We start from the raw sequence: 70,748 nt of genomic DNA, 5'->3' as shown, positions 1-70,748 counted from the left end.
TCAATCAAGAGGGGATTACCTTCAGTCAGCCATACCATTGTTTTCCAGTTGTTCAGTAACTAAGACTTGGTATTTCAAAAGGTGGCTTTCATTTCGATGTCGCTTATAGTTTTCATATTCCCAAAATCTTTTGTCAGGCAATCATATTTATAAGGCTTTCTTGTTTCATCTTCCCCAACACCTGGATTTTCCTAGTGCCTCGGTACCCAACGTCAGGGGGGAAAATATCCCAGTTGAGGCTTCCCCAGTCCATCTCCAGGTGTCACCCCCAGCCCTCCCAGTGGCTCCCAATTCCCAGGCACCCAGCCAGCAGCTCCTTGGTCCTGGGAGGCGTGTGGCACTTCCAAAAGTACACCATGCCTTGGAGCAAGCTGAGCAAACAATTCCACACCTAAAACCTTCAATCCCTGCACATCAAGGCAGACTCACAAATGCCCAAGAATTCGCACCTGCCATGGAAAAGTTAAAAGATCAACGTCTGCCTGAACTGCATTTGCAGAGTCCAATTGCACCCATTTTGCTCTGCCTCACGCTCGCAAATTGCCCGGAACGTGCTGTGTACAACAGCCATGGAAAACTCCTGACACTGGTATCCCGATGCCTCTTGCAGACACCCAGCTCAGGGAAACCTTTGCAGCAAAGCAAATCCTAAAGGAGCTGTTTTCCCTGAGGAAGCCCAGCAGCAGCAGCGCTGCCCCAGAGCACAAAGCAGCAGCTCTGCTGGGGAAGAGCATCCTTCAGTTCCTCTGCTGCTCACTTGACCAGAGAGCTGTTCCTAGGCCACATTCACTGCCCCACCCTGGATGAAATACCTGCACCCCCCCTTCCAAGTGCTCACTGCTCCCTGCTGTTCACATGACCTTTTCTACATCAAACTACCAGGAACAGTGCCCAGACAAATGGAGACCTTGCAAAAAAAAAAAAAAGATAAAAAACCTGGGTTTGCATAAAGCACTGAATCTAAAAACTTTTATGTTTCCAGTATTCCAACCATGTCCAGATGGTGAGCAGGTGCTAAAAATAACAACAGAAAAGCACAAGAAGAGACAAATCTTCCTTCTCGACCTTCAATATCCTCAATTCAGGAAAATCACCAAACTCAACAGCTCTATATAGAAGGGGAAAAAACCCCACGTGTACTTTGAGCTGGTGAGAAGAACAGGAACCTGCAGCAATTAAGGCTGCACAGTCCACAGCAGCGAGAGCTCAGCACACATCCAGAGAGGCAATTCCAGCACCTAAATTAAAAAAGAAGAAAAAGTTGATTACTTTTTTTTAAAGTTACTCTAAGTTCGTAAAACCAAACCAACCTTCGCTCTTGATTTTGGCTCACTGATGCACACACACACACAAGAAGCCAACGGTCACACAGGCCCTGCTTGCAGAATTCCTGATCCAAACCCTCGCCTTTTCTGCCCAGCACTGAGGGAAATCTGACAGAGGATTCATAAAGAGCCCTCGCTGAGAGCAGTCATCGCCCCAGGCCTTCAGGCTTGGCAAGATCCTCAAGTGAACAGACCCAAATTCAATTCCTAAATCTGAATCTCTGACAAGTCCTGTTAGAAAGACAGCGGACAGTCCATCAGAACACAGAATTAAAAGGCTGCACAAGGAATAACAGAAGCTTTTCCAGGAATAGCACAAGTTCCTTCTCTCCCTCACCGGTCCGGGACCGTGAGACCGAACCTTGGGCCCCGGGAGACAGGAGAGCTGTTATCAACACCCGAACCTCCCAAGCGTTGTTATTGCTCAGAGAGCTGCGCCGGCACTGAGCTACTCCCATGCGCCTGCAGGGCTCTGGGGAGGGGCAAGACGACCTCCCACTCCTGCCTGGAGAAATTTCAACACCCTAAAAAGTCATTGCCCTTCTCTCTCTCTGACCCACGGCCAAAGCAGCTGTGTAGAACGACCCGGGGGATTTATGGGAGGGCTGATTCTCTCAGGAAAGACCCCAGACCCTGAGGAAACAAAACCACCCCAAATTTCCAGCTGAAAACACGCTGCCTCCTGAACGGGAGCACACAAAACTCTCTAGAGCCAGACAGGAGGTGACAGACCGGAAAAAGCCAAAAGATGTGCTCTGCTTGCATGCACTCTCTGACTGGTAATTCCACAGGAAATTCCCCACGGATCGTAAGCAGTTGCCTACAACTTGTCCTCTGCAATCATGACTGCCTTGGCTTTCTGTGGAAGCGTTTCAAACATCCAGGGAGGGTTCAGGGCCTCGGCTGGCTCGTTTATGGCTCTTCCTGACAGGCCCAGGCCAAACCCAAGCACCCCCCTCACTGCTCCAGCCCCAGGTTCAGGGAAATATTGATACGGCTTAGAAATACTCTCCTTCCCTGCAACTCAGTCCCTCCCTGCACATCCCCGGAGAGGATTTACTCCGTCCTTTGTTCCCGACAGCACCTCTCCAGTGCAAGTCCCGCTTCACACAGACACTGACTAAGCAGACCTAAGGCAATGGTTCCAGCAGCAGCTGCAATCCCGAGCTCCCTCTCCTGCACAGCTCATCCAAGCACTCCCAGCAATCTCACCTCGGCCCAGACACCCTCTGTCCTCAGAGGGAAACGCAACCCGATGGCACACAGCTCTGGCACCACATTCCCTCTTCCCTTCTCCCTTTTTCCAGCACACCAGGCTGCTGGCAATGGCATTCCCATGGCAGTTCATCCCAGCACAGAGAAGAGGAGCCTGTGACTTACCCACACCATGGGCAGGACAAGGGGGGCCCTAGCTGGCAGGGACGGGTTCTTCTAGCACAGAGGTTTCTGAGCCCAGAAAGGAGCCTTGCTTTGGCTTCCCTGACTTATTCAGCAGCCCTCTGGAAACACGTGGCAGGGAGGGAAGCTGCTTTTCCTGACACCATTCAGCTGCCAAAACCAGTAACCCCTCCACAGTGCTCCTGCAGCCTTGCCTGGCCCTGGGGCCATAGAGCAGGAGCCTTGTGGGCATGAACCTGCCCCTGATTCATCCCCTGAGCAAAACCCGCTAGTGAAAGGTGGTGAGAGCAACCAGGGCAGGGGTGGTAAGCAAATCTGGGACCACTTAGGAGAGGCCTGTGCCACCAGAAATGTAGAATGGTGTCTTTCAGTTAAAGGGGACATACAGTGTTCATCTAACCCAGTTGCCTCACCAAACACACTATCTGACATACAAAATAATAAGCAGAAACCTTATTTCTGATATTTCCTCACTTCTAAGTCGCAGAACTTGCAACTAAACCTACTCCATCTGAAAATTTGCGAATGTCATTTATTAGATTATTTGTAATCTTCCTCGCTGCTGAAGGGTTAACATGGTGTCCTTATATCCTGATGCTTATCAATAATTAAGGACACAGCAGAATTCTTCACTAAAATCTACTGTAGTCTTTTCCAGAACTGATTTCTAATCCTTTCCAAGACAGCTGCACAATTTAATATTAAAAAAAAAAGTGCTGAACCATATTTCACAACTTGCCAGCTGCCTGCCAGGGCAGAGGGGTGCATGGCTCTGGCAGGGAGGGCACAGCCTCAGCACCAGCCTGCTTGGAGAACCTAGCTCTGCTCAGTGCCTCAAGCAGCAGTGCCTCAGGAAGGACCCTTTCCCAGCCCATCCAAAAGGACATAGGCACTTACTGGTCTGGCCACAGGGAGGGGGTGAGTGCTGCAACGGGGAGGCTCCTGCACAAGTTTGGAGTGGGCAAAGAAGGCACAACTGAGAAGGAATGGCCACCTCAGCCCCTCTCCTTCATTACAGCTCTGCACCTTCCCCTACCTGTAGGTCATAGGGGGAGGTGACAATGGGCACGGAGGGAATTAGTTGGCTGAGCAAGCTGGCGGGCAGAAGGTCCAAGAAGCTGACTCGTAAAAAAAAAAAAAACCCAAAACCTAGAACGGTTCATCGTGATTAACCACATATCAGAAATGCCTTCCTCTCTAATGGTAAAGCCACTGACACACTTCTTCTTCTCTTGCTTTGTCATTTATCTCGTAAATCAACCCATCTGCTTTCAAACCAAACGTGCCAAGTAAATATGAAGATTATTAGGAAGCCTTTTTATTTCCCTAGAGCAAATTAAACAGCTGGAGGCTACATTTTTTTTAATATTGCCAAGCTGTTACCAGGCGTAACAAAAGGCAGTTGGCTGCACACACAGCCCCGCAATGTTTCACTGGGCTGATGCAGCAAAAGCAAGGAACTTGTGCCTTGCACCCAGCTGCAAATGCCGGAGACGCACCGCTGATTTTATGGCAACTGTCACACCAGGAGAGCTGATCCTCCCAGACAGTGGAAGTACACAATTAGGTCACATTAAACATCGAGAAAATGCCACAGCAGTTCCACATGCCAACTACAAGGGAGTGACACTGGAAAACAGTTCCTAGCTGGCAAGAGCCATCCCAGCATCAGTGCATAATAAACTGCTAAAAGTTGACAGATGAAGTCTGAGGGTGCAGAAGCGTGAGCAATCACCCAAACAGAGGGATTCGTAACATTTTCCCACAAGGCAGAGAAGTAAGACAGGCAAGCACCAAAGCCTGGTTTATTCCCCCTGGGAAGCCACCGCTACCTCCTGTTCACAGAAACAGAGGGGCTGGGTACAGCATTCCTTCAGGAGGGTTTCCTTTAGGGCCAGAATAACAAGATGAAGCAGTGGTGCTCACAGCAGAAGCTTCAGACTTGTGTAGGCTTTTTTTTCCATGTACAACACCAAGCTCCTAGCCTTACCACAGGAGCAAAAGTGTTTGCAGTGTCCTGACCATTGCACCCACACACTACAAAGTACGTCCTTGGCCAGAGGTGGACTAGCGAGAAAAGCACAGCCCACTCTGCTTACAGAAAGCCTTTTGCATCCTGTCAGCACCACCTACGTTCAGCTTAGTCCAGTCTTGCACACCTGAAATCAAAGGTAGTTATGAAAGGCAGCTGTTGTCACAGATAACAGACATTCTGTTGCACAATATTTGGTGCCCGCCACAAATTGCACCGAAACAACTTCTATGCCATTGCCACAACAGTGGTAATTCTTTAAAACATGAATAAAAGGGCTCTGTACAGGAGGGCAATGCTGCATGGGGAGAGAACACACCACACCATGTAAACTTCAACACTGTGAGAAGTGTCAGTCTATGTCTTTTTACTCCCATATACTCCCATGTATCTTGAAACTACTTGTGGAGTCTACTGATGACAAAAGCATGCTTAATTTTGCCTGTGATCAAAGACACGGCCATGATGCAGCAGCAAGCAGTGCACCTCAGGGAAACGTCACACAGTTTTTGGGATGGTAAGTGGGCAGCACAGCTTTCTCAGCACATGAATTAACACCTCAATTCTTTAAAAGTTTCCATTTTACCAGTTTCTTCACCAGCACTAGTTGGCGTGATCAGCAGTCCTGTTGCAATATCTCCTCTGCATGCATCCTCACAGAGCATCCCCACGGTTCGCTCCCAAACACAAGAGCAAGGCTATTCTTTACACTTTTAGGTCAGCCCTTTAGCACAGGCCAAGAGCAGCAGCTCATCCCAAAAGCAGCTGTCAGAAAGGCACAGGCAGATACGCATGCAGGAAGTAACCTCCTGAGGTACTGCTGCTGCACTGCCCATGACCAGGTCTGAGAGCAAAGCCACGCACCAGCACATGCTAAGAACCAAGCTGAGGGCTTAGAGCAAACAACCAACCTCCAGGATATTTTGAATTGTGAAACTTAATTTAAGCTACAGCCCAGAACAAAGACTTAGAAGCTAGGACACCCTCATAAACCAGATTTAGTCTGCTCTGTCATGGCACAAGATTACAATGTCACACTTTCACAGAATGGTTAAAGACTGGAAAGGGACCGCTGGAGGTCACCTAGTTCCCAGACATGCAAGGGTCCCCCAAAGCAGCTTATTGAGGATTGTGTCCAGATACCTTCTGAATACCTCCAAAGAGGGAGACTCCACAACTTGTCTAGGCAATCTGTTCCAGTGCTTGGGCATCCACACAGTAAAGTTCTTGCTCGTGTACATCAGTTTCTGCCCGCTGCCTTTTGCACTATCGTTGGGCAAAACCCAATCAGAGCCTGGCTCCATCCTCTTGGCACTCTCCCTTCAGATACTGATAGACTTTGATGAGGTTCCCTCTCTGTCGTCTCTTCTCGAGGCTGACCAGGGCCAGCACCCTCTGCCTTTCCTCACACATGAGATTCTCCTTAATCATCCTTGTCACTCTAAGCTGGACCCTCTCCAGAGGCTCCATGTCTCTCCTGTCCTGAGGAGCCCAGAACTGCACACAGCACTCCAGATGCGGCCTCAGCAGGGCCGAGCGAAGGCGCGGGGTCCGTCCCTCCCGGGGAGGCTCCGGCGGCCTGTGTGAGGGCCGGGCAGGAGCGGGGCGCGCCGGCCGCTCCCTCTCGCGGCCGCGGGGCCGCGCTGGGCTCGCAGCGCTGCGGCTGCCGGGCCCTCGCTCCCGGCAGGGCCCGGCCTGGGCCCCACCGCCCGTGAGGGAGCACCGGCCGCCGGACCCGCCTCCCGGGACACAGCCCCGCTCCCGCCCGACCCCGGCCCCGCTTACAGCACCTCGAGCCCTAAGTGACAGCTGGGCTTCGCAGGACCGAGCGCGATGGAAAAAGGGAATCCAGCCGAAATACGCACGCCTCACACTCCCAAGCTGTAGGGTGGGCTCTGATGAGAGCAAGAGCTCATCAAGACAGGCCCAGCCTAACCTGGGGGAGACCTGCGACAGAGGAGCTTGAATGTCCCATACCTGGGAAAGCAACAAAAAGCCTTAACCCAAAATTATTTAAGTAGTTCATATCCAGCATAAGTTTTCCTCCCTAATTCCCCATGCCCTCCCCACGACCCCAGCCAGCCTGGGTTTTGTAGAGTAATTTTAGGGCTCCGTGTTTCTGACCAGATCTCATCTACCGTGACATGTGACAGAGCCCAGTGAGTGGAAGGCTCCAGCCCACAGATCCCCAAGAAAATCTAAGATTTCCTTGCTGCTCATGCAGTTTTTTCAGACTGTTTGTCAAAAGTTATTGGTGGCTATTTTTTAAATGAAAGGAGTAGAGGGAACATAGCTTTGAGGCATATTGGGCTAGCATATTGTTCAGACTCTGTACAGGGACAATAAAGCTTTTAGGATCTTTTGATTGACATATATAATGAAGGTAGCTGTCAAACCTTTGTGCAGCAATTTTATTTCATATTGACAAGCTATTTCACTGGCCAGGGTTTTGCATAAAAGGAATCATTCACATTGTTATGGTGCTGCTATTTACAGAGCCTAGAGGACAGTGGCATCACTACAATATAAAGATTAATATTCAAATTTCTTTTGAAATACATAACTCTGTATGCAACCTATCCTACGTGCACATCTTCATACAGGGAGAAAGGCATTGTTCTGCAGAGAGAAGGGGGCCTGGAGCTGCTGGGGGTTGTTGTTCATTCACTGAATCATCATGTAGCCTTTGAAAAGCCACTTAGTCACTCTGCAGTTGAATGTTTCTCTCTGGGGAGCAGAGAACAAAGCCTCAACACAAACTGCCATCACTGTTACCAGTCAGTGGCAGAGCTCACAGAGCCAGCATGGGGTCAAGGGGCTGCTCTGAGCAGCCCTTGTGTGCACAAAGCCCAGGACAGCTGTGCTCCTCCCAAAGAAGCTTCTTTCTCCTGCCAAAGCAGTGGCAGGGTCAGCTTGGGCTACCTAAGACAGCAGTTGCTGCTTGCCCACTACCTTTCTTTGATTATGAACAATAACTTGCCAAGAAATCACTAGCCTCAGAGAAAACAGGCAGAAAGCAAACGAGAGGGCAAAGCAAAACATAAAGGAGAGGGGGGAAAAAAAAAATACACATAAGCAAGGATGACTCTCGCACTATTTGCTATGCAGTCAAGCCCACAAGTGGGTTGTGTATCTGAAGGTGGAAATACAAAGACGTGTCCTCTAAGCAACTTCTCAAATGATCTTTAGAGGCTATTATCAGTCTCGCACTAGCACTGACATACCCTGTGCCCAAAGCCACAGCATGCACACACTGTATCCATAAAAAGAGATATTCATAGCTCTGCAGCTCATAGAAGTGCTGTGCCCGTGCTCTGGTACCAGTATTATTTAAAACAAAACAAAACAAAAAAAAGTTTGAGTTGCAAGTGAGGGCATGGAAGAACTTGCACGGCAAGAATTTGGAAAGAGCATGGTAATCCAGCTTGGTCAATGGGCACACAATTTTTTAAGAGTGTACCACGTTTGTTTGTTCAGTCATTCCTATATTCATTTTCAAGTCCAGAGACAGCAGCTTCATGTCTAGCCCCAAAATAACAGCACTGTCTGAGACAAAACCAGCTTGGTCAGGGGTACCAGAGCTTTTCCCAGCCCGTTTATGTAATAAAGCATTATATACAACTGTTGGAAAACATACCAGTTTAAAAATCTTTTATCTATGACTTTAGCCGGGTTTGCTCATCTTTGCCCCAGGGGAAGGGAACTGAAGCTTCTTTCCAGGGCATTGTTTCTCTAGGTGAGGCCTGATGGGCTTAGCATTTCAACAGACTGGGAGTAGCCCCAACAAGATAAAGCCATCGATGGAACATCAACAGAACCAACAGAACCTCAGTGGCCATCTAGGAACATCTACCCCAGACTCTGCCTCCGGCAAAGACTGATAAGAAATTCAAGCAATGAAGATCTAATTAACATCAGAAGCGAAGAAATCCGGATCTAATAGGAGAGCAGATACTAGGAACTACACAACTTGAGACCAATGAACACTGACCCAATTCGTTTCTATGAGTTTTGACTGCAAAAAAGATCTGAAAATTCTAGTAAAGATCATGTGTCATGGAATGATTCTCTGCACACCCGGGCTATGTGCGGATGAGATGATTTCTGTGGTACATCCTGGCCAGAGAAGAAAGTAGTGCCTTGACTCTCTAACATTAAAAATGTTGTTGGAGGGCTTTTTGTTTTTCCTGCAGTTTCAGTGACACAACCAGGAAGCAGAACAGGAGCTATATGTCCCTGTTACTTGGGTCCTAAAATACAGAGAAAGAAGACAGGGCAGAGAGCAAAGAAGAAAAACAGAGCTTTGTCTTCATTCACATGATAGCCCTGTAAGGCTTTAACCCAAAAGATGTAACTGTATAGTGAAACATCTATGGGGGACTCTCTTGCCTGGCACAGAGGGGTTCTGCAGATAGACTTCCAGGGTGGGGAAAGAGTACCAAGTCGGCAACACAAATTACTTCAGGCCAAACTCCAATACATAACTAGAGATTCCATAGATACATCCAGCCTTAAGCCCAGGAGCAATACAGGTGGAGAGAACGGAGCCTGGGTGATTAAAACTACCTATTTAAGCAGTTCAAGGTAGCTGGAAGCAGCACCGGTGCCTCTGGGTTTCTCTGTTCATTATTTAAGGTGAACATAAAAACACAGAGTGCAGGAGCCCAAGGATGTTCCTCACTGGCTTCAAGCTGGCAGTTTGCTAAAAGCAGCGCTCCTTGGTTTCCTTGGTTTGCCGACCAGCAGTGCCACCTCCCCTCCCTGCTGCCACGGTGCTCAGCCTTCCCCAGGGTTAACAAAAGGGCATGTTACTCTGCTTCGCCAGATTTCAGCTCTGAGAATTTCATTCTGAACAGTTCAGCATCTGCTTTAGCCAAAACAGTTCCGCTATTTCCAGGAATATTATTAAAGGAAAAATAAACTGCTTGGCACACGCTACCTAAATTCAGGCAACCTTTTATATGAGGATCTCTAGCTTCGGAAGGGAAATTTTGAAATCTGGCAGAGAGGTGACCTTTGTGGTAGAAATGTGTCTATCCCTATCAAAACCTACCTACCTTTGGCCAGATTACAGAGCAGGGAAATACTGCAGTTAAGGGCACAGTAACGAGTTCTGAGAACTGCAGTTACTTGCTGTTTCTGCTGTGGGCAAGAGGTCCCTGATCTCCTGCAGAGCTGCAGCTTGTGCTCACCCACTGCCTTGGCCAGTTATGGCTGCACAGGTCCTCCATGGCTGGATGACGAAATTACAGAGCCAAGGGTGAGCGGAGAGACCAGCATTCCATCTGACGCCTACATACATTCCCGTAACTTTCGGATACGGGACAGCCCCATCTGCCACACAGCCCAGGGTCAACGTCAGCATCACGAGTGCTGCGCAGGCACGAGGGCACTGCAGGAAACAAACTGCGACCAAAAAACCCAGGGCCATTACAATACATCGATGCACAGCTGGAAGAATTAATGTCAAGCAGACAATGGCATTGCAGACGTCCCCTAATAACGAAGGCTTGAATCTGCTGTCTCAGTAAAACTCTCTAAACGAGGTTTGTGTGCAGCTTATGGGGAGTTTATGAAAGAAATATAAATATAGGCCATCATTCTGCAAAGCTTCACAAACCCAAACCCTTGCATTCAGGTGCCATCTCTCGGACTTTGCTGCAAAATCAAGGCCATTCACGTTAAAAGCACAGACAAGAACATCTGCTCAAACTGATGTGTTTTAACTGTATTAGTTAATTATCCAGACAACTCTTCTTATGTCATGGAAATGCAGTTTGAACACTGGCAGATAAATGCTCTTGCATTAAAAAGGGAGAAATCAGTATTTGCTGTTGGATGTAAGCAGCCATTAGAAGAAACAGTCCCACCTTTCACCCAAGCATACCTTCTCCCCATCTTCAGCACATTATGCAGTCCTTCTGTGTATCCGTGTGTGGGATCTCAGGACTCATATCCATATACCGAGAACTGGCATGTCATCATCATCCTGGAGAATGATTTCAGTTCATTAAGTGCTGCTAGGAAAAAGATATAATTCCTCTCACCAAAAGCCTCAACAGGCTACAAAGGAAGAGTACAAGGAAAAGTTAACTTCTTTCTTCATTATATGTATGCCCTTTCCTAATGCATAAAGCAGGAGCAACACAGAACTTCTATACATATAAAGAAGTTCTATAGATAGATTATATACTTCAGTACATATATGTACGTAGATAGATATAGATCTATGTATTATTATGTACATACTTCAGGTCTGGTTAAAGCACAGTGGCGAGCAGAGGGGGTCTGTGGTGCTTTCATTCCGTGAGAGAAGAAAACCGTACCTCCTGCAGAAGGCAAACTGTCCGTGCAGACTGCAGAAGGCACTCAACAAACAATTTTGGTTTGTCACTCAAGTGCTTGGTTAATGATTCACCCTGAACAACCAGGCAAGGAAGAAGCGAGCTTGTTCTCCTTCAGTGCACTGGCTGCATTAAGAAGAAAGAGCTCAATGTGGAGCCAGTGCAAGAGAGAAACTTCCCACCTGCACTGCTGCAGGAAACTCTTCCCAGGAGTATGAACTGGGATTATGTATCACAACAGCAGGTATGGCTGGAACTATGGAACCAACCCAGCCACACACAGACCTTGTGATATATTTTTCATTAGCAGAACCCAGATCCTTTACGCAGTAGTTGCCTCCCAAATGTGGAAACTGCAAGATAAAAAGCACATTTGGGTGACTTCTTGATGGGTGACTGCAGAGCCACAGGCTCATCTCAGATCTCCCACAGACCCAGCCTTGGAGTGCCTGCAAATTCCTTTTTTCCTCTTATGCTTCTGAATGGTTAAGGCAGCGTGGCGAGCCATTTTACAGGGGATTTCAAGAAAATGACACGCTTGATGTTTACATGTTTTTGCCCATGAGACAACTTTGATATGCCTTGTGAAACACATGCTTTCACAGAAATCTGAGGAGGAAAACGACATCACCAAGAATAGTAAAATCTTGTTCTGTTTGGAACAGACAATTTTAACAAGACTGTTTTAACGGGAATAGCATTTGGTAGATATTTTTAAATGTTGGCAGAAGGTTTTGCTAGACAAAATTTTATGATATCATTCCTTGGATAGATTGCTAATCTGCAAAAACCCATCATTTGAGACCCATTCTAACATTACAGAAGTCCCTTGATTTCCATGTACACAAGGTCAGGCCATTTATGAGTGTAAAGTGTCCCCAGTACTTAATTTTTCCAGGTGACACCCGGTGCCACTTGGCTGTTTGAAAGACAATTTGAGCCAGTACACTTCCACATAGGACTGCACAGAATGGCCATGTTCTTCTTCCCTTCTAAGAGTTGCATAAGCAGATATAAATGTTTCTGTGTTCAATAACTAAAATTAAGATTCCCTTTGCTTGTAGCCTCCTTCGAGAATGTCACTATTCTGTTTGAGAAACCACATCCTGCTCTGCATCCTATGTGGATTCATTCTGTCAATCCAGGGAGATCAAGTTCAGCAGCCTCCCCAGGACTGCTGATAATCTCCTGAAAGTCCACAGTAAACATTTCTTTACACACTGGATCAGATCTGATGAACTATACAACTTCACACCAGCCAGGAAAGTGTGTGGGACTGACTTTTTAACCAATGCAGACGTGGGGGTACACTTACAGGCCAACTATAATTTTCCCTAGAGAATGCTGAGCATATATTTTTTCCACTCAGAGCTATTGTTCCATGTTTTCCCAGGACTTCAGAGTGTGTCCAGCAGTGACTGGAACCCCCATGCAGTAAACCCACTCAGGCTTACCAGGAAGCTTCTGTGGGAGCCTCAAGTTTCGGTGCAGCTCAGAAGCTGCACGCGCCTAAAGCATCTCCACGGGAACACGAAGCTTCCCTCGTGCATTTCATTTCTTTATCCGAAATATTCTTCCCACTCAGCCACAACCTAGAAAGGAAAAAAAAGGAAAAGAAGGAAGATCAATTAATTTTGACATAAGGAGTCTTGACTATCCCAACACACTGCAAGGTGAAAAAACATCCCTGCCCCTCTAACAAATCCCCCTGATACTGTCTCCATCAAGTATCAATTATTTAAACGCTGTATTAAGGAGAGTAAAGACACAATGCTTGGAATTCTCAACAACGGCTCAGCTTGGCTACTCCAAGCACTTTCCCACCTGGGGAGCTGAGCAGTTCCAGATTTAAACACCACATTTAATACAAATCTGACAGCAATTTGATTTGATTTGGCTGCCAGCATCGGAGCTGCTTCCACACAGACACACGAGGCTGCTCCGAGCTGCCATTTCATCGGCGCCTGGGGACAGGAACAGCACCCGCACCGGCCACCTGGCTCAGCCCGGGCTCCATCCAGCACCCACCGAGAGCCGCTGCGAGCTGAAATCCTCCCGGCCCCTCCTGCCGGGGAAAGCCTGCCTCCGGCTCCGGCTGCCCCCAGCTCTCACCTCCCGGCAAACAGCAGCTCCATCCTTGGTGGCTGCTCCCGGCTGCGGGCAGCCGCCGCCCTTCGGGCAAGCCGATGGCTCGGGCAGCTCCGGTGCCCGCTCTTCCTCGATGCTTTTGCGTTTTCCTGCAGCTCCCCGGGCCGGAGGGAGCGGGGGGCGGCGGGGGCGCGGCGAGGCGGCGGCGGCGGCGCGGGGGGGGGGGGGGAACGAGAGCCCGGCACGGCACCGCGGGGCGCGGGGACCTCTCGTGGGAGAGGCGCGGCGCGCGCGGCACGGAGGTGTCCCCGCCGATGCCTGCTGGCCGGCGCCCACGCGCCTCCCGCCCGCCCCCGACGCCGCTGACCCCACAGCCCGCAGCAGCCCCAGGTGTGAGCGGCCAGGATGAGGAGGGGGCGGCTCCTGCCAGAGGCCGTTCTCCGAGGGTTCCCCGGGCACACCTGTGCAGGGAGCTGCTGGTCCAGAGGGGCAATGGGGGCATCCCGAGTGTCCCTCCAGGGACAATGGTCGGAGCATCCGGCAGCAGCTGGGGAGCAGCCGGAGGCACCTGGGCACAGAGCACTGCTCCCAGAAAATGCCCAGGGAAAACCCCTCGTGCCAAGGGGCAGCACCTGAGCAGGCAGGGCAGCATGTGGGGTCCCAGGGAAACATTCCACTTTCCCCTTTCATCTTGGCAGCCCTTCCCCAGTGCCCCCCCCCCCCAAAAAGGGGGGTTATGAGGAGAAAAGGGATTTAAACGGAGGGAAAAAAACTTCCTTTTCCATAATTGTCTGTGTTTAAATTGAGGGGGAATCCCCTTCCTCTGAAATTTTAAGGGCATCAGTTGAAGAAAACCCTGCCTTTTCCATGCTCTTAGGGGTATCACTTGACAGGGAATCCCCATTTTCCATTATTCTCCAGTTTAAATAGAAGGGGAAAACCTTGACAATGCTATTTTATTGATTGGAATTGAGCATAACTCCCCCATTTTCATCATCCCAAGGTTTAAATTGAGGGGAAAGCCCGGTTGTCCCTCCTTTATAAGGGTTTGAATTGAGGGAGAAATCCCCCTTTTTCCATCACTGGAGAGACCTGAAGCAAGGAAAATCCCTCTTTTTCCAGTATTTTAGGGGATTCAGAGGAGAGAACCCATTTATTGCTATGGCATCTATTTAAGTAGAGACAAACACTCCCTAGTCTCTCATTTTAAGGGGTTCAATTGAAGGAAGCTCCCCCTTTTTCAGCATTTTAAGAATTTAAATCTGTACTTCAGGGCACTTCTAGCTGGGTACTGGCACCTAATCTCTCACAAGGGAGCAAGCCCAGCACTCACAAAACCTTCCTGCTGCCAGAGAGCCCATTATTTTTTCAGTTTTATTTATAATGAATACATCCCTAATTAGAGACCCCAACAGGAGTTACAGCATGTATATTATTACTATTCTTCTCCACCCTCCATAGTCCTGTGACTCAATAGCCACCAATGAACAATTACAGAACTTAACAAGGAATCATGCAACTCATGTGTCTACGCTGCCAAAACGAGAAGCTTTTTTACCCTTTCAGTGGATGCAGCTGTAGTAAAACAGAAGGCATCTACAGAGCCCTTTACTCACCTGGAATTTAAGGCAGAGCAGCCAAACAGCTGCAGCTCCTCCCAGTGCTTTTATCCCTTCTGGTAAAATTGCCTCCTCCCTTTTCCCGGGCATTGTGGGAACGAGAGGCGGGCCCGGCCAGGGGTATATTAACCCCAGCCCTGGGTAAAAAGAGGCTCATTCTTTCTGTGGGGTTAGTGGGGGTGAGGGTGTCTTTTTATTTCCATGGGGGGGGGGGGGGGGGGTCATTCAGGTTTTCTCAGCTTTCTTTCAACAGGTGCTTTTGGCATCTAAAGCAATAGAGGCTTTGAAGACACTGTGAAGAAGATAGCATTGAGTGCATAGTTCATGATTTTTGGATCGAGTGTTCAAGGTTGTTAAGGTGCTTGGTGCTTTTTGTATTTTTGTATTTTTTTTTTCTTTGCCTTGTTTTTCTTAGAAGCACTGCAATTTCCTGAAATTCCAGATTGTGTCAGTATTACACTCCAAATTTTTCAGCAGGTTCATTGTGCTGCAAGAGGGAGCTACCCTGGGTCAGAGATGACATCGGAGATGGAGGCTTCTGATAGGTAAGTTAAAGACTGCAAGTATGAGTGGGAGCGGGAGCAGGGTCCCAGTTAGTAGCTGACTTGTTAGGATTTGGCTTGTATGCCACTACACCGGTGCATTGATTTTGGTTTTCTTTGTCATAGCTGACTAAGAGGCCAACCTGGTGATCCCAGTGCCTTTGGAGATGGCTGAGGTGGACTCCTTTGCATCCAGTGTGGATTCTCATCACTGGTCATCTGAAAGCTAAGTTGGGGGCTGGGGCCCGGAGAAGGGATGATAGCAGGATAGTGGGTTGGAAATTCCTGGGAGAGATTTAAAAAGTAGTGTAGGGGAAAGGGATGCTCTCCAAGGGGCTTCTTAGGTAAGCTAAAGGGAGTAGCCCTACTTTTGACTGCAACTGTAGGGTGTGCAGTGCAGAGCAGTTCCAGTGTGTGTTGTCTTGTCCGGTGTGTGTTCTGTGTCTTTGGCTTCCCTTGGATCAGATCTCTCTGCCTTTTACCCTTAAGGGGTTCATCATAAGCATTGGCCATCATCTCTAGCTTCTTGAACTTTTGTACTTCTCGGTAGGATGCCAATATCACTTGTTCTTTTACCAGTGGGCTTGGCCACATCTTGGAATCACATCTTGAAAGCATTGAGTTAGATCTCTTTGGAGGCCTTGTTCCCGGCTGTACTGCCATCCATCCTTTCCAGCCATGAGCTGTAATGTCCTGGGGCTTGTAAGATTGTCAGGATATGGGAGCATTCTAAATGTGGCCTTGTCTCTCACAGCCATCTTGATCATTGTGACTGACAGTTCTTAGAACAGGTCACTGTTCCAGTCTTTTCTTCTGCTTCTTAGAGCCTCTTTCATCCACCATTGCCATACCATCAGTTATCTTTTTTGGCGTCGTCCCTGTCCTTGCTATCGTTCTTCTTGCCGAGAGCTTTTTTTATCATCCTCATGTCACACTGCTTGTAGTATAATGTGTTGTTTGAGTTTGTGTCTAGCCTGGAATTGCTCTGCTCTGTAGAGTAGTCCTGGGGGGGGGGGGGGGGGTTAGGTGGAGAAGAAAGGAGACTTTATAGGGAGCCTTTTGCTTTGCTCAGCCACCTGAGCCACGCCTCGGATGGAGTGACTGTGGCCAGTCTGTGTGGTGTTCAGTGGAGATGTGGGAGTGGTGCAGTGGTGTCTTGCAGTTTCATAGTAGTTTGTCCTAAGGCCGACTACTGTGGGATCCTAGGCAGTTTGCTTTGAGGAATGAGAACTTGGGAAAGGCTAAGCTTTCCCTGTCTGTCTGGGTAACTTTTGACAAATAATTCTTTTGCAGAGGGAGAGCATGTAAACCTGATATGAATGGAGGAGACCAGAGGAGCACAGCAGCGAGGTGGGTCAGTGCCTGAAGTCCAAGCTACGGCCTGACTTTGGGCTCTATGTTTACCTCACTGTTGGGATTTTCATTTTGAAGATGCGAAGCACTTGGCACAGCAGGGTATTGGCACTGGGGGGACCATGAGCTGGATGAGTATTGATTCCAGCACAGAACTGGATGCTACTGGAGTTGTTGTATTAGTGATGAAACTATAAGTAGCCTTTGATTTTTTTTTTTTTGTGTTTTATAGGTGGTCTGCAGCATTCAAATTGCTACTCCAACATGACAGACACCCTTGCAGAAAGAGGTCACAGTCAAGCACTTTCAGGTGGAACCTATCTCGGCAATGCAACCCTTTTGGACACTACATGGGCATGTGCCTTTCCATTTTGTTTTGCCCCTTCTCCCCTGGGAAGGTTGGTCATCATTCAGCTTTTCAGGGGTGGTGTTTCATTTTGGTTATGTTGCAGGGCTGTTCTTTGTCTTTGTTTTTAGGAAGTAAACCTGGATATCAGCAGTCAAGGTCAAGTGAGTGAGGTAAGCAGTGACCAGTGGACGCAACCAGTTATTGCTTGGGTGCCAAATTCTGGGGCAGCTCAAAGCATGCATTGTCTGAGCATCCATTTGTGTGTTTTAGGTGGCCCACTTGTATTATGCCTACAGGGGCTGAACCCCCCTCATGGACCAGCTGATGGAGCCAGTTTATCACCCTTGAGCTGCCTGTCCCTGTGAGCCTTCCAGAAGTATTACAGGGCTCTGCAATGAAGCCTGTACCTTTTCTGTTTGAAGGTGCCATCTGGGCAGCCTTTGGCAATGGCTGAGGAGTTGTGGTGAGTCGGGGAGGGAGGGAGGAGCGAGGGTCCCCTCAAGTTTCAGCAATGCCACATCACCTTGTCTCCCCTTAACCCAGGGATACCCTGCGACGTCCGCCTCGGAGTGTGGCCACAGAGTATGAGCCAAGGACCGGGGCGTTCTCAGGAGCCGGTGAGTAGTGGAATTGTTGGGTTTTGGCTGATGTGCTGCTGAGTTCAGGCACTGATGTTTGGTTTTCTTTATTGTAGTAGACTGAGAGAGAACAGCCCTCTGAGGGCAGGAACTTCCCAGATGATGAGGTGGCCTTGTTTTGCACCTGATGAGGATTTGCATCCCTGGATATCTGAGAGCTAAGTCGAGGGCTACACCTCAGGGAGGGGGATGAGAGTGGGGTGCTGGGTCAGGACTTGGTGGGAGGGATCTTTGAATTAGCTTTGGAGATGGGGATGTCCACGAGAGGGGCCCTTAGGCCACGTAAAGGCAAAGTCTCGCTGTTGATCGCAATGCTGAGGTGTGCACGGCAGAGCAGTCCTGGTGCGTGTTGTGTCACTTGTCTATTGTGTGTTCTGTGTCTCTATTGTGGGCATCTTGTGTCACATGTCTTTTGCCTTACCCCTTTGAGGGGCTTATCAGAAATGCTGGGCATCATCCTCAGCAGCTCCTTTGCGTTCCTTGGCCCAACGCTGGTACCCTTGAACCTTTGACTTGCAAGCTCGGACATGCATCGGAATCGCATCTCTCTTTAGCACTATTGAGTCAGACACCTTTTACAGTCTTGTTCTGAGCTGTATTGACAGCTGTGCACCGCAATGATCCCTTATAACAGATTAGGACTTGGGAGAATGTGAGGATAGGTAGAGGATTCCAACCGTACGATTCTTGGGCATCCATCTTTGCAGTGCTTGGCATAAGTCCTTCTGTTAGGGTCTTTTTCTGCCAGAGTTCTTTGAGCCTCATCGGCCTCATCTAGGTCATGTCATTGGTAATTCTTCTTGCTGAGACTTTCCTCTCCTTGTTGCATCCCCTTGTTTGTCATCTCCTGTGTCACAGGTGTCTGTGTGTTTGGCCTGGGGCTGCTTTGCCCTGCTACGTAGTCTGGGTGTAGGTGTAATAGGATAAGTCCTAGGGACTTGACATTTGTAATGTAGGGATTAGTTGGACTCAAGATGGTATTTCTAGATTAACACAAAATGTCTGGAGCTGCTAAGTTACAATGCAGTACTTTGACTTTTGTCATAACTTTCTTTCAGATGCAGATGGATTGAATCTGTGGCAGAGTGCCCCATACCAGGTGAGGTGGTTCCCACAGGAAGGTCAGTCACCGTTTGTCTTTGCACGGCAAGTGTAAATGGTGACTATGTTACAGCTTTGTTCTTCATCTTTATTTGTAGGAAGTAATGCTGAAGATCAGTGGTCAAGGTCGATGGAGCGAGGTGAGCGGTGACTGGTGGACAGAATGAGTTGTTACTGCTTGGGTATCAGTTTCTGGTGCAGCTCTAAGCATCCGTTTTTGTTTGTGCATTTTAGGTGGTCCACTGGGAAGGTGTCCTGGCCCTGGGATGCTGGAGGCCAGGTGGGTGCAAGCTTAAGCTATAGGTGTGGTGTACTTGAGTTGGAGCGGGGAGGCTGTGGTTTCAGTCTCTCAGCATGTTTTTTTGCTTTGCTTCTCTGCAGGTGCTGCTGCTGCCCTGGGCATGCCAAGGGACAGAGGCGAGCAGGTGAGTTGGCATTTAGGTGGGGCGACTGATAGGTGAGAGGTACGTGGCAGCATGTGAAGCGTGTCCCTTTTCGCTTTGCGGGTATCGTCCGGGCCACCTCCGGAGTCGGATGGAGATTTGAGGTGAGCCTGGGCCAGTGGTGCAGAGGGAGCCCAGCCCGTGCATTTATTCTTCTGGAGGGCAATAGTCGCAGTTTCTGTTTTGTTGTCTTAGGTACTACAAGTAGGTGCAGAGCCTAAGTTTGGAAACGGCTGGTGAGCGATGAGCCTCAGCAGTTATGAGGGAGAGAGGCATTGTGCAAGGGGTCACTTCTGGTACGTGTCATCACAGTCTGAATTTTGTCATTATTCTCCATCTTTTGCAGCCACCCAAGTGGGCTGTGGGCCATGTATTGACATCCACGGTGCTGAAGCATTCTTTTCTGTTGAGGATGGATTTCGTCTGCTGGTCTTCAGAGAGCTAAGTGTGGGGACTGTTGGTTGGGAGAAGGCAAAAACCTTTGGAATCACAGGAGGCAATTTGAAGTTAGCTGAGAGGAGAGGGCTGTAGTGGACCAGGCCCCTTGGAGGTTAAGGGAGAGAGGGTTTCTCTTCAGCATCACTCGAGCCTTTGCCGGGCCGGGCAGTTCCAACCCATCTCCATGTTCTCGTGAGCTTTGCATCATTGGATTTTGAGTCTCGATGTCATTGTCCATCTTTTCACCCGAGGAGCCTGCCTTCGGGTCTGGCACGATTGCCATGGTCTAAATTTTGCCTACTGTTCAGTGTAGCCATGCTTTTGAGCACTTTTGAGCATAGCAAGCACGTGGACATCTTGCATCTTGGCCATTTGTGGGTTGGTCATGTTTTGTGATGTCACTTCAGCCTTTGGCAGCAGAATCCTTCTCTAGGGATCCCTTTGTATCAGCTGGCAGTCGTTGCCTCCTTCTCTAGGCCTACTGCACTTCTTGAGCATCCTCTTACCAGCTTTGGCACTAACTTCTCATAAGGAGTTTACCTTTCACTGTCACGTACTACTGCCGTAGAGCCTTCTTTCCTTTGGCGTCATCAGCCTCTGGCTCATCTTGCACTAGCAATCTTGGGTCCATCAGGTAAAACTGCTGGGCAGTTTCAGTTTGTGTCTATGTTATGTGGTCTGTGGCCGTTGTCTTCAGTGTCATAGGGCTTTGTGATGTCTCAATGCTTTACAGGCATCGTTATGGGCCATATTGGCAGCAGGAGCACTTGCATACTTTCCTGGATTGGGCTTATTCTGGCATCTTTAATGGTTTTGCTTTTTGAGACCAGAAGAAGTACACAAGGTGTTCCTATCCATCTTCCTTCTCAGTTTTGGTAGTATCTTTTTTTTCATGTGCCGTTCCCTTGGACTTCTGTATGAAGTGTACTAGACCCTCCTCACTGCAGTAGTTTTGTAGCTTCTGTCGCCTCAAAGCATCCTGGTCTCAAAAATTTATCTTCTGAAGCGTTATCTCAAGTCTTCATGTCATCTTTGCTTATATTTGATGCACTGTGTGTCCATGTGCCACTTATGCTTGGAGCTGCCCTGCCCTGGCACATTCAGTCCTGGCTAGTTTGAACAGTTTTAGAACTCTCCTCTCCTGTCTATGGGCTTTTGGGTAGAAAGTTTATGGGGCTGGTGTGGGGATAACTCCTAGGTGTCAGCTACTTGCAGACTGCCTCATGCTGTCTTGCAGGTCCCTGAGGCAAATTTTGATCCCTATGGTCACTGATGCTACCAATTTTCCCAGGATCTACTGTTCCACATCAAGGAGCAGCAGATGGAAGATGTTAAAGCATCTTCTTTAGGGGGGAGTGTTTCTAGTAAGGGCTGCAGTCAGCGTGTAAACTGAAGAAGGGGTGTCTGAGAGTGTGTCTGTCTGTGTGTGTTGACTGGCTCTAACCTTATATGTGTGTTGTTTTTTGCCTTTCAGGTTCTTCAGTTCATTTTAAAATTTAGAATACGAAGAACCCAGCTGGTCCTGCCCATGCTGTGGGGTCAGTCAGAGGGACACAGGGTTCCTCTTCTCCTTTCTGCTGGGATGAACTGCCTAGGGAATACCATTTCTGACAGCCCAGTCCTACCTGTGTCCTTTGGAAAAGGGCAGAGGTGAAGAGGCGACTGCCAGAGTTCCTTGGGGATGATGGAGTTGTGGTGTTTGGCTGTGCCCAGAGGGGCAGGTTGGGCATTATTTGTGTGTCTGAGGACTGGGGAGCCGAGCTCTCAGTGCATTCCCAGCTCTCCCAGGGGTGGGAGCAGGTGCAAGGCTGGGTGACAGCCTCTGGTCGGGGCAGGCCCTGGCCCCGGCACGGACACGAGGTGGTTTGGGGACACTTGGGGAGCAATGGGAGGAAAATGAGGGATGGTGCTGGGCGGAGCGATCGGCCTGTGCTCGTGTCAGCGCAGCTGTGCAGGGCGCTGGGATCTGGGTAAAACACCAGCTCTCCTGGTGTTCAGGAATGCAAGGTCTGAGGGACTGGATTTACCTAGGGCTTTTCAGGAACAAGGGGAAATGTGCCAGAGCTGTGCCCTATCAGGTTGTGTTTCCCTTTGGGGACAGGGAGTCTCTGGGCTGAGGTGAGATTGCTGTGTGAGTGGCAGGGAACAGGGAGCTCAGAATTGCAGGCACTGATGGAATAATTGTCTTAGGTCTGTTTGGTTTGTGTTGGTGAAAACTGGGATTTGGGCTGGAGAGGTGCTCTTGGGAACAATGGATAGAGTACATTTGCTCCATGGATGTGTCAGGAAGGACAGAGAAGGGGAGTATTTATAACCTGTTCTCAGTATTTCATGCAAATTTGGGGTGGAGCAGCAATGCAGGTGGGTGGGTTTGGCCTGGGCCTGTCAGGACTAACCACAAAGAATCCAGCCAAGCCCCTGACCCCTCAAGGCATCTGTGAAACACTTCCACAGCAACCCAAGTCAGAAATCCAGTGATTAGGGAGGTAAAATTATAGGTAATTGCCTATGATCTGTGGGGAATTTCCTTTGGAATTATCAATCAAGGCAGGGCCTATCTTTCAGCTCTTTTCCTGGTGTGCAGTTTCCTCTGTGGTTTAAATGAGTTTGTGTGCTCCTGTTAACAAGCAGTGTGTTTTCACCCTGAAATTTGGGGTGATAGGCCTTCTTTAGCGTTTTTCCCACAACTGAATCATCCCTTCCATGAGTAGTCCATGTTGTTCTACACAGCTGCTTTGGCCGTGGGTCAGAGAGAGAGAAGGGAAATGACTTTTTAGGGCATTGAAATTTCTCCAGGCAGGAGTGGGAGGTCGTCTTCCCCCTCCCCAGAGCCCTGCAGGCGCATGGGAGTAGCTCAGTGCCAGCGCAGCTCTCTGAGCAATAACAAGGCTTGGGAGGTTTGAGTGTTGATAGCAGCTCTCCTGTCTCCTGGTAGCAGTCCTAGGCGGAGGAGGGGAAAAAAGGAACTTGTGTTATTCATGGAAAACTTTCTGCTGTTTCTTGTGCAGTGTTTTAGATCTTTGTATGATTTACTATCCAGTGTCTGTAGGTAGAGAATGACTTATTGGAGGTAAAAATTGAGATAATCACTAATGGAAATGTTAGGGAAAACTTTTGAAGTGAACTTGAGGTGACCTGTAATGGAGAGCATGAAGATTTTGAAGTAAACTATAGCAATCAGTTGTGCACAGGTAGGGAAACCTTTGGGGGTAAAATACAAGGTCACCTCTAGGTGAGGGAATGAACACTTGTTGAGGTAAACTGAGTGAATCAGTTGTGGAAGTATTAGTAAATTCTGGGGGTGAAACTTGATGTAACCTCCATGGTAGAAAATAAATCAATCTTTTGAGGTAAAAAGGAAGTAATCAGTGTTGGAGAGGCAGGGAGATTGAGAGTAAACTTGAGTCTGTAGTCCAGAGAATGAACATACTGAAGTTAAATGGAGGTAGTAACTTGCAGACAGGGAAAAAATGTGGGGGTCAAGTCTGAGGTAATCTCTAGGGGAGACAACATTTTTGAGGTAAACTGAGGCAGTCACTAGGTGACAGGTTGGACAAGTTTTGGGGGGTAGAAATTAAAATGACCTGTTGGGCAGAGAATGGACATACTGAGGTGAATATCAGGTAATAAGTAGTGGACAAGTAGCAATAATTTTGGAGGTGAAAGCTGGGGTGATGTGTGGCAGGGAGAGCGTACATCCTGAGGTAAAGTGAGACAGTACTGGAAAGATAGTGAAATATTTCAGGGTAAAACTTGATGAAATCTCCAGGATAGAAAGAGACTATTTATAGGTCAAAAAGAGTAAATAGTTAGTGGGCAGGTAGGGAAAATACTGGGGGTAAAACCTGAGGTTATCTCTAGGGGGAGAGAATGAACATAGTGAGGTAAAAATCAGGCAATGACTAGTGAATGTTAGGGCAATTTTGGGGGGGTAAAACTGGAGCTAATCTCCAGAGTAGTGAATGAATACTTTCTTGAAAAAAAGAAGAAATCAGAAGTGCACAGACAGGGACAGCTTGGAGGGAAAATCTGAAGCAATCCCCAGGGAAGAGAATGAACAGCATGAGGTAAACTGAGGTAGTCACTTGCAGAGACACAGTGAAAATTTTGGGGATAGACACTGAGACATTCTGGAGGACAGAGAAAATTACTTTTTGGGGTAAAAATGGGATGATGGGTAGGGCAAAGCTTGTGGGAAAAACTTGAAATAATCTGTAGGAAAGAGCATGAGCATTTTGATGGAAAAATGAGATATTTATTCTTTGCTTCCCTTTGGGATAACTTAATCTGCACCCTTCCATGAGCAATTCCTTGGCTTCTCCTGGAGAAAACCCCCATGGCAGAGGCAGTGTGCAAAGGAGCCCAGAGCTGTGCTTGGAGCAGAGAGTGCTGAGAGCTGCGTGTGCCTCTGCTGCCCCAGGCTGGCAATATCCCCATGGAACAGACTGGGCAAATGGGATTAGAGGAAGCACAATCCCTTCCTGGAAGAGGTTTTCTCCTGTGCAGATTAGGCACAGGGCAGGAAGGGAACTTTGGAGATCAGCTGCTTTCCCCCAGAAAGCATCACTCACACCAGCATGGATGACATGACCTGTGCCTAGTGCTCATGATGCACCTGGCCAGAATCAAGAGCAAAGGTTGGTTTGGGTGTGAGCACTTGAAATAACTTTGAAAGAGAAGCAATCACCTTTTGCTGCTTCTTTCTTTCTTGCAGATGCTGGGATTGCCTCTGGGCACATGTGCTGAGCTCTCCCTGCAGGGAACTGTCAGCCCTGAATAGCCTGTGCAATAACTGCAGCTGCCCAGGCAGACACAGGAAACTATTCCACACATGAAATTGCCATGACCCAAGGCACTCCTGGAGAGAGAGTGTAGAGAGTTACAGCACTGATCCTGCTCCCTGCTTTCCCAGTAGTGCATGAACATGATTTCATCCTGATCCTGAGAGCTCCAAGGACAGTAACAACTGAGGTGCCACTGATGCTGCCACTTTTCTGATGGGCCTGGCCCAGAACCATAGCCCAGCAGGGGTCTGTGGGAGCAGTTCAGTTCCCCCTCCCTTCCTGCACTCTGGGCAGTTCCAGGAGCCATCTGATCCCTTTCCAAGGTTGCCACCACAGCCTAAGCTCCCCCCCCCCCCCCCCCCCAATGGGCCATGATGGCATCTGCGTTCCCAGAGCCAGCGAACGGCTCCGGCCCTCGCGCCACTGCCGCACATCAGGCCCGGCTAGGGGAGCTGAACTAAAGCCTGGAACTCTCAAGGGTAAACTGGCACCACAACCACAAACCTCCCTCAGTTGAGAGTAAAGAGGTGTCCCTGTATTTACACACGTCCAGGAACAATACTCCTCTAGAGCAGTTGTGGATTTACTTTTTTATCAGTTGAACTGGCACTGCTGCCACCTGATGCCATTAAATTCTCCATCCCCACAATCCCTGGTTACCCTTGGCTGTGGGGTTTTTGCTGTCCCACAGTGAGTTAGGAGGGATCTCTGGCCAGCCTTGTTGCCCAAGAGCATTCAAAATCCTAATCCTCACTTCTCTGACTACTGAATACCTTAAATGCCACTCTGCGTTGTGCAAAAAAGTGCCTTGGTCCCCCTGGGAACTGCACATCTCTAACAGCTGTTCTCAGTTATTCCAACTGAGTAAAATAATTATTAAGGAAAAGAGGAACCAGTTAAACCTAACAACTTTTGCCTGATGTTTTCCTCAGGAATGAGTTAGGAGCGCAGTAGCAAGGCCTTCAGACAGGCACAGTGTCTGATATAAACTATATCTGGGCACACATAAAAAATAGGTTATATATAAATAGATAGCTATATCCCCTAATATATAATACATATTTATATTACAGAGTTATGTAAGGCATAAATATCTGCCCTACATATAACCAAAACCTCTAAATTACCCCCTGACCCCTGATGCTAGGAATGTAACATTTTTAGGGATCCTAAAATCAAACAGATGCAGGAAAATAAACCATGATTTTATGCCATTAATTCCAAGATGTTTTCCTGGATGTGTGCTGCTGCGTCTGTTTTTCTGTAAGATCTTGTGCCTTATCCCTGAAGTGCACTCAGAATTGTCAGGATCATGAAATCCATTTGGGATTTTACTGTTGCTGCAGTATCCAGTGAGATGAGTTTTTTCAAAATTATTTCTCTTGGACCGAGCACATCTCCTCAAGTTCCTTCTCACTTTCTGCATCCTGGAAATGCAAAAAGGGAAAAGATCAATGTACAGCTCAAGTGAAACAAATAAAAAACATCATTTCCCTTCTTTCTCTCCAACCCCAAATCAGTTTTTAAGCATATCATGGAATCCTGGAATGGTTTGGGTTGGAAGGAGTCTTGAAGCTCATCCAGTTCCACTCGCTTCCACTGGGCCAGGCTGCTCCAAGCCCCGTCCAAGCGTGAGTCTGAAAAACCCCAAACAAGTCCCAGATCTAGACAGCCCACTGGAAGAAAACCCAAAATTAATTAGAACAGCAGAGCCTGGCTTCAGTCTGGCACTTCTCCTTGACAGCACGCAGAGCTGGACGGAGTGGTCAGGGCACACTCGAGGGCAAACTGGGAGAAATCACGGCGGGGTCTGCCCTGGGATGGAGACCCAGCGCCGTCCCGCTCGCCCCCCCTCCGGCCCCAGGGTGGGTCGGTCCCCGCAGCGCGCGCCCCTTCGGCCGGGCTCGCCCACTCTCCGTGAAGAGGGGCGGGAGAGGGGGCTAAGCAGAAGCTGCGGAGACAGGATCCCCTCATGCCGCTTCTCACCGTTGAAGTCCCCGGTGTCGGCCACCACCGTGGTGTGGTGCTTGAGCTGGTCCAGCGCCGACTCCACCTTCTGCCGCTTCACGGGGGACACCGACACGTCCGCGGCTCCGGGGGACTCGCGCGCCCAGGAGGGACGGTACGTGCCCGAAGGGCACCGGCCCGCGCGCTCCCGCCGCCCGCCGCCAATCCCAGCCTGGCTGGGCGGCAGCGGCCAATCAGGAGCGCGGACAGGAGACGGACGAGGCCGGGAGGAGCCGAGGCGGGGCAGCGGGAGGGAGAGCGATTCTGATTGGCTGGTTCGTGAGGGCCGGGCGGGGGTTCGCCTTGGCGACCGTGACGCCGCCATCGTCCCCGACGGAGCGTATCGGGGGAGTCTCCTGGCCCCGAGATCTCTCGGGCCCGGAACCTCCTGTCCCCGGAGTCTCCGTGTCGCCAGAACCCCCGGCAGTCTTCCCCGCGGCCGACGGCGCCCGACCCGCCCCTGAGCCACCCGTCCCTCGTGGCCGCGCGGGGCCCGGGCGCGGCCGGTGCCGCAAGGTGGCGGCGGGCAGCCCCTGAGGGAGGCGGCCGTGAGGGAAGGCTCGGGGCCGCGTCGGTGGTGCCCCGCTGCAGGAGCTGAGCGCTCTGGGCTCCCTTCCCCGCCGTTGTGGCAAGGTTCGAAATGGCTTATCGAGTGCAGCTCCAGGCGCTGAGAGAGCCCTCGGCCCAGTAAGGCAGGTGTTTTGGGCTCGTGGTTCGCCTGAACTTTATTTAGGCTGTAAAAGAGGTGATCTTGTTAGTGTGGGCCCACTTGGAAATTGTACTCTCCAAAACATCTACAGAAGGAATTACCAGTTATTTCAGCTGGGTTATTTAATTGTTAAGGAAAAGAGAAGACAAACTTTTGCTTCTGGAAACAGGATGGCTCTTGGCTGGAAATGTTGGAGAATCCGTGTAACAGGCTCCTAGTCATGGGGTTATGCTGTTCCCTCTTTCTGTATGGTTCCACTTGGGACAGCTGCCACAGTCGTTCCCCTTCCAGAGAGGCAAGAATGTGCTTTTGTGCAGCCTTCTCATGCTTTGCCCCTATTCTTAAGACACAGCTATCCAGGCCGTAACATCCTTCCTGTTGAATGTCAGTCCCCAAACCCAAAAGGAAATGTGTGGTTTCAGACATTCTGCTGAGTTTCTGAGACTCTCAGTGACAAAGCATTATGAAAACCCAGTGAAAGAGACGGAGATGGAGTTATAACTTGACTATTTTAATAAATCTTGTACAGTGCATGGTTATATCATTGTCTCCTTCGCTCAGTTACATCAATGTACAGTACTTTATAGCAGTGTCTGCAGGCAGTACAAACAGAACAGATGCACAGCTCAGTCGCGTGGAAATTTGTAAAAGTGGCCTCTGCAATAAGGTCTACTGAGCTATTTGTTTTAGGAAGTGCTCCTGTGGCTCCCGGCTTTACAGAGCTGTCATGTACACTCCTGTTAAAATCCCAGATAACTGTAATTCCCTGTGATTTGCTTTCCTCTACACCCCAGGACTAGAAGATGGTGTGTTTCCTAGCTCAACATTCGTTTTTATTTTCATTTTAGAAACTTTTTCGCCTCCCGTGCTTGCCATCCTGCCTCCCATCTCCACCCTAATCCGGAGCCAGGGCTTCTCAGGAGGATTGTCCTCTTCATCCCTCCCTGACAAGGTGAGTGCCCTTCTCAGATCCTAGCAGGGCTGTGACTAAACCCAGGATCCTCCCCTGCCTGCACCCTAATTCTGCTGGTGAGAGCAGTGTCCTGTTTCAAATGAAGAAAACAGATTATCCATTGGAGACGCTTAAGAATGAAGCCAAAACTAAGGTGCACTGGTGTTCTCAGTTTTAGACGTGAGCTCCCCAGATGCTGTTTTAAAGCTTTTTCCATTAAATGTGCAATGACAGGCACAAATTTGGACCAAGACTCAGCATGTGCTGAGAGAGAAAACCCAGCTGTCCCTGGGCTGTGGGCAGCTCTGGAGCTCTGTGTGCTTCACTGCTTTGCAATCAGATTGGTCTGTCAGTCAAACAGAGCTAGAAATGCAATGTGCCAAACTTGCTGTGGACAGGAACTACGCTGCTTGCTTGAGTTTTGAAATGGTGAGTAAATTTTGGAAGCATAATCACTTAATTCTGCTTCTAGGGAGAGGGATTTTCCTCACCCCTATTTACAGATTGCTATATACAAATGCACATAACTTTATGAAGGAAAACGGGAAGTAAAGAGCAACACCCTGTGCTAAATTAGAGGGGTTTTTTTCTTGTGGCCATTTAATTTGCGTTAAACCTGCCTTTCCCAGTGTGCTTTGGGGTTTCAGCTATTTGGGAATCATTTCAGCTGACTTTTTGCAGTGAAAATGTGAAGATGGGGACAAGTGACCAACACCCTGGGAAGGGCTGTGGGTGTGCCTGGGTCGGGAGCAAACGGTCAGGGCTTATCTTCTCCTGGTTTGAGGCCCGGTTTGGCAACACCACCACAACATTCCAGTGCAGGATCCGTGCCCCAGGGAAGGGCTGCACAGCTGCCCCGAGCCCCAGCCTCTGCATCAGCAGCGGTGGGCGGGTGGAACTCACCTATTTCCAGATTCAAATCCCTTTGTTTGTCACTCCTGCTCATTTCTAGGCACTGAAAGCTCATTTCAGCTGTTCAGAGATAGCACTAGCTGGTCCATGGATTTAAGGAAGCAGCCAGACTTTGGGAATGTGTGTTGCCATTCTAGCCTTGTCCAACGAGGGGGCACAGGGGGACAGGACAAGGACAGGCAGTTGTCACCGGCCCTGTGCTCGTGGGCTGCAGGGGACACCTGCACTGAGGAGGAAATGGAAATGGAAATAGAAAGGGTTAGGTTGCCCAGAGAGGTCATGACTCACCATTCCTGGAAGTGTCCGAGGCCAGGTTGGACAAGATTTGGAACAACTTGGGCTTGTGACAGGCATTCCTGCCCATGGCAGGGGGGTGGAATGGGATGAGCTTTAATGTCCTTTCCTTAAACCCAAACCATTGCAGGGTTCTAAAGCCTTATTCCTCTGCTCCAGGCTCCAAGCCTTGAGGCTGGCCTCTCTTGTGCTGTGTGCCACGCCTGCTCTGCCAGGGGAGAGTGGGGAGCAGGGGACAGCCCTCGGAGAAAAGCTTTGGGGGTCTTTTTTTTGCTTGAAGCCAGCCCTTGTACATCCAGCCCCGTGTGAATCCTGCTCTGATCGCATGCACGGAAAATTTCAGTATAAAATATATAGTTATAAAAAAAATACTTCATGCAAAATTAAAACACCTTTCCCAGTGGGACATGGTCTTATTGTCAACCCTTCCCAACAGTGTTCAAGGAATTGTCACTCTGATGGCAGCTGGACCCCAAGGGGAGCTCTGCTGCATCTGGCCTGGGCCAGGAATCATTGCTTTCATTCCCTTTTTTTCTGCACTACTTAGGGCTAAGAGCTGAAATAAAGCAGAGAGACTTTAATTTGCAGAATCAATCCTTTCCTGGCGGCGCTTCGTGATTTCTTGGAGCTCCGACTCCCCTCTGCTTTTCTGGAATGGAAACAAAACAGGCAGTTTGGATTTGAACTTCAAGCTGCAGTTAAGTGACAGTATTTAATTAATGCTGTAAAAGTAGAGCTAGTTTCACAGAGATAAGTGATATCAGTAAAAAGCAGATTAATTAGTGGAAACAGGGGGATCTTACAGATTTGCTCAAAAGACACTTCGGAATTTTTACGTGTGTTTTATTGCTGGTGTAGGTTTGGTTGCATTTTTTTTCCCCACAATTGTATTTTTTAAAATGCCTGTTTAATGAGCTATCTGACGCTGCTGGTACAGCCCCCATTCCAGCAGGAATTATCCAGAAAAATGCTTACCTCCAGCTGGTTTTTCTCCACTGTGATCTTGCTGTAGACTCTATTTCCCTCATCACCGCACACCTTCTTCAGCTCCTCTCTGTTGAGGGAGAAGAGCTGAGCTCCGGTGAGGATGCCCAGGTGTTCCACGGTCCTGGGGAGACACAAAGTAGGGAGGTGACGATTGTGCTGCACGTGGCCTCGTGCCAGAGGTGAGGAGTTGGAGATGGGAGGCCAGGAGCTGCAGTGGGACCATATCACGGGGCCCTGGGGCTGTTCCAAGGTGGCAGCTGCAATTCCAGTAGCATTTCAGGCCTTGGATTTAGTTAGTTAACTGTTTATCTCCAAGAAAATATTTATACCAGAGAAAGGGAGTGACTTTGGGCTCTGAACATTCTGGTTATAGAGCCTGGATTGAACAGGGTTGAAATCTAATTTGCAACACAGGCTCTGTAAGTAAATCCAAGTGGCTTGTCCCAGGTGAGATGGTGCCGGTGGCCTCCCCTGCTCCTTCTCCAGGGAAGGACGAGCATTGCACGTGGCAATAGGGCAAATCTTACTCTTTGCTGAATGACTTGGCCTCCAGCCAGGCTTTGACTTCTTCAGTGCTGGATTCAAAGGTGAGGGGCACGAAAACTTGCTGAGGCTTTTCCACTTTGAAATTCCTGTGGGGAGGCTGAATTTTATTGTTTGTGATCTTCTTTAGCAGCTCGTCGTTCAGCTCATCCGTTTGGTGAATAAGTTCTGTAGAAACAAGTAGGGAATGAAATCAAGTCTTCAGTCAAAAATGCCATTAAATGTTTGTGGGGAAACTGTAAGGCAAATGGGGATGTGGCTCAACATTCTTATTTAAATTCAGCCCAGAAAAGTGATTCCCATTTTCCTGTGCCCCTGTGTTGCCATTTATTTTGCTCCCATCACCCCTTGGCTGTTGCCTGATGTGGAAGCACAGTTCTGTGAGAATCTACAATTGGAGGTTTGGAATTGAGACCTTTTCAGTCCTCTCTGCTGCTTCTAGTCACTAATTTGCTGATCGCAGAGCTCCAGGTTTTGCTCCGCAACAGAACAGAAGCGGCAGGAAGCACAAACTGGGAATGAGCAACACACTCATGATGGGATGAGCTTGAAGGTCCCTTCCAGCCCAGGGCATCCTGTGCTTCTGTGAAAACTCCAGTGACTCTTCATCCAGTATCGCTTTCCCCATGAAACTCCTGAAGACTGTGGAGAATAACTCAGTGATACGAACAGATTTGTGTCCTTGTATTGTGGGGCTTCCTGTCGTCCCAGAAGGGCTCCTGCTTCCAGGAGTGGACAGGGTGGGATAAGGGGTGAGGTGAGCAGGGCCCCTGATCTCTCTCCTGCTCTGTGAGCCCCACAGCATGTGCAGGGTGAGGGAGTGATGCGGATCTCCTGTTTGGCCGGGAATTCTGTGGAACCACATGAAGGAAGCGGCCAGGCGGGCACTGTGTGTGTGCCGGGAGATGAGCAAAAGGAAGTGAGAGAAAGGGATTGACCTGAGCTGTTCCTTAGACACACTTAAACATTTTGGAAGAGAAAGGAAACTCTCTCCTTGGGAGGAGGAGGAGGAAGTTAGAACTGGAGGAAGGAGGCATGGGGTGATCACTTATTGCCCTGCTCGGCCCGGGCCGCCCGAGAGCCCCGGCGGTGTCACAAGCCCCAGGGCTGCTCTCTTGGCTCTTGTCCTGCCTGGAATGGCCTCCAGACACAGTGCTGCTCCATTGCTGTGATCAGTAAAAGGTGCAGGGGAGCCCCTTGGGCAGGTCTGGTCCCCCGAGCGCCCAAACCCAGGGGAGCCCAGAGTGGGACACACACGTGCGTTCTTTGGCGTCCTGTGCAGAGTGGCGCGACAACATCTCACTGCCCCACTTATCCCCGGCGTAGCTGGCAGGCAGCTTGTGGGTTGGGCTGGATGGGCCATAGCCCCTGGGGCTCAGGTCTCCTTTGTACCTCTGGTTAGACTGGTTAGAAAGGGAAAGAAAAGTAAGAATTTTTTTTGGTCGTTTTTAATTTTCTTAAGCTTTCTGCCTCACACCCACGGAGGGACAAACTGCCGTGTTCTCCTTGTGCTGATGTGGGGCTGGGGAGACCTCAGGTGGAGCTGCATGGAAGAAGTTAATTTCTGGGAATGAAGAACCCAAAGCAAAGTCTGAAGTTTGCGCAAGGGAATTCCTAGTTGTGCCAAACATGTTCGATCTCATTGGAAGGCAGAGCCTCACTGCTCCGTAGCTGGGATGTGAAGCGGGACCACTGCCAAGGGCCTGGAGCGGACTGGAAAGTTTTTTGACGTTTTGATTAAACTAGCAGGGATTTATCCAGAAGCCTGCTGGGCCGCCTTAGGCTTTGCCCAAACGCTGCAATACCAAAATGGGGAAGCAATTCCATGCTTCCCTAGGGTGTTTAGAACACTCCAGCTCCACGTTTCTGCAGTGCAAGTTGCAGTATTCAGTTAATTCTCACTTAGATGGTGTTTCCATCTGCCTCCACTCCAGTAACGTGTTCCTGGTGCTGAACTGAACTGGCTGAGGGAAGTGTCCATCTTTAATTTAACCCCCAAGAAAAATCTTGATGTGGAAAAATATGGAAAGCAGGAGGCTGGTGCACAAATAGGAAGGATAGGCCTTATTTGGGAAGACGATCGTAGCAAAATGTGAGTTTTATCATAGGAGACTCAGGAATCTCCTGGCTTTGTCTACTTCTGAAGGTCTGTCCTGATTGGTGCATAGTATCCTAAGAAATCAGGGAGGTCTAATGACAACATTATTCCCAGAGGCAGATTGTGCCCTGCAGCTGATACCAGTCAGGTATTACCTGACTACAGACCTGTTTGAGCTCTTCCAGTTTCACCACATCCAGGATATTGTATGGAACATAACCGGCCTGCCCACTCCGGTTGAGCAACTTCCACCACTGCTTATTATCTTCCAACACCTGAGAGAGGGACAAAAATAAATCTGCTGTGGGAAAATGGGATTTCAGGCATAAACAACCAGGATATAGCGGGGCCGAACCATCCAAAAGGTGAAGTTGCCAGAAGGACATCACTGAGGCCAGGAGCTCTAATCAGATCTGTTGCTCTCAGATGCAATCCAGGACTGAAACTTTTCCTGGAAAGCATCAGAATTTATCGTAAGGATGAACAGGAGAGCACCTCTGCGTGCTGAAGAACTCATAGTTCCTACATAATGTCCCTGTTTCTCCAGACCTTTTTTTCCTAATGACTGAGTTTCTGATGTCTTTTTGCATTAAAATAAATAATTAAATAAATAAAAAGCCACATTTTGCAGAGAAACCTTTTCCTCAGGTCACAGATCAGTGTCAGCCCAAGTCACGTCCCACCTTGTCCAGCTGCCAACAGTGCTGCAGTAAGAGAAAGGTTATGAGAAAGGTGCTTTTCAGAGAAAACAAATCCTCGTGGAGGAGGAAGTGGTGATAAGGAACCGACCCAGCGGGGGATGAGCAGGGCTCTAGAGCGAGTTGTTGTCCTCCCTCCTCACTGTGGTTAAAATGGGACCGATGTCTTTGAGCTGAGGAAATGACACGACACAGCACAGGCAGCCTGCTCCAGCTTTGGGTTTGAGCAAAGCTTTGTGTCACTGCTGAGATACCACCAGGGAAAATGGAGTTGGTGCTTGTTGCTATCCCGAGCTCTCTCCTGCCCCTGGGGGACACACCTTTTCCAGGAACGGTCACGTACCTCCAGGATTTCATCCTTCAGCACCGAGAGCTCATTGGCGTTTCGCGCAGTGAAATCGTAGCGGATTTTGGCAAATCTCTTGGGCACAGCCACCCCCTGGGCCTCGAAATTCCTGCAGAAGAGAAGTGTCCTGAAGTTCATTAACCTGAGCTAGACTGTTGGAAGGACTCTGTGTGGAAGCTGGAATTGTATTAGAGGATCATCATAAACTAAAAATATATGTGACAATGTGGCCAGATTGCAATGAATCTAAAGACAGGACAGGGTTGGCTCGAGCTCACAGAGCTGCTGCCTCCAGTGTAAACTAACCGCCTCGTGAAAGCAAATGGTTTTTCACAGACATTATTCAAATAAAAGGGGAAAGGGGAAAAAAAACCCAACCAAGAAAAAAGGAAGGTTCCCATTAGCAAAAAAAGCCTACATGAAAAAGTGAGGTTGTGAGCTATGGCCGAAGGGCGGAGTTTGGTGCTGATTCTCAATCAATTCAGCAAATGACAGTGCATTGATGCAACTGTTTTTTTAGTCAAATTTAGTCCTGATTCTTCACAGTAATTTGCCTCAAGAAAATGAGCCCCATATCCTTTGGTGAGTTCCCTGTTGGCTGAGGCCCAGACCTTCAGGCCGTGACTTCTCAACATACTTGCAGTGAGACTGGCTCCCTCTTAATTGCTTCTTTTTGAAGTATGGTTTGTCACTATCATCCTGCTGAAGATGAACAGGGCTGGTGTCTCATCTTCATATATTCTTCCCCCTAGTCCCCTCTCCTTCTTTTCCCCGTTTTCACCTCTAAATAAATTTCTTCAAGGCGATTTAACCCTGGGATAGTCTAATCCACTTTAGTCCTTCGTGGTCCACCCTCAGATAGATGTGTTGGCACAGAAGAAGTAAGGGTGTTCTCTTAGGATCTGATACTGTAATAAAGGGAAGAGAAAGATGAAACAGGCATTTCATGTTTGTCTGTTTTCTCTCCATGTCATTTCGTGAACATGTACTCACACTTGGCCAAGAGTAGTGCATTCAGACACTGCATATGAGTGTTGAAGAGGGGACTGAGAAGGAAGAAGCTTAGTGTTCTGCAATAGGAATTATGCTTTGGGGATTTTACGAATTGTTTCCCTCTTTTTCACCATCATGCTCTTCTTGCACACTTCCTTGTCTTTTGCTATTGAGCGAAAGTCTGGAGGCTCAGAAAGCCCAAGTTTCATCTGAGAAAGATTTCCTGTGTCAGAGAGAACGGAAGGGATTCTGTTTCCATCCTTTCATGCCAGGAAGGATGAACTGCCTGTATCAGGAGGTGCCGAATTGGTTCTGGGTGCTGCTGTAGCTCACAGAATTGCAAGACCCAGTGCTGCAGGAGTTCAAATAACAGACCGGTGGAAAGGCTCAGGGGCCACAAGCTGTGCTGCATCTCTCATGGACTTGCAAGGAACCTCTCCTTTGGTGTCTGTGCAAGTGCTGGCTGATGTGGGCACTAGGATTGCTCTTTTAATCAGGCAGCTCCAGTACCTTTCAGAAAAGAATTTTCATGGCACATCATGAGCCATTAATCTCTTGACTAACCATAACATTTCCTTACTCCTTGGTTTTACAGCATTACTCAAACACTGACATTTGTCATTTCACCAGCCATCTCCCTTGACCTCTAGCATCAGGCACTTGCAGGGGGAAGGATCTGGTCTCACAAATATTTTCATACTCTGATCTCTGTGATTTATTAACCATGAAGTTTTGCCTTCAGAACTCAAGATGCCATTTCAAATAATTTCATGTGCAAAAGTCGAGTTATTGGGCAAAAGGGATCCTTGATAGCTGGGTACAAAGGACAGCAGGACTGCTGTTGCTGTTTTCTTTTCAACTACTGTGCTTGCTGTGTGACCTTGAGGAAATAGGTTCACTGCAGCTTTATGGTTCCGTTTTTGCATAGGGAAAATAAGGGCAGTGATAATTGCTTTCAGTTGTAAAACACTTCAAGATTTATGGAATATGAATGATTCTTACTAAGTGAAAAGTGTTGCAAAGCTGGCTTAGTTGCACACTGTGCTAACAAAATCCCATATCAGCCTATTGACCCCAGCCTGAAACACTCATTAAAGTTTATAGGACATTTTGGTGGATGAGTTGAGGCAGTTGTTCTGCTGGAAATATCATACTGAAAGCACTTTTAAATCCATCATCCGCTTTGACTTTTTTCTCTATTAAAACTAAACACAACTGCTTGCTCTTTCCAGTTTTCTTAGTTTAGTTTTTGATGGGTAAGTACTCACTGTTAACTCAGCTTGTACCCCCATGGCATCTGAGACATTACAGTTCATTTTAGTCATAGCATAAACACACAATAGCTGTTGTACTGAGACAAAAAGAGTTATAAAACATGTAAGATATCCAATGGACTGGTATTAACTATCAAGTTGCATGGTCACTTTTGAATGTCAAATGTTCTTTTTATGGATACTGCATTAATTTAATTTGTGCTTAAACGTTAGCTAGGCTAGACATTGGTGTCTGAAAAGTTTACATATTTTTCCAATGTCAAAATGTGTAAATTTAGTATTAAAGAAACAAAACATATTTACTTGTACTAGAGGAAAAATACTTTCGTAGCAAAGAAATTAACTGAGGTGCTCTTTAGAAATAGGTCTGGCTTGCTTACAGAATTGTTGCTTATGCAGTAAAGCAGATCTACAGATGTTTTCTTTTTTTCTTCCAGATAAAACTTGGATTGTTTGAAAAGTGGGGAGATATTTCACCATAGTACAAAAGAAGATACAGAAGAGGAGAGCAGAATGAGAGCTTTGCAAGTGCCACATGCCTGCAGCCTGCTGTCTTTAGCGATGCTGTTCCTTCCAGTCACTGGAACGTCAAAACAAAATATCCCAAGACTGAAGCTTTCCTATAAAGGTAAACTTTTCAGTAGTTTTTCTGATTCTGCCACTTTGGTTTCGATGTGATACTGCCAGCAGTTCTTTTTGTATTACTAACCAGGAAATACATAATAGAAGCCTTAAAGATGGATGAATTCTGCCTCGGGGCAGTATTAAAATCTGGGTTTTTTGTTGTGTCAGGGCACATGTTTCTGAAGTATAAATGTCTTTTAAAAGTATTATTTCTGTTTGCTCCAAGAGGATGTTAACAGACTATACATAAATTAGAGGGGAGTGGTCCTTGAAAGGCTCTGAGGTGCATTGGAGACATTCCTGTGTGGCTGGTGCGGATGATGTGACACATGGAGGACATTCACACCTTCCTACAGCATCAGAGAAAGTTGAGAGCGCTGACTCAAGTGTTTCAAGGGGACTGACATTTATTTTTGTAATAATTCTTTTTCTATCACTAAGTGGGTATGTTAAACTCTTCATATGTGGTTTTCTTTCTCCTTGCCTCTTTGGATCACAAAAGCGTGATTCTCTGCAGAATTTCTTAGTCTTGTGTGTAGTTCTTGTTAAGAATGGTACCGTCTGAGGGATTTCAACACAGACATATTTATGTATTAATGGCCAATTTTTTAAAGAAGGTGGATTTCTTTTTGCTTTGAATGTACAGTACACCTCCACAGGCACAGAGATGTGTCACTGACACTTCCTTCTTTAGTGAAAACAAATGCTCTCCAGTTAGTTATGTTTCAGCTATGTCAGCCCCTTGCCCTTATGGGAGCTATTTCTGCTCTGTTTTTCAAACTTATGTCTTCCTATGCATTGCAGAGTTACACTCAGGATGGTGTGATGGGACAGGCTGTAGAGCCTTCATCGGGGCTTATGATATGTTTATCATGAGTTTAACACCCAGAGAAATGTATTGAGTAAGCAGAATGACATGCTATTTATTTACAAGCTTCTCTTTTGCTAGATTTGCATGCCACTGTGCATGCTATTCCACTGTGTATATAAATGTGTTTGGATGTGTTTGTGCGAGAGAGACAGAGGAAGCAAGATCAAGGGATCTTGACAACATTTTTATAAATTCAGGGAACAGTTGCACTCCCTGAAGCCAATGCATACAGAAACTGAAAGAGCTGACATGAGTTATGAAAGTTAGCAGTAAAACCCTCCTGACATACAGCCGGCCTTCTCACAGCTAGGCCTTTTGAGCTAATTCCCAAAAGCAGCATATACCATATGGCCATGGCATTTACTGTGGATTTGACACTCACGATTAGTGAATCCCTCTCAACTTCAAAAGCAGATAGCCTTTGGCAAAATCCTGATGGATGCCTTTGGCAGGTAAAGAGGGGGAGAAAGAAAAATTAGTGAGGTCAACACAGGGGAAAAAAAATGGCTGAAATCTTAGTTTAAAATAGTGGCAGAGACCTGCTGGGAACAGTTGGGAAAATGCCTGAGCTCGTTTAAAAAGACAGTGAGCAGATGATTGATATTTAGGCCCTGACCCAAACTTTTATTAGCAACTTTATAAACCTTTCAGTTTGGCTTGAGGGATACCGTTTCCTGTCCAAACTTATTCACCTATATCCCTCTAGGGGGGGAAAATCAACAACAGATACAGATGCAAAACAGCACATAAATCTTAGTTTTGAGAGCTGTGATGGAACTGAAAAGTCAGAAGAAAGAGAATTACCAGAATTTATTGTGCCTTGTCTTACTTTCTTGGGGGGTTGGAAGGTGTATATTTTTCCACATGGAACAAGAAATAATTTAATGCTGTTTTTTCACATTTATGTATTGTAAATGATTCCAGTATAGCTTATCATAATTAAACTATATTTTGCGTGTTGACAACAGAATATCAGATGTACTGAATATTTAATATAGTTGTGAGAATTAAGCCCACCTTCCTCCCCCCAAATCTTTCAGACAAAACAATTCCAAGGTTTCTGAGAATAAGATGTAGGAGAAATGAACTGTTTTGCCAGTTCTCATAAAATTGTTAGTCATGTCACTGACAAGTCCTGGCATCTCTGTTCTTTGGAATTCATACTTGAACTATCATGAAGAGGAGAATACAGGGCTCTTTTCCTTCTTTATGGAAAACAGATGAGAACTGGCCACATCAGGCAGTTCCAAAAACCTGGTCACATGTGTCTTTGAAGGGAAGGTTTCATCTCCTTTCAGGTGCAATGTGCTTATGGCATAGCTCCATCTTCCCAGAAGAGCTGAGCATTTGCTGGGGCAGGAGAGCTGGAAGTAAGCGGGACTTTGCTCTGCAGTTACTGAATCTCCCAGTTGCATCAATCAGTGGTGGATGGAGGAAGAGGGAGAGGGTAGGGTGGTTAAAGATGTGTCTATAACTGCAGGAGTGCTTCAATAAACCACAGCATGTCAAAGCTCCTTTGTGTTCAAACAGCAATTGAAATTTTAGACCTTCTCTGAATGGCAGTTATAGATTTCCTTCTTCTCAAGGTTGTCATCTTAACGAATGGGAATCTGTGCAGGAAATGTTAAGATATTCCAGTGAGTGATGTTGGGATCAATGTAAAGTCATACAATGGATTTCCTTTATTGTTTGTCCCAGTCTAAAGATGTGTTCTAAAAAATTGTGCATGTATAAAACTAAAACTACACACAAATCAATTAAAATATGTTGTAGTACAGAATCAAAGTCATATATTTTCCACCTGTGTTAACCGAATACACTATGATCTTTAATCACATATCTCATCTTTTCACATTTTCCCTGATCCATTAGTTGAAAAATTCTCTTATTCACTCAGACTTAACGTTTAGATACTCGTTCATGTCATTACTATCCCAGAAATTGTCACTCCTCTTGTGATGTTTTTAGGGTGCTCTCACTGCATATACCTTACTTATTCTGTGTATCTTAGATACTTCTACAAGATTGAGGTGCTTTTACTATTACAGCTTTAATATTAGGAGAAGGTAACAAACTGTCTTCTAATAGAAGATTATGATCTTTAGAAAACCAGGGGATGATTTTGAGTAATATTCCATATTTTGACTCTCTTTGCCTAGTACTGCTTTCAGTCTAAGACCAACAGTGTGTATTTATCACTCATTTTCATGTAGCTGGAGATAACCTGTGACCTTCATCCAAACTGCAGAACTCCACAAGCACAGAAGTGATATTCAGCTTCCCTAAGCAGCACGTCCTTGTTGTCTGCTGCCTCATTTAACATCCTCATTCCAACCTCTAGAGCAGATGCAGAAGGTTTTCATATACCAGTCTAATTCATTAATGTCATTTTCAGGACAGCATCAGTTCTGTTACTAAAGAATGGAAGGCTCAGTGTCCTAATTCATGTATGTTTAATTCATACAGTGTAGACAGTCTTGTTTCTGTTTGATCTTCTGAGTAATAATTTTTCCTAATTCATTGGGAGGTCCTTCCATAAATATCGTGTGTGTGTCTTTTTAGATTTTACTTCATAGGGAGAAGTAAAGAATAGCCAGACCAGAAGGTTGATTGCCTTCTGAGAAAAAGAAGAAAAAAAAGCAAATTTTTCTCAGTTTGTGGCTATCCTAAAATTTTCCTGCCGAAAGAGAGAATCCTAATTGCAAATTTAACCCTATTGATTTGATTTACTTGGCTGCTTTTCATGGACATTTTAGTAAGTGTAGTCTGTGTTCTCAGTGAATGCATTTATATTACAAAAGTGTGCACCCTAGTTTCTTGGCTGGGGGGCATGCCCTAGCCCAGATTTGGACATTGTCACCAGTGACATCCACAAACATCTATCATTCCCGTGTGGGAATGTGGCCATTCCCCAGAGCAAGCCATGCTTACTGGGAATGTGGCCATTCCCCAGAGCAAGCCATGCTTACTGTGACAGCGGTGACTTGGTCAGAGGACCAGGAATCCTGCATTGTGACACAGTACAGAGGAATAAGCAGGACTGAAGGCAACGTTTGGCTTTTAAAGCAGGATTTACTTAGCACTGTTAAAAACGACTATGGTAGTAATTTACATCTAATAAACAAAAGCATTATTCTCAGCTGATTTGTTTTTCTCCATATAGAATGAATTAAGATGCAGTCTCATTCTCACTGAAGTCATGGCAAGAGTTTTTCCACTGAAGTAAATTGAAGCAAGATCAAATTCACGCTCCTCACTTTTTTCATCTTACCTAAATAAACTAAAGACAGGTAGTTCTTTCTCCTCTGCTGAAGGATGACAGTGCTAAATCATCAGCTCCACATGGAAATTAGCCATGTTTAAGGATTGTTTAGTTTCACGCAGTGTTTTGCGCACAGGATTTTCTTCCCCCAGAGTGATCCATTCTTAAAACATGGTGAAAAAGCAAACAGAGAACATTTTGGTGCCAGGAATTCTTTTGAAAATTTGACTGGGTGAATGCATTTCCTTAATGTTCAAAAATTATCCTTTGACCATGCTATTTAACAGTGTCAAGCATTCTGTTCTCTATATTGTTTTTGCTTTAAACCTGTTTCATTTTAGAACTGATGAGATGCTTAACTGTTGCATCAGAGCAGTTAGTTTGTTCAGTTTCAGTACAGCTGGCTTATTTCCATGTCATGCATCATTTAATTATACATATAAAACATAGTTAAAATTGTACAGCTCCATGAGCCTCACTTAAACTGTCTGTGGCACTGCAGTAATCCCAGTACCCTGACGGGGTGTTGCACAGCTGTGACTGGTTGGAATGTGGTAAACTGGTGATGTGTAAGAGAGCCTAGAAGTGAGCTTGCATTTTGCAGCTGTGCTTGCTCTACTGGAAGAGGAAGTTAAACCAGAAAAAAACTGCTCTTGTGGCAATATCAGCATCTGTAAATCTGAATGCTTAATGAAAATCAAGGAAAATGTGCTGAGTGAGGAAGTGGTGCTTTTCCCTTGTTTGTCATTTATTAATTTTTGGTGGTTTGTTATTTCTCAGAAAAATCTATCTCAGATTCCTCTGTGGAAAAACATGAAGTGTTTATGTGAGAGTGAAGATCCTAGTATTGGATGATTGTCTAGATATGCAAAAGACTTTGCCTGTTTTGTCTCAAAAATGCTTTCTGGAGGCAGTGATCATTGAGACTTAAAATGTACCCTAGCTTGGGGTACATTTGGATGGATGGGCACTGCTGTCCATGTGTATATGCTGTCGACTGAGTATAAACTTGAAGGCATTTATTACATCTTAGTAATGGGAAAAGCAGCAAATTTCTTACAGACATTTTTTTCCTTTTTTAAGCTAGTGAACTTGAAGGTCAGATTCAACTATATGTTGCATTTTCTGTCATATAATTATCATATCTATAATGTCCTGAAGAGCAGCCTCCAGTCAGTGACATCAACAGTTTACACAGCAGTTGAACTAAGAATAACCTTGGAGAACTGACCCATGTCAACCTCTTATGAGTGTAAACTGTAGTTCACAACAGTTTCTGTTTTTTCATGATCACAGAAGGGCCTCAGTTGGATAAAAGAAGAATTGTGTTCAAAAAATACAAAACTATTCTGCTGAATGTTCACTTTACTGTATCTCAGAAGAGGAGAGGAAACAAAACTGAAAGAGTAATACTTAATAAAGTATTTTTGCTCCCTTATAAAAAGAAGGACAGGACAACATCAAAAACAGCTTCCCTAGAAGAATGCAGGGAAGATACATGATAAGTGGCATCAGCTTGGAAGAGGGATCAAAACTCTTTCTTTGATTGCTTTTACTAATGACATCTGTTTAAGCAAATCCAATTCAGAGCAGTTTCAGAAATCCCAAACTTGTTCTCTTTCTGAGCACTATTTGGAGGGCATGATCTGCCTGACATCAGTGTCTGTCTAGCAGTGGACATCTGTGGTCACTATGCAGGTGCTCGATTCACATCCTGTTTCCTTTTCCTCCCTCCCCATTTCTGCAGTTCCATTTATAGGTGAGTTCCCCAAAGAAGAGCTGAGGAACATAGGGGATGACTCTTCCGTACTCACAGTCCTTTGGAGATAAATACACAGAGATAGCAGAAAGAGTCAGAATTTCCTTTAATAAACCAGCGCAATATCAGACAGGAAGGGCCAGGAAGTGCTCCAAGAGCTAGAGCATTACACAGATGGGCTGGGAGGGCTGGGAATGTTCAGCCTGGAGAAGAGGAGGCTCTGGAGAGCCCTTAGAGCCTTTTCCAGTGCCTAAAGGCGCCCCAAGAGAGCTGGAGAGGGACTTGAAGAGCCTGGAGTGAAAGGACAAGGAGGAATGGCTTCCCGCTGCCAGAGGGTGGGTTTAGATGGGATATTGGGAAGAAATCCTTCCCTGTGAAGGTGCTGAGGCCCTGGCACAGGTTGCCCAGAGAAGCTGTGGCTGCCCCTGGATCCCTGGCAGTGTCCAAGGCCAGGCTGGACAGAGCTTGAAGCAACCTGGGATAGTGAAAGGTGTCTCTGGCCATGGCAGGGGGTTGGAACGGGATAATCTTTAAGGTCCCTTCCCACCCAATCCCTTCTGTGATTCCATGATTCCAGCATCTCTACACACATGGAGAGCCAAAGCGCAGTGCAGCATCTTTGGCACCTGATCCTTAAGGTCACTTTGCTGGGCTGATGTTGGGAAACAAGACCTATGGATGGACTGATGAAGTCAGTCAATATTTTTGCCTCCTGCGGTGGAAAACACCTGCGATTCCTTTCCTTGCAGAGCTGCTGGGGGTTAAACAGCAGACAGTGCTTATGGGAATAACCCCTCAGCTGATCTTTGTCTTCCCTTGGTGGTTATTAACAGTGGCAGGGAGTTGTCTCCAGGATGCCCAAACGTCCCAGTGTCACTGTACGTGTCCGTGTGCGTTCATGAGGTTCCGAGGCGGGAGCCAAAGCTCCGGGCGTGCGGATCCATTACCTATTTCCATGTGGAGTGATGTTCTGTTTGAAGGCATCCCCGACCTGTGTCTGCTCAGCCGTCTGGCCACGCTTGAGTGAGGAGTTCCAGTAAGGATATCCATTGGCTGAGGAGAGCTGGAAAGGCAGACATGGAGTCAGTGTTACCAGGAAAGGGGAAAGCTGATCGGAGAAAAGGAGAGGGATAGTGGTAGATGAGTCATGGTCTGGCAGATTTTGGTCAAGGTGTTCTCCAGGGAAGCCTGTGTCCCTGGAGCTCAGTTACGCTGTAGGGTGCTGTTGCCTTGGATTGGGAGAGGCTCATTATTGCTGCCCTTTTCCAGCCTCATTTGCTTTCTGTATTTAACTGGGGCAACCAGATCCAACTGAGTTTTGAGCCAACTACTTGTTGCATGCCACCACTACCCCTGCAGCTCCATTTCTCCGGAAAAGGGGGAGGGAGAGTGAAGAGACAGGGACACAGGACTAACCTTCCTCTTGCAAGTGTCCAATGTCTATTTCCCAGGGAGCTCCACGGAAGATTTCTGTGGGTGGTTCCCAGCCGTTGTGGAATTTGGGGATGTAGGTGGGGACGTTCGTGTCTCGGGGCCACTCGGCTCTAGGACAGAAAGTGGGAATATGAGGTGACATTCACGAAGAATGTGTCTTTCAGGGCATCCCCTGAAAGAAGAAGCAGGAGCATCAGGGAATCCAAGCATCCCGTCTGCGTGGGGAGCCTGGGGAGATGGCAGCTCTGTCCTTACCTGGATCTGGTCCATGTCTCCCCCAGGGAATCCCAGAGGTTTATCTCTTTGGGTGTCAGGTGTCCTCTCAGGAAATCGGTGGTGTCTTTAGAAAGCAGTGGGCTGAGGACAGACGGGGCCAGCTCGGGGCCACCGCAGCTGTTGATGATCTGGGTCACACACAAACCACACAAAGAGGAGAGAACTTGCAGGAAACGGTCAAAATGTCAAACCAGGGACACACAGATGAGCAGGAAGCGAAGACAAAGCTGATCCTTGGATCAGCACAGTCACTGCAAGAAACATCAACCTAAGTCTTTGAAGGAGACTGGACAGTTCAAGGGAACATGAGATTTTTTTGGATTGGAGTCAAAGGAAGAGCTGATCTACAAATGAGCTGTTGTTACAGACGAGTGAAGTGTCAGAAGCTGACACTTCAAAAAATGGAAAGTATCTTGCTATTCCTTTGTGGCTCCTTTTCCAAGTTGGGATTTCTGCTTCCAAGCATTTTCAGTGCAAATACTGAGCCGTATTTGCCTGAAGGTGAGACCAGACAGATTCCCAGTGGGGATTCCAGCTGGCTGCCCCTTTTGTTCACAGTAATGCCTTATTGACCCGGTGGAAGGATTCATATTTGCTGGGATTCCTGTATTTACTTCAAGCTTCAAACCGGATCAGAGGCCAGGAACAACCGGCATCACTTCTGGAAGTTCCTGAGAAAGCTGTGGCCAGGTATGAGCAGTTTTCCAACCCTGTTGCACAATCTATCTACTTGTAAGTGTGAACTAGAAATAAAAGGAGTTCCCAGTGAGACCTGGGAATAAGATTTACCAGTTCCAGCGGCCTGAAGAGGAAATGCACCAACTCTGAAGCACGGGGGTTTTGGATGTGCTTCCTTAGTTTGGCCTGAAAAGAGAACGTAAACACAGTTTAACCCTAACCTGAGTGTGCCTTCTCTTTTCTGTCACATGGGGCGAGTGTTGTGGACTGATGAGAAGAGTAAGGGATGGAGGAGTAGGAATCATTCATTTTTATTTTGTGTCCATTTCTAATTCCCAGTGAATTTCAGGCGGGGGGAATACCCTCTCTGTTAAATCAGTGCCTTTAAAGCTAATTTGAACAGACACAGAACACCTTGGCTTATTTTGAAAGTCCTAGTGAGGAAGGACCAGGATTGCTGGTGCTTCTGCCTCTTGCAGGGTTGAGAATCCCACTAGTTCCATGGATGAAAACAACAGGATAGGTGTTCTGAGGGTCCCCTGGCAAACTGCTGACAAGGGAAAGTCTCCACCAAGGTCTTGCCTGGGGCACCCGGAGCTGCCCTGGCCACTGAAAGGCTCCAAATCCAGTGGTATTTGAGGTGAGCTGTGGCAGAATGGAGGAGCAAACACTTGGGATTGATTTACTGCAAGAACTGGGTTTCAGTAACAGCAATCAGCTGAGCTGTGGTGAGAAACCTCTCCAGTTTGTGCTCCCATTCAGCTCCTTCTCCTGTCCTGGACTCCTGGCACTGTTGCCATGGGAGACAGGCTCCCCGCTCCTACCGAAATGCAAAGCATTTGAAATGCCGGAGATGAAACATTAATGTGGAGTGGGAAGTGCAAAACAACTGCTGGCAGCAGGGTGACCCAATGAACGGGCACTTCCCAGGGACTCGGCAGCCCCATGGTGAGGAACGTGGCAGGACCCCACCACAGTGTCCCAGCTCTCCTGCGTGCTCCACCCTGGGCTCTTGCCAGGAGATCAGCTGCTCCTTCTGATTCTGAGCAGGCACAAATTAGCCATATTTGCTTCTCAAAGAAAAGGCTGGAGCTTGGTATCCTGCTTTAAGGTTGTTTACAGTCTCTTGGTTTTCCTTATTAATAACTGCCCAGGAAGGAGCTTGTAGGATGTGTTCGCTGGACAAGTTTGGTCACAACTGACAGAATTCCTGCTGCAGTGGTGAGGCAGGGACTGAGCCTGGTTCACTGTCCCCAGAGCTCAGGTAGTACAGGACAGTCAGGCCAGTAAAGCCCCTGCTCAGGGCTGGGAACGAGATCCTGGCCAGCTTTCCCTCTCTGCCCCTCTCTGCAGTCCTGCTGGCCTATGTCATGCCCTGGGGCCACTCTGCCGTTGCTCAAATGGCCAAAATCCACTCATCCAGGAGTGGGAAAGGGAGGGAGGGCACAGGAATTCATCTTAGGTGGTGAGGCCTGGAAATTTTCAAGGCAACAAATTGATCTTTGGATAATTACAGCAGAGCAGAGAACACGGTGCCATGGGCTCTGGCAGGGCTGTGCTCAGCTCTTTGTTCTCTCCCAGGTCCAAAAGTGTGACCAGTTCCAGCAGCAGCAGCAGCAGCAGCAGTGACAGCTCAGCCAGCGACTCCTCTGACAGCCAGGACTCCTCTACCTCCTCCGAGGACAGTGACAGTGAGGACAGCTCCTCCTCTGTTGAGAGTCTTTCTGAAGAATGGCTAAAAAGCAAAGGTCATGATAACACAGCAGGCTTAGTAAAGATGCAGACACTGAGTCCTTGAGCAAGAGGTTGCATAGATAACAGAATGTGCATTCAGATAAGTAAGAAGACAGAAACCATATGGAAGAGGAAGATAAGACCACCGTGTTTACAGATCCCACGGAATAGCTCCCACCAATGAGGAGCTCGACTTTTGCAATATGTATGAGCTAATTAAAGGTACTATAAGTGTAGTTTTGAAAAATAAATCGAGACTTGCTGAACATGATGCCTTGAGTGCTTGTCTCCCGCGACTCCACCCAACACTCCTCCTCCTCCCCCTCCTCCTCCTCCAGCAGCTCTTCCTCCTCCTCCGACTTCGACTCGGATCCGAGCTCCTCCAGCAGCAGCAGCAGCAGCAGCTCTGAGGATGAGCCCCCAAAGAAGAAGAAGAAGAAATAGCTGGGGAGCTGCAGGACTGGTGTGGAGTGGGGGACAAGCCCCTCCCAGGGGCTGGAGCACACGGCTGCCAAACATTCAATGGTCAACATTTCTACTGCTCACACTTTCCAAGTGTTTTGCCTAGTTGTTCCTAGGACATGGAAGGTATTAAATGGCTTCCTGAGACGTACTGAGAGAGTATTTTTGTGCTTTATCCTTTTATGGAAGATTTTACTTTTTTAGTTCCAAGAAAAATTAAAAAAAAAATCTATCATCAGATTCGTTTCCATGAGCTGAAGTCCAGTAACCTGGATGCTTACATGCTGGAAAGCAGAAGCTTTTTATTGCAGGTTATGTTGTGCATTGTGTGCTGTTCCTCTGTTAATGACAGCTTCACTTCCATTGAGAAAATCCTCTCCAACTGTTAAAAGCAGAAGTTTTTCAGCGCTGCTGTGGAGCTGTGGCATTGTTGAAGCTGAATGCACAACGTGTCCCACACAGAGCCTCCCATCTCATCAGCTGGTGCCAAATGGATTCTGTGCTGCTGAGCTTGTGTTCCAATGGCTTTTCCTGATGCTTCCAGGTCCAGTCTTAAGTGCACCATCCAGCTGAGCTGTGTTGGTTTGTTACTGATCAATGGAGTGCTTGTCCTGCCCGCAGGCTCTGGGCTTTTCACTCCCCTGTGGCCTTGGCTCGTGCGTTGGAAGTGTTTGCTGAGACACAGAGTGTTGGTGGTGGGAAGCAGCAGCTCAGTGACTTGGGGCTGCTGCTGCTTTAGGAGTTTCATCTTTGTGCCTTTTTTTTGTCAATTCGGTGTGCCCCAGTGAGACAAGGGCTGCAGTGGGTGTTCTGCAGAGCTCCAGCATAATATTGCCACGCAGCAAAAGCAGAGAAATAATAACAGCCACAACTGGGCACTGTTCTCACTGGATGCTCAGTAAAAAAGAGACTCCTTGAAATAAAGGGCTCAAAGGAAAGTGTTTCCCTTTGCATGTGTGAAATGCAGGATTGCCGAGTGACAGTCTGCAGAAATTCAGTCATTCTTTGTTTGTGGGAACTGCCCTGGAGAAGGAAGTGAATGCAAAAGCCCCACAAGCCCTACAAAAGCAGATGCAGACAGGCTGCAGAGCAGGGATTGCTGGATGCAGAGTGGGAATTCGTTGTTCTTCTGGTGCATTGAAGCAGTTGCCATTAGGATTTTATTTGGTGATGCAGTCTCCTGAATTTCTTCTTGTCGGAGTGCCCTTTGTGGGGAGGGGGCATCACTTGTGGAAGAATTCTCAAGTATCTTGGTTTAGGTAGAATACAGTAACTAAAGTATTTTTAATAATTTTTATGGAAAAAGTAGTGCGTAGACTTCCTTTGGAATAAACTGTACTTCTTTAAATGTTTGTGCGTGTGTGTCTGTGTGCACTCCTGTGTTTTACAGAACACGCTGCAGACTGTAAATAAAACTACCAGAAAGGTGTTGAAGTCTTGTGGACTGAATGTACCATTTAATGGGAAAGGGAATAAATTATTAAGCAGCAGTTGCTAAGTGGATGCTTCCTGCAAATATCTGAAATCTTTGTGGTGTTTGTGTGCAGGTTTCAGCTGGAGTTGCCCTGGCATTGCCTCCCAGAGGGGCAGGATTGCTCCCCAGGAAGTTCTCCAGCCAGAAGTCCCTCTGGATCCAGATTATTTTTTAAAAAAAGTTTAGTTTGTCTTGGCTTTTTCTTTTTTTCCTGCCCTTTCTGGTTTGTCTCTCCCTGTTCTTCTTTTACAGAGGAACCCCTCCCCAGCCTGGCCAGAGCCGCAGCCTCCTTCATGTGCCGCTGCCTCACTCGCTGCTGCTGGTGCTGGCTCAGGAATGTGCTCAAAGCCCGGCTAAGCAGGAATTGTTCCGGGCCTGCTCTGTTGAATCGCTGCCGCCGCGAGCAAAGCTGCCCCTGCTCCTTGAGGGGAGCGCTCGCTGCAGCCCGGCAGGAAAAGAGCCCAGGAAAAGCCGCGCCCTTTGCAGGAGAAGCGCTGGGAGCAGAGGGGAGAGCGGGAAAAGGCAGCGAGAGCAGCTGGGCGGGCGGGGCGGCATCAGCGCTGATCCCTCCGCGGGCAGGAGCGCATCACAAATAGTCCCTCCGGGAGATCACTCCGCGGGCGGGCGCCATCACCGCTAATACAAGTATTTATAAATTCAAAAGAACTCATTAACACAGAAGAAAGCAAGTATGCTTCATGCTGGGTGGGAAACACAGGGTCTAAGGGATAAGAATTTTAAAGTTGTTTATTTTATTTATTTATTTTTTTTTTTTATTTTATGAGAGAACTACATATCCCATGGCACCCACAGAGTTCAGGACGGGTAGAGAGGATGAAACAAACTTTAAAGAGAACCTTAACTGAATTAATAATTGAAACTCAAATGTCATGGGGTATGTAGTTCTCTCATAAAATTAAAAAAAATTAATATAAAATAAACAACTTTAAAATTCTTATTTTATTATTATTCCATGTTCTTCTCCCCCTCCTGGATGAGGAATAGGGGTCGGTATTTGCGGCTGTGCACTGTAAGGAAATAAACGAGGAGTGGCTGAACCTGCCATCGCAGGTGGCTGTGATCTGGCCACTGGAGGAGAGGGTGCAGTGGATCTGGGTAGGGTACTGCCAGCATGCGGGATGGGTGAGGGGTGGGGACCCAGTGCTGCAACCTCTGGAGGCAGATAATCTGCACGTTCTCTGAGTCGGAAATAAAGGTGACGAACAAAGTCATCCGAAAGCTGAAAGCGACGGTGGAAAAATGAGGGATCAGATGCCTGTTGTGGATTTCGAAGCTGTGAAGAAGGCATATGAGAAGTTGGAGTTGTATTGGTTGTTGTAAAAAAAGGAGATGAAGCTTGGGAAGATAGAGGAATGCTTTCTGAAGCTGTGCTGGTCACTATATCCTTCTCACTGAAGTGTTGAGCAGGCATTTGAGGATGAAAAAGTCCCATAAAATCAGCTGAATGTCCCTGAGAAGTTCGAGAAGAATGTGCATGAAATGGAATGTCTCGATGCGAGACGTCACTATTAATAACACGTGCTTGGTCCTGTTGTGATGGAAGAGGTGTCCACGTATAGTTGAGAAAGTCCTCTTTCTGTTCTGGAGATAAAATCGTATTTGTTTCGCTGAAATGGCACGGGAAACATGGTTCAGCATCGTGTGATTGTTGTGATAATCCTCTGAGTGGTGTTATCAGAGTGATGATAGGGGGTACATGCCGTGGTGACACGGCAGCTGTTGAAATGTCTCTGCTGTGTGTCCACGGCTGTGGCTGCGGTGCAGACGGGGGCTGTGTGGACACAGAGCTGGTAGGAGGTGTAGCTGCCGAAAGCTCCTAGGATGGAACTGCAGTAGCCGAACGAATTGCACTGCTGGCTGGAGGTGCTGTGCTTATCGGTCGTATCGGCGTGGCAGCTGAAGCGTCCGTGTGTGGCTGGAGGTGCCGGGCGGGCGGCCGGGACCGTGGGCGGGACCGGGCTGGCCTGGGAAGCGCTGGTGCCGGGCAGCGGGGCCGGGGCTGGGCTGGAAGCGGGGCCGGGGCTGGGCTGGCAGCGGGGCCGGGGCGGGGCTGGCAGCGGGGCCGGGGCTGGGCTGGCAGCGGGGGCGGGGCTGGGCTGGCAGCGGGGGCGGGGCGGGGCTGGGCTGGAAGCGGGGCCGGGGCTGGGCTGGCAGCGGGAGCGGGGCGGGGCTGGAAGCGGGGCCGGGGCTGGGCTGGAAGCGGGGGCGGGGCGGGGCTGGGCTGGAAGCGGGGCCGGGGCTGGGCTGGAAGCGGGGGCGGGGCTGGGCTGGAAGCGGGGCCGGGGCGGGGCTGGAAGCGGGGCCGGGGCTGGGCTGGCAGCGGGGGCGGGGCTGGAAGCGGGGCCGGGGCGGGGCTGGAAGCGGGGCCGGGGCTGGGCTGGCAGCGGGGCCGGGGCTGGGCTGGCAGCGGGGCCGGGGCTGGGCTGGCAGCGGGGGCGGGGCTGGGCTGGCAGCGGGGCCGGGGCTGGGCTGGCAGCGGGGCCGGGGCTGACGTCCCGGGCAGGGCCGGGGCCGGGCCAGGAGCGGCTCGAGCCGCGAGCGGCGTTGCCGGGGTAACCGGCACTGAGGAGGGGCGGCCGATGCCGCGCCGCGCAGGCGTGGAAGTGAGGGCTCCTGAAGGCGGAAGTAAGGCCGGGATGGAAGCGGCGGGAGTGATGACGTCAGCAGCAGGCGCCGCCGTTCAAACGCGGAAGCGGCCGCGAACCCAGGCCGCATGGGGATAGCGGGAGGGCCCGATGGAAGCTCCGGGACCGCCCCTGGCCGCGCGCATGGCTCATCTGATGGGAGGACCCCAGGCTCGGGAGGTAGGGACCTGCCTCTGCCTTGCGCCGTAACAGATGGATCGGGCGAGATGGAAACCGAGAAATATTCTCGGCACTCTCGGTTCCTACACTCAGGTGTATTCCTAGTTCCTGACATTCCTTTAAAACTACCGAATTCTTCTCTCAGGTCCCTGGCAAATGGGGCTTTGCAGCCTGGGGGAGTTCTTGCAAAACGGGGTCTAGTGAAGTGCTCTGCAGGAGTGGTTGTGCACCTGAGCGGTCATTAATTGTCTCCTCTAATGAGGGAAACGTGATTAAACTCCCGGTGCTGTGCTGCTGTTGTGTGTCGGCCTCGAGGTGTGAGACAGTCCCTGTGTCACACTGGAGTTGCTTAGTGGCTGGACTGGGAGTGGGACAGGTCTTGTTGGTCAGGAACAAAAGGGAAAATTTATCTTTTGGCTTGCTTAATATCTTGGCTTTATTAATGTATCAATGTCAATTGTTGTCATTTGCTGCCTCCTGCACAGTGTGTGTGCAGCTCTGTGTGAGAGCAGACTCTTCCCTGTTGGGGAGTGAGACAATCCTGGAATATCCTGAGCTGGAAGGGGCCCACAGGGATCACCCAGTCCCACCCCCGTCCCTGCCCAGACCCCCCAACAGCCCCAGCCTGGGCATCCCTGGCAGCGCTGTCCAAACGCTCCTGGAGCTCTGGCAGCCTCGGGGCCGTGCCCATTCCCTGGGGAGCCTGGGCAGTGCCCAGCAGCCTCTGGGGGAAGAGCCTTTCCCTGATCTCAGCGTGAGCCTGCCCTGGCCCAGCTCCAGCTGCTCCCTGGGTCCTGTCTGTGTCCCAGGGAGCGGAGATCAGAGCTGTAGCCCCCGATGTGTTCTGACCTCACACTTCTCTACCAGAACAAACCCAGTGCCCTCAGCAGCTCTTTCATGGTCCTTCCACACCCTTCCCCATCCCCATGTCCCTTCTTTGGATGCTGTCAGCTTTGTATCTTTTGTATACTGTGGCGCCCAAAAGTGCCCCCAGGACTCCAGTACAGTTTAACAGCAATGAAAGAAAACAGTGGATTTCAACTTTGATCTCAAAAGCTGTCTCAGGCCCCTGATACTGCCTCGAAATGTCTTTGCAGTTCTTGCTTTATGACTTGTGTCAAACACGGAGAGAGTGAGACTGAGCCCCTGGGGTCAGGTTCTGTGTGAGAAGCCACACAGCAAGCCAGAAATCTTTGCTCCAGATCACCAGAAATTTACAGTATTGAGGGCGGAAATACTGAGAGTTGAGTCTTGGGAGCTGAGCCAGGAAAGCAGCACCTCTGCCATGGGCAGATTTGGCACGTGGAGAGAGCTCGAGCAGCTTGCAAGAGGTCCCAGCAATGTGTGTGTGGAGCTGGGAGGAGCATGAGTTGCAGTGTCGTGTTTGGAGTCCCCCTGGGTGAGGATGTAGGAATAGACTGGAGTTTTTGGTGACTGAGGTTTCTTTTCTGTGGCAATAATTGTTCTTGGCCACATCATTTTGGTTTGTTACTCGCCTGTGGTTTGTTCTACAGGCCTGTTTCCTTTCTCTCCTACTATGGTGTCTCAGTTATCTTCAGCAGAGGCTCAGCAATAACTAAACTTGAGCTTAGATACTTAAACTTCAGTTCAGAGTAGATACATGGAAGAAATCTTTCCGTGTGAGGGTGGGCAGGCCCTGGCACAGGGTGCCCAGAGCAGCTGTGGCTGCCCCTGGATCCCTGGCAGTGTCCAAGGCCAGGCTGGACACTGGGGCTTGGAGCAGCCTGGGACAGTGGAAGGTGTCCCTGCCCTTGGCAGGGGTGGCACTGGATGGGCTTTAAGGTCCCTTCCCACCAAGGCCTCGTCTTCCTTTGCCTTCAGTGTCTGCCTCAGAGTTTGTACCCAAACCAAAGTGAGGTTGGTGTCACCTTCTCTAAACTGGGAGAACAGATCACTCCAAGCTGTGGGGAGATGGAGAGGCTGTAGGATGGAGAGGGTGCAGCCCTGCAGACGCCGAGCTGTGGGGTTGCTGCTTTCAACAGCCTCGTTGTTGCTGCGGACACAGCTCAAGGTGGGTCTGAGAGAGACAAACTCTGCTTTTGGGGGTTTGTGTTGATGAGGAGGGGAGGGGAGGTCGCTGCTCTGCTTCTTGTAACTGCTGTGGCAGAGCCAGGAGCCCAAGGCAGGACAAGGGCAAAGCAAACCTCTCCGAGCTCTTGGGTTCTCTTCATTCCCAGATATTCTGATTCCTGCCCAAGTCCAAGTTCATTGTGCTGTGCAGGATGCAAGTTTAATCAGGTTTTAGTGCTGGTTTAGCTGAGTGTTTCTAGGGCTTGAGGATGAAGCCAAATGCTCTGCATTGAGAAAGTGATGGATGTTCAGCACGAGATTCTCTTCAGGAACTGGCACGAAAAGTGGTTGCTGAAGCTGAGGGAGGAGCAATTCACAGCTTGGCTGGAAGAGGGAGAAGTGCTCACTGCTGGTCTGTCACTTCATCCTCATGAGTGAGTCTGGGAGCTCCCGAGATCGGCCAGGCTGCAATTTCAGATAGTTTAGATGGGCTGGCCTTGAAAAAATCATATTTTGGTGCCTGGAGCAAAAGCTGAAGGTGGCAGGAAGTGGCAGCAGTGGCAGGGAACTGAAGTGACACCACCCTGAGCTCAGAACTAATTTTGGTTGTGACCTTGAGCAGTCCCTGGGCCACACCAGAGCTTTTTGTGTCACCTGCTTTGGGAGGTTCTTCCTTGCCCGTGGAGAAGTTGGGTCTGGCACAGGTCTGCTGTGGAGCACCTGTGCCACCACCTTTAAAGAGCCACCCTGGAGGTGTCAGTGAGCCCCTCAGTGCCTGCCCAGCCTAGAGCAGGGCTGGGAGGGCAGGGGGCTCAGGGAGTGCTCATTCCTGGTGGTGTTGGAGCTCTGAGCCCAGCCCTGAGCTGGGTTTGTGGCTCTGAGGGCACGGGGAGTGTCCGGAGCAGGCCTGGCCTGGGCAGAGTAGGAACTCCTGGAGTAACTCCTGAGTAAGCCACACCTTCCACGCGAGAGGGAGGCACTCCCAGAGTCAGGCGCTGTCTCCTCAGAGGTGCTTTGGGGTTTAATTCTGTTCTCACAGTGACTCCTCTCACCTGGGAACCCCGTGGTTACCTACAGAGGGTCTGAGGCCTTAGGGATGTAAATATGGACAGGAGGGGTTGGAATCTGCCTATCAGGGAATCTTCCCCTTGCCCACAGGAGAGTGTGCAGAACTCTTCTGTGTGATGATAATGTTTTCATACTTTAGGTGTGAAAATAAAAAATGGGAGAAATCTCGTTTTTCTGGCAGCACGCAAAGAACTTTCTTCTGTGTCACCGCTAAAACTCTGTGAGGGGATGAATACCTGGGAATCTGAAAGAGACATAGCTGGAAAGCATCAATATGAATGGATTTTTCTGCTTCTTTTTGCACTTGAAAGAAAGGTGAAAGTTACAGGCTGAGTCAAGCTTTTACCCTTTATTTCAATCAATTCAGTTATTGCTAAATATGGCTACACACAGGTAGCCCAGGTGACAGAGCTGCCTCCAGCTGCTCCTTGGCCCCAGTGTCCCACGCGGGATGCTTGAGTTATCCACTGAGAGCCCCCTTGAGACTGGAGCACAGGTAAATCTGCCTGTCTGAAGGGCAGGATTGTGTCCTAAGTCCCTCCTCATTCCTTCCTTTCCTCAGGCCCCACCATTGTGGCTTGGGTGGCAGTGGCACATTGGAAAGGCCTGGGGGTGCCAGCTGGGGTGAGAGCTCGGGGTGCCAGCCCAGGCTCCACCAGCACTTGGCCCACACTGGGGCACAAATTGAGAGATGAACTCTTGGAAGCTTGTCCTGAGGAGGATGAGTGGTACCTGCTGGCGAAATTCGGTGCTTTCATGGAGCTGTGATAAACCCCAAAGTCTTAGACTGCCAACCTACAGCCTCTGCACCGTCACATTCCCCAGTTGCATTTTGTATTGGAATTTTACCTGCTCCCACCTGCATCCTCCTGCTGGCAGTGCCAGCAGCCCACGTGCTGCCTCTCCTGAGAGCAAGTTCCTGCCTGTTTCCTCTCCCAGCCCCAGCTCTTGCTTCCCTCTGGCAGAGGCAGCTTTAGGTGCAATATCCTGATGTTTCTGCAAGTGGGTTTTGGAATAAACCTACACACGGGATGTTCACGGGTTGCTGCTATGGATTCTGTGAAAGGTGATCAGGAAAAGCAAGTTCAGAGTTACTCAGGGGATTCTCTGATTCCTGCCCATCTCACGGAGCTGCTCAGGGTGAAACTACTACTCCCATGCTTTTTATTTTGCTCCTCTTAGTGCTGGTTTTTCCCCAGGTAAGTCAGTGCTGGAGCAGCCCTTGTGGGTTTATCTGTGATGAGCAGTGGTTGTGTCTGCACACGGAGATAGCAGATTCCAGCTGTAGTGTGCAAACGTCGGTGCTTTGTGCCTTAGTGCACAGCCACACTTGTCAGCTGACAGGGCTGATGCGATGAGAAAACCTCGCACTCTCCAATAACCTGAGCACAGGAACTTCCTGCGTTGTTACATTTAACCAAAGCTCTGATAAAAAATACTACATTAATTTTTCTAATGGAGACCAGATTCCGCATTATCATAATTTACGTTTTTGGATAGTCTTTGATTGACTCTGGTGGGAAGGGAGGTGAATCAGTATCTTGTACTTTAGGGAAAGATCTAGGGGAGAATTGAATTGTACTTCCTTGGAATTCACATCACCCGCCCTTAGTCGGAGATGTTGATCTTGAGAACAACAAGCAGAGAACAGCCCAGGAAGGGCTAAACGTGACAAAACAGTGCAGAGCATACAGAAATCCTCTTTGCTGTGTTCATCATTCTGTCTTCATCTTGGATTGTTTCCACCCTTCTCCTCCACCTGGAAGTCACAAGCATCCTGCAGTGGCAGGTACTCTGGGTTCTTCTGCCAGGAGTAGTCTAAGAACAGCTTTTGCTGGGAGCAGCTCTGACCTTGCTGAAATCACTGCTGAAGCCTCCCCTGACTCTTGCAGTGCCAGAATTTCAGGGTGCCAGTGGTGAGGCAGGGACTGAGCCTGGTTCATTGTCCCCAGAGCTCGGGTAGTACAGGACAGTCAGGCCAGTAAAGCCCCTGCTCAGGGCTGGGAACGAGATCCTGGCCGGCTTTCCCTCTCTGCCCCTCTCTGCAGTCCTGCTGGGCTATGTCATGCTACTATGTTACAGCATTGTTCCATGTCTTTTTTTTTTTTTTGGAAGTAATGCCGGATATTGGCAGTCAGGGGCGATGGAGCGAGGTGAGCAGTGACCGGTGGACAGAATGAGTTGTTACGGCCTCGGTCTCAATTTTTGGAGCAGCTCTAAGCATCCGTTGTTGTTTGTGTGTTTTAGGTGGTCCACTTGCAGGATGTCCTGGCCCTGGATGCTGGAGCGTGCAAGCCTAAGGTATAGGTGTGGTGTACTTCAGTCGGAGCAGGGAGGCTGTGGTTTCACAGTCTCTCAGCATGTTTTGTGTGTTTTTGCTTTGCTTCTCTGCAGGTGCTGCTGCTGCCCTGGGCGTGCCAAGGGACAGAGGCGAGCAGGTGAGTTGGCATTTAGGTGGGGTGGCTGATAGGCCAGCGGTCTATGGCAGCGTGCTGAGCGTGTCCCTTTTCATTGTGCAGGTTTGTCCTGGCCACCTCCAGAGTCAGATCAGGATTTGAGGTGAGCCGGGGCAGTGGTGTGGAGTAGCCAGGGGATGCTCTTCTGGAGGGCAACAGTGACGTTTTCTGTTTTGTTGTCTTAGGTACCGTGAGCAGGTGTGGAGCTGAAGTTTGGAGAGAGCAGGTAAGCGCTGAGCCTCGGCAGTTTCGAGGGAGGGGGCCTTGCGGAAGGGGTCTCTTTTGGCGTGTGTTGTCAGAGGCTGAATTTTCTCCTTGTTCTCCATCTTTCGCAGCTGCCAAAGCGGACCGTGGGGAACGTGTTGACATCTGAGGTGCTGATGCATTTTTTCTGCCAAGGATGGATTTTGTCCGTTTGTCTTCAGAAAGCTAAGTGTTGGGAGCGGTGGTTGGGAGAAGGGAAAGGCCTTTGGAGTTCCAGGAGGCAATTGGAAGTTAGCTTAGAGGAGAGGGCTGTTGTGGGAGGGCCCCTTGGAAGTAAAGGGAGAGGGTTTCTCCTCAGCATCACCTGAGCCTTTGCTGGGCAGGGCAGTTCCCACCCATCTCTGTCATCGGCCTTTGAGTCTCGACATCATCGTGGATCTTTTTGCCCGAGGAGCTCGCCTTCGGGTCTGGCACGATCGCCACGGTCTCCATTTCACCTACTCGCTGGCGTAGCCACCCGCGGGCATCTTGGCCACTTGCTGGATGGTCAAAGGTAAGGGATCAAAGCTCGGGTTGTCAAGGAATGGGTCAAGGGGTCAAAGGTCAGGGGATAAAAGGTCAAGGCTCGGGCTCAGGATTAGAGGTTCCAGCATGATTTTCCGTGGTGGTTCCCAGTGTGGGGACACGGGGTGTGGGGTCAGTGGCGCCGGGGGCGGGCAGGAGCCCCGTGGGCAGTGGCCGGCAGCGGCGGGGACGCCTCCGTACGGTCGCGCCCCTCCACTGCCAGCAGAAGCCCCCCTGCGCCGTGCGGTGCCCGGCCCCACTCCTTGCCCTCCCCGCTGCTGCCTTCCCGCACTCCCACCGCACCCCCTGCTCCCCTCCAGCCCAGGGAAATGCAGGAAAACACAAAATCATTGAGGTGGAACAGTCACCAGAGCTGCCCGAGCCATCCCCCCGCCTGAAGGCGGCAGCTGCCCAGAGCCAGGGGCACCCAGCAGGATGCAGCTCCCCTTTCCCAGGAGCTGGAGGCAGGGTTTCCCAGGCAGGGGGAGCAGGGAGAATTTCAGCTCCCAGCAGCTCTCTGTGAGTGCTGGATGGACTCTGGGCTGAGCCAGGTGGGAGGTGTGGGTGGTGTTCATGTCCCCAGGAGCTGCTCAAATCCACCTTAAACTCCTGGAATGGTCTGTGCTGGCAAGAACCTTACAGACCATCCTGTTCAGCCCCTTGCCATGGTCAGGGACACCTTCCTGGGGTGTCTGTGCCAGAGTGGTGGAATGGGCAGGACTTTCTCCCTGAGCCCAGTCCCGGGCAAGATTGGGGTTCCCATGGGAAGAAGCCTGTGAGCTGCATTTCCGGAGCTGGGAGCCTCCATGCCCGGGAGTGTTTCCAGTACTGTTCTTTGGCTTTTTCCATAACTGGGCATGATGTTTCTCCCCAGAGTAAGGTGGTTTTCCCTGGATTGTTGGGGTAAGACACTGGCTGTTTGACAGCTCTGTTGTCTCTTTGTCCTGAATGGAAGAGTGAGGAACGGGGGATGCTCCCGACTGTCCCAGGGATGTGGGAACAGCCCAGTTCCAGTGAGGAATGTGACGCCCAACTCGTGGCGTGTGCCCTGAGATGGTCTTTGCTGTTGTTTTGTCCTTAGAGCCTGTTGGAGTGCTGGCCTGGATTTGGGAGGAGCCAAGTAGCCTGGAGCAGTGAGGTTTTTCCTGTCAGAAATCCATGCTGGGGATGTTTTCTCTGGCTGTCCCAAGGGGAAGGAACAGCTCTGGAGTTTTTGCAGCCACAGGCTGGGGATGCATCCCCTGAAAACCAGTTCAGGATCGTTCATCTGACTCTGTCCCTGACCTGTGACTTCCAGGGAGCCTTCTGGTCTTCTGGATATTCCCAGGAGAGGATATTCCACCACCTGACTTTTAAGCCAGGAATTCCAAACCCAGTAAGTTGGTCACATTCTATGGGAGCTGCCCCAATGGTGGGATGGCAGAGGGCACACCCCACGCTGCTGTTTGGGACATTCCTGACTGGAACGGGAGCCAGCTGGGCATTTTGGAGCACTGAGGCCACCAGGGCAGCCTTGAGTGGCATTCCCAGGCAATGCTGAGGCATCCCATGCCTGTGGCAACACATGCCTGATGTGGAGCAGAGAGAGGAAGGGAGAAATTCTGAGTTGATGGGAGGAATGGAATTGGGCTTTCCAGAATGGAATTGGTATAGGTGCTGATGGTATCATGGAATCATGGGGTGGCTTGGAAGGGACACAAAGACCCTCTGGGCTCTGTTATCCCATCCCGTGGCAAAGAACACGTCCAAAACTGCCTCCTCACCCCCATGGAATGGCAGTGGGTGTTGGGAGCTCTGGCTGGAGCACCTGGAGACCAGGTAAGAATAGCAGTGGCATTGTTTTGGCTGCTGCTGGATGTGGTTTTCTCTTGTCAAGATGTTCCTCTGATTGATGTTTTCACAGTAGCTTGCTAGGCCTCATTTGAGGATAATTCCAAGAATTTGGAAGTCGTTGGAAAAGAATGAGGAAAAAAGGTGAACCTGATCCATTTCTAGTAATTCTGAACTTCTCTTGCAGCACCGTTCCAGGGGAAAGCTGGTGAAAGGATAAAGATGCAGAGGAACAAGTGTTGTAAACCCCCTTGCCTCCCTGACAAAGCAAACCTTTCTGCAATCCCAGTAAATCTCTTGGAGAAACTGTGGGATCATAAGGTTTCCTAGGAAAGGAAAACTAAGGACAGAGATGAGGAAATAGGCTTCCAATTAACAATGATTTGATGGAGGTAGGAATGATTCTTGTATGTTTGATGCACCCCTTTTTATTCCTGGGATAATTTTAAATGATTTCTTTAAAAAATCATTTCGATTTGGGAATTCAGATTAGAGAGGAAACGATGCAAAATAAATGCAGGGAGAGATCACAGAATCATCCTGGAATGGCGGAATAATTTGGGTGGGAAGGGACCTTAAGGATCACCTCATTCCATCCACAGGGTGCTCCAAGCTGCGGCCAGCCTGGCCTTGAACACTTCCAGGGATGGGGCAGCCACGATTTCCCTGGGTTTACGGGCACAAGAGGAAATTTCCAGCAGGAACTGAGGGGTTTCCCTTGCTCTGCCTGGCCCTAGCAGGGCTTTGGGAGGCAGAGGCTGTGGGAACAGGAGCTTTGTCCACTGCCTTGGAGGAGTCTCTGATGTCCCAAAACCCAGCAGAGCAAGTGGTTGTGGTTTAACATCCCGTTCAAAGGAGATGCCAGGCCAGGAACGGGAATGGACTGCAGAGCAGGGATGGTGGCCAGCAGAGGGGTGACTGTCCAGGGGGTCCCAGCAGTCCATCCCTGCTGCCCAGGTTTGGGATGAGCAGGCTGGTGAGTGTCCCTGTGCTTGCTCTGCAGGATGAGGAAGCCAGGCCTGCTGAGGAGGAAGATGAGGAGGTGTGGGAGGATGGAGACAGCGGCCACCAAAGGCTGGGGAAGGCACAGATCCAGGTAGGAGACGTTGCCTTGCGAGGAGAGGGACTTGTCTGTCCCGTTGGAATTTGGGGCGTGAGGCCAGTGGAACAAAGGCTTTGATTCCATTTTCTTGCTCGGGTTTTCACGTGCCTTAAGAGAGCTTTGTGAAAATGTCATTATCCCTGATTGAGTCTCTGAAAAACAGGGATTGAAGCTTTCAGAAGGGGCCCAACCCTGCCTGCATGTATCCAAGTGCAGCCCCCACTCCCTGTTTTTGTGTACAGCTGGGATGAGACCTCAGCTGCTGTTACTTGCCAGCTCACAAGTTGTGTAGCTCAGAGCCTCAGCCATGAAGGGCCAGGCTGTGTTTAAAACAGCCCAAGGTGCCAGAGAGCTGGAGTAATTTCCTAGCAGGTAACTTGACTTGGAAGCTGCATTCTAAAATTTGTCCGCATTTAATTGATGTCCCACATGGAGACACCTAAAGAAGCAGAGGTGGGGTGTTCCTAAGAAAAGAGCATCTAAATTCTTTGGTGGTAGAGGGCTTAAAGTCTGAGTGAGGTGCCTTTAGGACACTTCCATTCCAGTATCTGAATAGAATTTAAATGAAGTAGCCAAATCCTGACAAGCTTGTATGAACTCCAAAGCCTCTGCAAGTGGTTTACAGCCAGGGAAGGAGATAAGAGTCTGGAGTCTCTTCCCCAAAACCTGGCTCCTGGTTTCTTTGGCCAGGCATAGGAAGAATTGTGTATTCCCTGGGGCTCTCCTTATGGGGAGAGGTTTACTTATGTGCCCTGGGTTTATTCAGTGCATCTTCAAAGTGATGGAAACTGATTGCATTGAAATGCCAGGGGTGCCAAATGTTTTCCCCAGCCAGAGCTCAGAGCCAGCCCAGTGGGAAGGGGTTTAGTGGCCATTTTCCCGCTCCCTCGGGGCAGCAGCACTGGAGCACTCGCACCCACCCGTGCCCGAGGTGCCGAGTACTGGCAGGAGGCAAAGCCAGGGACTGGGCAGGAGGAGCTTGCAGTGCTCCTGGAATCGCAGAGCTGGAGCTGTGGGTTAGAACTGCCAGGAGCTGCTGCCTCACTCAAACCTTGTTTAAAGCTCAGCATCCCTCCTGCTCCCTTGGAATGATTGTTGCTTCTGTTGTTGCTCTTTCCCGATCCATTATGATTATTATTGTAAATTCCCACTCCATTTCTTCCATAGCCCTTTGCTTCCCAGAGGTGGTGCTTTAGGCAAGCCCCTCCAGCCTGGGAAGGGGCTTTTGGCTCCAGACTCAGTCCCAGTCCCCATGAGCAGCTGGAGCTGTGCTGTCCCCAGCAGGTGCCTTTCCTTCCTTCCCTGCTGCACTTTGGCTTTTTGATGGCTCTCTAGGGGGCTGAGGGAGAAGTTCTTTGTCATTCCAGGGCAGCATAAGCCCTGATCCCACTCAAAGCAGGAGGAATCATTCCATCCTTGTTTTTGGATACACCTTTGGTGTTCTCTCTCTTTTGCTGACACTGTGTGGTGAAGCAGCAGCTCCCTGGAATAACTTTTATTTGTAAAACAATGAATTCCCTGCTGGAATCCCAGTCCCAGCCCCCCAGATCAAGGTGCAGTTTAAGGCCTTACACCCTGACCAGGACAAGTTCCTGTCCTTAGACATGGAAAACAGGGGAAAACTCAGACTGGATTGGAGCCAGCATCCAGAATGGGGAGAGTGAGGCAGCGTGCTTGGCCCAGGCTGGGGCTGGTACAGGGGGTGTTCCCCATAGGATGACACCCGTTTGGAGCAGATGCTTCTCTTCCTTTGTCCAAAGTCCAATGGCAAAGGAGTGAAGAACCCACAAGTGGGGCCTGGAAGGAAAACAGTTCTGTTAAAATTAGGCAAAGAATGCACTAAGAAAAAATGGACATCCTTTTTATGTATGAAAGTAAGTAGGGGAAAAATGTTGAAAAAGAGCTCTTTTATTTGGTGCCACCTCTCATTTTTTTATGGATAAAACCCTCTAGTGAGCAATCAGAACAGGAATGGGAAAGCCAGGAGCCTTTGACTTCCACAGTGGACTTAATTGCCATGCTTAATTTCAACAATTTCTTCTCTCTCTCAGGCCAGGAAAACCCACTTAACTTGTCCCATCTTTGCCAAAAGCTTTGGTGTTTGAGCAGCCAAACCCAATGGGCTCTGGCCCCACCAGCCTGTACTGGAGGGCCCCTGGTCCTGCCCATGGTGTGGGATGAATCCCCAATTGTCCCCAGAGGGGGCTGCCCTGGTCCCTGCAGTGCCCAGCACCTGAGACACAGAGAGAGCCCTGTCCAAAGGGGCTCCTTGTCAGGAATGTGGCAGCAGCCCCAGGAGCAGGCTGAAGGTGAGAACTGGGGCTGTGTTTGAGACTGACCAGGTCAGCTCAGTGTTTACCTGTGGGGGGAGTTTGGCCCCCCACGCTGAGTTGAAGCTGGATCAGGGTGACAGATGCTGCATTTTGGGCACCCTGAGAGTTTCTCTCCCCCTTGGAGATTTCCTGCGGGGATGGGGCAGGGCAGGGAGCAGAATTAACCCTGCACCTCCCGTGGGCACTGCTGGCCTTTGTCTCTCTGCTGTGCCATCAGCCTGTGGGAATTTGCTGCTGCCGCTGCCACCCCACCTGGGGGCTGCGTGCTCCTGGCAGCCCTTCCCAGCCCCACACCCGAGCTCCAGCGCTGCCTCCAGGCTGTGTTGGGAGAGTTTGCTGGGAATGTGCCTCATCCCTGGGAGTATCCTTTCCTTCCAGAGTGGCTGGATGGAGCTTCTGGGCTTGTCAGCTTCAGAGTTTGCTTGCAAAAGTCACTGCAGGGAAGAATGACAAGGAGGTTTGTCAGAGTGCTGCTGTCAGACCCCACCTGCCAGTCTGTGCTTTGGCTTGGAGGTTGTTGTGTATTGGCCCTGCAGGGAATGAATGTCCCCTTCCCACCTCAGCCCAGCAGATCCCAAGGGCTCTTCCTGGAGTACTTACTCTTTGCTTCCCTTTGGGATAACTTAATCTGCACCCTTCCAGGAGCAATTCCTTGGCTTCTCCTGGAGAAAACCCCATGGCAGAGGCAGTCTGCAAAGGAGCCCAGAGCTGTGCTTGGAGCAGGGAGTGCTGAGAGCTGCGTGTGCCTCTGCTGCCCCAGGCTGGCAATATCCCCATGGAACAGACTGGGCAAATGGCATTAGAGGGAGCACAATCCCTTCCTGGAAGAGGTTTTCTCCTGTGCAGATCAGGCACAGGGCAGGAAGGGAACTTTGGAGATCAGCTGCTTTCCCCCAGAAAGCATCACTCACACCAGCATGGATGACATGACCTGTGCCCAGCGCTCACCATGCACCCGGCCAGAATCAAGAGCAAAGGTGGGTTTGGGTGTGAGCACTTGAAATAACTTTGAAAGAGAAGCAATCACCTTTTGCTGCTTCTTTCTTTCTTGCAGATGCTGCGATTGCCTCTGGGCACATGGGCTGAGCTCTCCCTGCAGGGAACTGTCAGGCCTTAACAGCTGTGAGGTTGTGTTCTTCTCAGTGGGGAACTGGAAATAATTATTAATTAATTGCAGAAATGTTTTCTGAACCTTTCCCCTTTCCTGGTAGATCTTCTCTCTCTGCCTCTGAATTTACAGCTGTTCCCTGGTGTCATTGGCCCTGCCTGAATTCCTTGCAGCTCCTCACTGGGAAAACCTGGGATGACTTTGAGGGGACAGAGGAGACATTTTCAGCTGAAAACCTGGGGTGACTGAGAGGGGACACAAGAATTGTTTGTGTAGGAAAATGGGAGGTGATGTCAAGCAGAGCAAGGTGGCATTTTTGAGGGAAAAGCTGAGGTGATGTTTAGGGGAAAGAATGCACATTTTTGGGGCAGAAAAGAGTTAATATTGTACAGGAAGGAAAAACTGGGGGGTAAAACTTGATGTAATCTGTAGGGGACAGAATGAATATTTTGGAGCAAAAATGAGGTACTCAGTAGTAGACAAAGAAGGAACATTTTGGAGGCCAAACTTGACAAAGTCTCAAGAGCAGAGAATGAACACTTGGAGGGAAAAAGGAGGTGATGAGTACTGAGCATGTGGGGAAAATTTGGGGGCTAAATCTGAGCTAATCTCTAGGGGAGAGCATGAACACACTGAGGTAACATGAGGGAATCAGTTGTGGGCAGATAGGGAAACTTGTGTAAAAATAATATTAAATAAGCTGTAGAAAGAACATTTTGAGGTAAAAATGAGGTAAGCAGTAGTAGACAGATGGAAAACTTTGGGGGTAAATCTTGATAGAAGCTACATGGTAGAAAGGAAATAAATATTGAAGGAAGAATGAGGGAATCAGTAGTGGACAGGTAGGGGAATTTTGGGGGGTCAAACTTGAAATGATCTAAAGGTTGAGAATGAATCTTTTTTGGTAAAAATGAGGTAATAAGTTGTGGACAGTTAAGGAAAATTTTGGGGGTTAAACTTGAGGTAATCTCTAGGGAGAGTGTGACCACTGACATGAACTGAGGCAATCACTGGGGCTAGGCAAGGAAATTTGGGGTGTAAAACTTGGGAAGATCTGTAGGGCAAAGAATGAACATATTGAGGAAGCAATGAGGTGATCAGTAGTCAAGATGAGGTAGAATGTGGGGGGCAAACCCTGAGGTAATTATGTAGGAACCATAAGTGGTTTTGAGAAAAAATCTGACCTAATTTGTAGGGGACAGAATGAACATTTTGGGGGTAAGACAGACATAACCTGCGTGGTTTGGGTTTTAAAATCTAGTCAGTGCACAGGGGACAAAATAGACATTTTGGTAATAAAATCCGAGTTCATCTGTAGAAGAAAGAACTCATGTTTTGAGGTAAAAAGGAGGTGATCAGAACTGGGCAGGTAGGGAAAACTGAGGGGGTAAAATGTGAGGTCATCTCTAGGAGAGAGCAGGAGCATCCTGAGGTAAACGGAGGGAATTGCTGTGGACAGGTGGGTAAATCTGGCAGGTAACACTTGAGGGAATCTCCATGGTAGAAAATGAGTATTTGGAGGTAAAAATAAAGTACTCAGCGGTGGAGATGTACAGAAAATGCTGGGGGTAAAATCTGAGGTGATCTGTAGCAGAGAGAATGCACTTGATGGGGTAAACTGAGGTAATCACTTATGGACAGGTAGGGAAGTTCAGAGGGGTAAAAATTGAAAGCATCTGTAGGGCAAAGAATGAAAAGATTGAGGTGGAAATGAGGAAAGAGGTAGTAGACAGGTGGGGAAAGTTTTGGGGGCAAATCTTGTGGTAATCTCCAGAGCAGAGAAAGAATGCTTCCTTGTAAAAAATGAGGAACTCAGAAGGAGGCAGATGGGGACATTTTGGGGGTAAAATCTCAGGTCATCTCAAGGTGAGGGAAGGACTATTTGGAGGTCAACTCAGCACTCACTGTGTCTTCCTTCCTTGGCATCAGCTGGCAGGGAAGGGAGAAGAGGCCTCAGGCTGGAGAGGGGCAGGAGAAAGGCACTGTGGGCAAAGGCACCTCCCTGGCATCCCCAGGGTACCTGTGGGGAACACAGTGGACACTTTGGGAGCAAAGGGAGGTGATGACATTGTCCCTTTGGGGGCTGCTGGCATTTAGATCATTCCATCCATTTGCCTGCTGACATTTCCCAGCCCAGGGGCTTTGGCTGCCAGGGCAGCACAAAGATTGTTCCCTGGGTGGTGGGCAGATTTGGGGGTTGGCTTTGCTAGTTCAGATGAATTCTACCCAAAGCCCTGAATTCCCTGCTGAATTGCCACTGGCATAGCCTCCCAGCGCCTCCTGGAGCATGGATATTCCCATGCAGAGCTGCCTATTTAACACCAGCTGTGTCAGGAACCAGCAGAGCTTCCAGGGAAGCTCAGCAGGGTCAGGGCAAGGACAGCTTCATGTTCCATAGAATTTGCTGTTTGTAACCCTCATCCCCCAGCCCCCCCCCCCCCCAATGTCCCTGGGGGCACCTGACAGAGTTCCCTGGAATTCAGCTGCCTGCACCCCCCGAGCTGGGGCTCCAGGTGATATTTGAAAGCAGGAACAGGCGCTGGCTGGACACGCTCCCAGCCTGTGCTGAGGCAGCCCCTGTGCCCACGGGAGGACTTCTCTCCCTGCAGGAGTTGATTTCATTCCAGAGCCTCAGGAGTGGCCTCTGCAAGTTCTTTTCCCTCAGGAAAGGGATGCACATCCCTGCCTTCAGGGCACCTGCAGTGGGAGCCACCTGGGAAAGCTTTCCATCAGTTGTGCAGTTCCAGCTGGCTCCCCAAAAACTCCCAACTCAATCCAAAGAGATTTCTCTGACTCTGACCTTTCATTTGAAGGCATCTCTGAGGGCATTGCTTGGCATTTCATTGCTGTGGGGGAAGCTTGCCTTGGCTTTAACACTGCTGAGGGATGATGGCCTCAGGCTGGAAGGGAAGGCATTTTGGGTGGCTGGGACATAGCTGGCAGGTGTGTGGGAGGTCAGCACTGGGAATTGCTGTCTGAGCCCCTCTGCAAACAGCCCATGCTGACATTGCCCAGTGCCAGCTGTTCCTTGGGGCATTTTTGGGGTGTCAGTGGGGTCTGTCGGGACTGAAGCATCTCTGGGTGCCTGTTCAGAGCAGCCCCTGGCCGAGGGGCCGCGGGCAGCCCTTTATCCATGTCCATCCCAGCGCTGCCTGGGCAGCCCAGTGCCCGTTCCTGGGATGTGTGTTTGGCACACTGCGTGCCACGGGCAGGACACTGCAGGCACAGCTCCTCTCTGCAAATCCAAAGCACAAGAGCTGCTGCTTCCCTTCCTGGGCCTCCTGGCCTTCTCCTTCCCCCCATTCCCTGCCAGCTGGGACACACGGAAGGAGCACCAAGGAACACTCCTGGCAGTGAGCAGGAGTTGCTGAGAGCTCTGTGCAGCTCTGGGCCACAAAAGCTGGCCCGGCCTCAGCAGCCCCTGGGATTTTGGGCTGTGAACACTCACCTGTGGGAAAGGCCCCTCTGCAGGCAGGAGCAGCCCTGACCCTCTCCAGAAGAGCTTTGGCCATGGACCAAGTGAACCCTCAGGACTTGCCTTGCTCATTTCTCCCTGGAAAGGGCCATGGAACAAGCACCTTTACAGCTGTTGGGTAAATCCTGGAAAGGGCAGGAAATCAGGGTTATGGGAAGAGTTCAGTGCTGTCACACAACTGCTCACCTGTGTTGTTGCATGATCAGGTGCTGGCCATGGAGCTCTGCCCTATGGCAATTACAGGGGCTGGTGTGGCAAGCAGCATTAGCATAAAAGAAGGAGTTGTATTTGCATAGGAATGATCTTGCTGGCACTTGGCATTCCTATCCCAGGCAGGACATTGCCAGGAGCTGAGATTGGCTTGGCTGGAGCAGGGTGCTGAGAGTGCCCAGGTGTGGGTTCAGTGGCCAGAGGAGCCATTCACATAAGGGTTCGACTTGGTGGTCCTTGTGTACCCATTGCCACTCAGGATCTCCTGTGCTCTGGAAATAAAGAGGAAACATTTTTCCCTGGCCTTTTAAAGCCAGAGGTTTTTGCAGTGGAGCGTGCAAGCCGCAGAGAAAGCGGGGGGGAGGAAGGAGAGCATCAGGTCTCAAGCGGCAGTTGTGGGATGAGCGGCTCAAGCAGCAGCGAGCCCCGGCGAGGCCCCGGTCCCGCAGCGGGCGCAGTCAGAGCAGGAGCGGCAGCAGCGGCCTCGGCGCCAGCGGCCGGGCCGGGGGAGCGGCTCGTCCCGCTGCAGGCGCGCTGGTTGGGCGGGGCCGCGGCGGGCGGGAGGCCCCCGGGGGAGCGGCCCGGGGCAGGGGGAGGCGGGCGCTGCCGTGCGCAGGGGGTGCGGCGGCCTCGGCAGTGCCGGGGCTGGGGGAGCTCCGCGTCCCCGCGGGGGCTGCGGGCGGGGCCGGGCCGGGAGCGCCGGCGCTCCGGTTGCGCCAGGGGGCGCCCCACAGGGCGGGCGGCGCTGAGGGAGCGGCGGCCTCGGGGGGTGCCGGGGCGGGCACGGGCGGTCCCCGCGGCCCGCCCGCTTCCAGGCGCGATCCAGCGCCTGCTGCGGGGAAGCGCCGCCCTCCCGGCGGGCCCGGCACCGGCACGGCCCCGGCTCCCCACGGCCGCAGCGGGAGCGTAGCCGGAGCTCCGGCGGGAGCCCAGCCCCGCGCTGGCCGCAGCCGGAGCGGCAGCGCCGGGCTCGGCGCCAGCGCCAATCCCGGAGCGGCACTTGCCAGCCGCGGCGATCCCGATGCCTAATGCCATCCCCCATCCCACCTCAGTTCTCCGAGCCCGGCAGCCGCACCCCGCCCGCCGAGAGACAAGCGGCTCGGCCCGGGACCCCCAGCAGACACCGACAGGACCCAGCCCCGAATCCCAGGGCCCGGGTCCCGTTCCCACCTCAGCGCCTCAGGCTCGGCGCAGCGGCGGGAGGAGCCCCCGGTGCCGGGCTCCGCACAGCGCTCCGAACGACGGTCCCGCCACAGCCCGGGAGGAGCAGGATGAGCATCCACCGCACAAAGCGGAGCGGGCGCGGATCCGCCGGCATTTACGGGCGCGGGCGGGGCGGGGCGGGCCTGGCACAGGTGTGAAGGGCGGGGTCCGCACAGGTGCGCGGGGCCCCAGAGCGGCTGCGCGGGGCGGGGCCGAGGGGATTTAAGCCTCGGGAATCGGCGCCGCCGCCATTTGCTCCCTCGGCGCTCCGTGGGAACGGTTGTGGCCGGACCGGGCTCTAGATCTCTGTATTTCCATATTTCTATGTCTCTGTAGTTCTTTTCCTTTATATTTGTGTTAGTTTGTCTTCTTCTAACCCTTCTCCGTTCTCCCCTCTCTGCCTCCCCTCCCCCACCCCCTACACCCCCCCCCCCTACCCCCCCCCCTCTCCCCCCTAGCCCTCCCCTCCCTACCCCCCCGGCCCGGTCCCCCCCATCCCCCTTCCCTGTCCCCCTACACACCCCAACCCTGCCCTACCCCTCCACCCTCTCTCCCCTTCTCCACCGTTCCTTCGCCCCCATCCCGGGTCCCCCCTGCCCCCTCACCCTGCTCCCCTTCCCCTCGCAGTTCCCCCCACCTGCCCTCAATCCTCCCCCTCCGTCTCCCACCTTTCCTTCCCCCTCCACCTCCCCCTGTTCCTCTTCCCTCGTTTCCCCTCTGCACCTTGACCCCCCACTTGTGCTCCGTCCTCGTCTTCCCCCCGCCTCCTTTCCTGTCCCCCCATCCCACCTCTCCCTGCACACCCCGAACCCCCCACCTGCGCTCCTTCTTTGACCCCGTCTGCTCCCTTATTCCCATCCTCTGTCCCGTCTTTCCCCCGCAGCCGCGGGGCACGGGGCGCCGGAGAATAAAGCCCAGAGGGCCGGAGCCCGGCGCCCCTGCCCTCGCTGGAGCCCCACACGGGCCGGGCCCGCTCGGCGGGTCCCCCGTGCAGTACAAAAACAGCGCCGGGGCTCCGGCTTTCCACACATCACACTGGGGATCCCCTCCTCAGGAGGGGTTCCCGGGGGGGTGGTGGGTTTCGGGGAGGGTGGTGGGTTGGGGTGGGCCCCCTCCTCAGGAGGGGGTCCCGGGGGGGTGGGTGGGTTTCAGGGAGGGTGGTGGGTTGGGGTGGGCCCCCTCCGGAGGAGGGGGTCCCGGGAGGGGGTTAGGGTGGGCCCCCTCCGGAGGAGGGGGTCGGGGGTCGGGGGGTGGGGGCGGAGGGGGGACTTTCCCCCCCCTCCAGTCCCCGCCCCCTCTCCCGGACCCCCTCCTCCGGACGGGGCTCACCCCAGCCCCCTCCCCGGGACCCCCTCCCCCGGACCGGGGCCTCGGGGGGGGGGGGGGGGGGAAGCAGAGAGGGGTCACGTCACTCTGTGGCATGAACAGACATAGAGACCACAGGCCAAACCAACAGCCCCTCCCGCCCGGACCCCCCCACCCCACCCCTCCTCCCTCC

General features: G+C 50.0%; 1 pseudogene across 1 annotated transcript; it reads right to left on the bottom strand.

The window, feature by feature from the left end:
* Nucleotides 1-29,905: 29,905 nt before the first annotated feature.
* On the bottom strand, nt 29,906-45,357 carry LOC309585755 (epidermal growth factor receptor kinase substrate 8-like protein 2; annotated as a pseudogene). Its single transcript has 10 exons — nt 45,283-45,357; nt 44,473-44,621; nt 44,201-44,327; nt 43,731-43,846; nt 33,998-34,109; nt 33,112-33,231; nt 32,114-32,261; nt 30,843-31,026; nt 30,304-30,436; nt 29,906-29,977 (listed from the first exon to the last, which is right to left on the bottom strand). The product of its transcript is annotated as an epidermal growth factor receptor kinase substrate 8-like protein 2 (transcript).
* Between the last annotated feature and the right edge of the window lie 25,391 nt (nt 45,358-70,748).

Source organism: Coloeus monedula, assembly GCF_965178545.1.
Source record: "Coloeus monedula genome assembly, contig: HAP1_SCAFFOLD_251, whole genome shotgun sequence".
In the NCBI taxonomy this organism is placed as follows: domain Eukaryota; kingdom Metazoa; phylum Chordata; class Aves; order Passeriformes; family Corvidae; genus Coloeus; species Coloeus monedula.
This window is presented reverse-complemented; position numbering and strand designations above follow the sequence as displayed.